General features: G+C 40.2%; 3 protein-coding genes across 3 annotated transcripts; 1 reads left to right on the forward strand and 2 right to left on the reverse strand.

Moving 5' to 3' along the window:
* Positions 1–2,079: 2,079 nt before the first annotated feature.
* On the forward strand, positions 2,080–17,490 carry LOC109995741 (myosin-1B-like). The gene is made up of 39 exons (XM_065964840.1): positions 2,080–2,283; positions 2,555–2,698; positions 3,861–4,017; positions 4,097–4,124; positions 4,203–4,311; positions 4,427–4,519; positions 4,604–4,667; positions 4,752–4,850; positions 4,947–5,050; positions 5,127–5,265; positions 5,792–5,910; positions 6,095–6,244; positions 6,341–6,511; positions 6,610–6,916; positions 7,176–7,252; positions 7,569–7,656; positions 7,746–7,863; positions 8,125–8,248; positions 8,377–8,513; positions 8,991–9,246; positions 9,327–9,569; positions 9,653–9,829; positions 10,037–10,182; positions 10,577–10,667; positions 10,768–11,157; positions 11,253–11,379; positions 11,551–11,669; positions 11,819–12,015; positions 12,183–12,366; positions 12,559–12,724; positions 12,821–12,945; positions 13,308–13,616; positions 13,777–13,980; positions 14,183–14,308; positions 14,440–14,610; positions 15,411–15,515; positions 16,113–16,208; positions 16,786–16,917; positions 17,040–17,490. The coding sequence occupies exons 1-39, from the start codon at positions 2,080–2,082 to the stop codon at positions 17,058–17,060; spliced, it is 5,817 nt and encodes a 1,938-aa protein (XP_065820912.1). The 3' UTR covers positions 17,061–17,490.
* A 116-nt stretch (positions 17,491–17,606) lies between these two features.
* LOC109995747 (myosin heavy chain, fast skeletal muscle-like) lies at positions 17,607–31,622 on the reverse strand. Its single transcript, XM_065964841.1, has 40 exons — positions 31,581–31,622; positions 31,276–31,492; positions 30,872–31,015; positions 30,581–30,737; positions 29,985–30,012; positions 29,784–29,895; positions 29,618–29,725; positions 29,415–29,478; positions 29,122–29,220; positions 28,942–29,045; positions 28,726–28,864; positions 28,464–28,582; positions 28,119–28,268; positions 27,849–28,019; positions 27,440–27,749; positions 27,201–27,292; positions 26,579–26,666; positions 25,812–25,929; positions 25,595–25,718; positions 25,352–25,488; positions 25,017–25,272; positions 24,671–24,913; positions 23,961–24,137; positions 23,698–23,843; positions 23,530–23,620; positions 23,055–23,444; positions 22,844–22,970; positions 22,386–22,504; positions 22,091–22,287; positions 21,510–21,693; positions 21,181–21,346; positions 20,976–21,100; positions 20,595–20,903; positions 20,193–20,396; positions 19,982–20,107; positions 19,732–19,902; positions 19,446–19,550; positions 19,253–19,348; positions 18,791–18,925; positions 17,607–18,310 (listed from the first exon to the last, which is right to left on the reverse strand). The coding sequence occupies exons 2-40, from the start codon at positions 31,477–31,479 to the stop codon at positions 18,287–18,289; spliced, it is 5,859 nt and encodes a 1,952-aa protein (XP_065820913.1). The 5' UTR covers positions 31,480–31,492; positions 31,581–31,622; the 3' UTR covers positions 17,607–18,286.
* A 1,034-nt stretch (positions 31,623–32,656) lies between these two features.
* On the reverse strand, positions 32,657–48,054 carry LOC109995740 (myosin-8-like). The gene is made up of 38 exons (XM_065964839.1): positions 47,820–48,054; positions 47,601–47,744; positions 47,311–47,467; positions 46,599–46,626; positions 46,381–46,495; positions 46,185–46,277; positions 45,677–45,740; positions 45,488–45,586; positions 45,246–45,349; positions 44,731–44,869; positions 44,498–44,616; positions 43,768–43,917; positions 43,518–43,688; positions 42,042–42,348; positions 41,463–41,533; positions 41,222–41,309; positions 40,466–40,583; positions 40,264–40,387; positions 39,678–39,814; positions 39,047–39,302; positions 38,572–38,814; positions 38,285–38,461; positions 38,060–38,205; positions 37,565–37,655; positions 37,084–37,473; positions 36,853–36,979; positions 36,648–36,766; positions 36,358–36,554; positions 36,091–36,274; positions 35,843–36,008; positions 35,630–35,754; positions 35,240–35,548; positions 34,960–35,163; positions 34,730–34,855; positions 34,485–34,655; positions 34,032–34,136; positions 33,850–33,945; positions 32,657–33,756 (listed from the first exon to the last, which is right to left on the reverse strand). Exons 1-38 carry the CDS (start codon positions 48,018–48,020, stop codon positions 33,619–33,621), a joined length of 5,799 nt encoding a protein of 1,932 aa, XP_065820911.1. The 5' UTR covers positions 48,021–48,054; the 3' UTR covers positions 32,657–33,618.
* Positions 48,055–55,460: the final 7,406 nt, after the last annotated feature.

Here is a 55,460-nt window from a genome sequence, read left to right on the forward strand (position 1 = left end):
TATTTTACATTACTTTATTTTACTTTAAATTACTTTATTACTAAGCCTACAATGTGTTAACTGTGAAAGAAATACTCAAATGGATTTTAAAAGCCATATTATCATATTAACGGCACCTTTTTTTTTCTTTTTATCTGTGAAAGTGAGTTTTTATTACATAATGTATTTTTTTAAGTTGATGAACTCAAGTGTACACTGTAAAATTCACTGTGTTAAATAAAAGTGCAGCAGGGAGGCAACACATAGTTATCTTGGGGTGAATCTTTTATGAAATTATTGTGGAGTTCTTATATTATTTTATGTTTTCATAGTGTTTGATAGTTTAGCACAAACACTCTGTGGATCCATTTCAACCATCTCTGTTTCAATATTTAACAGTGTGTTTTGTATCTTTCCGCTTTAAACTCAAGACATTTTGCTCTATATGTGACTCTGCTGTTCCAGTTTATTTTACTTTTTAATTATCTCCCTATTAGTGTTATTGTAATAAGCTTTGAAATACAATTATTGGATTATTGCATTGTGCTTTTCATTCATTATTATCCCATTTAAATCACTTTGACTTGTCTTGTTGATCTAAATTTGTCTCAATGACTGATAAGATATTAGCTGTGTATACGTAGTTAGTTTATCTTTTTTATGTCTGTCTGTTTGTTTTTATAGTGCATTTTTATTATTTCTACAGAAAATACTCTTTCCTGTACAAAATGTTGTATCTCTGTGTTATTCAGATGTGTCATTGTGTGTCTATATTTAGTCTGTTATTGTTTAATCCTGATAATGAGCAGGTGTGTAACTTCAACTCTTCATGTCCATGTAAAGAAAAGCGACTTCACACTGAGGACACACTCACATATAAATACACTCAGACTCTTCATATTGTTGATGACAAGGTGGGAAAAAACCTCTGCATGAGTATTTGACTCTCAAAGAATAATCCATACCTTTATTGTTCTGTTAAACTTCAGGTTAATCTTTAAACTTTTCCTGTAGGATCATTCTGCAACAGGAAGGTGAGTCTAAGCTGAGTTCTGGATTCTTTAGAAGTTGTGTAACATTTTCAGTCCTGATATCAAATCTGCCGATACAGAGATCATCTTATAATATAGAATAATATTGGGATCGAATATGTACACAAAGTGTGACCAATCTGTACCTCAGAAACAAAGCAGAGTGTTTGTGGGAGAAAACCTTTTAAACTTGTTATTGTTTGGAAAAGACACTAAAACTATTTAAAGTTTAGAGAAGGCCCATTTTATGTTTCGTATGTAATTTATGTTAAGTGGCAGATGTGAAAAAAAGCTAAAATGTATATAGATATCAATGTATTATTAATAATCTGAATTAATCCTTTTAAATTAGGGTTGAACTATAGGCTACACAATTCATGAAGACTGAATTATCTGTCGTCACCTCAGGAACAAAGCAGTGTTAGGAGAGAAAAAAAACCTAAACTTTGTTTTATTTTAGTGAAATAGTTTCAATTTAGAGTATGACCATTTGATGTTTAGTATGCAACTTTAATAACTTTACGTTAGAAAAATAACTTCTAATAACTTCTAATAAACTAACTAATAAATTTTTTATAACCTAATAAATTTCTTATTGACATGGTAACTTGGCTTTAAAAAGTCCCAACATGAAAATAATCCAAACTCACGTTACGTTAGCTTGTTCCTAAACTGCAGACATTTTTTTTAACTCAACACAACTCCATTTAAAATAATCATGTTAGGGATTTCTGCTTCACTTTATTTCCACTAAGTTCTTTCAAGAAAATTCACTTATTTCTTTGACACATTTTACTATGTTCATGAAGGTGTTTTAGTTTTAACCCCCTGATACCTGAGCAGGTATAAACAGACTGAACTTGTTGTCATAGCAACTGTTTAATCTCCCAACACCTAATAACTTCAGACTGCCGTGGTGACACTGTTCTGACAAAGGACATCAACTTAGAATGAAAATGAAAAGATCATGGTTTTGAAGCTGATCAGTTAGTATGTGATGGATGACTTAAAAAGTAATAAAATGTAAAAAATCAGCTGTTGTTTTTTTTGTGTCACTCAGGTGTGAAAGATGAGCACAGATGGAGAGATGTCCATCTTCGGCACAGCGGCTCAGTTCCTCAGGAAGTCCGAGCGTGAGCGGGTGGAGGCTCAAAGTCGCCCGTTTGACAGCAAGACGGCGTGCTTTGTCATCGACGACAAAGAGCTGTATGTGAAGGCCGAGGTCACAGAGAGAGAGGGCGGGAAAGTGACGGCTAAGACGCAGGACGACAGGGTGGGTGAAGGGTTTAACCAATCAATAACTGCTGATTGATCTGTTAATTAGACAGCGATCACTGATTGGATTTTATTCGTCTTAAATTTAACCTTCAGATTAAACAGCTTTATCATCAGTCACATTTAGTTTTACCTGAAGCAGAAAAAGCTGCCTTTATTCTCTGCAGGACTTGTGATTGTTGAGCATTATGTTTTTAAAACCTTTAGTTCTTTAACTTGCAACATCAAATATTCTTTCATTTTTATAAAACAGTGTTTTGTGTTTTCAGACTGTGACCGTCAAAGAGGATCAGGTGTTTCCCATGAATCCTCCAAAGTTTGATAAGATCGAGGACATGGTCATGATGACGCACCTTCATGAGCCCGCTGTGCTGTTTAACCTGAAGGAGAGATACGCAGCCTGGATGATATACGTATGTATTTTAAAATACAATGTCAGATATATATAATATAAATATAAATATAATGTCAGACAGAGTTTGGTTTAAGAGCGGGAAAAGATGGAAAAAACAATGAGGTGTTCTTTAGCATTTCTAATGTGAATGATTGTACATTTCACAGGAAACTTGAAAAAATATTTATTTGTTCAATCTAAGGTGTAAACGCTAGTCAGAACTCCCAAGGTCCCATATTATGCTTTTCTGGTTTTATATGCCCTTTAATGTGTTTTCCAAGTGTCCTGTGCATGTTTAGGCACATCTATGTGCAAAAATTCGAAGTCCGCAGAAACGCGGCTTCTCCTACCTCCTCCTGTTAGCTGTAGCGTTAGCCGCATGTAACGCTCGGTTCTAGCCCCCCTGGATAAAACTTTGTCAGTGCGGCGTCATTGTCAGTGTGAGATCACTGATCTAAGCCCATTGGCTCGTTGTGGTAAGCCCTGCAGCTCATGTTGAAATTTCCGAGAAGCGTGCTGAGCAACTGACCAATAACGACAAAGCGGATCGGCAGACCAATCAGAGCAGACTTGGCCCACGTGGGGTCTAACATTGTGGGCTCAACAGAGTGCAGCTGACGGACTCAGAGCGTAGAGGGAGCAAGGAGGAGCAGTACATGAAAACAGACACTTTTTTCGAATTTTAGTTATTGTGAACGTACAAAAGTAGGAACATAGATTAAATATATGAACCCCAAAAAGGGCAGAATATAACCTCTTTAAATACACCCTAGGCTAAGCCTTAATAAAGCTATTAAGAGCAACTACGCTAAAAAAAGACAAAATATTTGGCATTATTTGACATAATTTCAACCTATTAACACTAAGAGTCAATACTTAGTTAACAGTTTATGTCTGACATTATCAAAAAGATGAAACTGAACCAAAGCAATGGCACATAAAGAGCTAATAGCTAATTATTTAGCATTCTTAAACATTCTTAAATATGATACAGGTTTATAATTCTCAGAGAGTTGATTGCAGGGTACATTTTTTGGTCAATGTGGTAAGTATGATTCATCTTTTAGAAAAAAGATGTTAAGATACAGCTGTTAACGAGAATCTTTATTCAGGAACACACCAACATAAATGCTAGCTAGCTAGCTACAGTAGCGGTATCAGATATTTTCTTGTGTTCACAGACGTACTCGGGGCTCTTCTGTGTGACGGTGAATCCTTACAAACAGCTGCCAGTCTACAACCCCGAGGTGGTCCGGGCCTACAGAGGAAAGAAGAGGATGGAGGTTCCTCCTCACATCTTTGCTTTGTCTGACAACGCCTACCAGTTCATGCTAACCGGTACGTCAGCTCCCTGACTCAATGCTAACTAATGGCTTTATCACTTTTTCTCATCATGTGTCTTCTTTCATATATTTAGATCGAGAAAATCAGTCTATCCTCATCACGTGAGTTTACAGCACAGTTCACATATAACACATACAACTCAGAATTGAATAAATATAAATGTTCTTTTTATTTTTTAGCGGAGAATCTGGTGCTGGAAAGACTGTCAACACTAAGCGCGTCATTCAGTATTTTGCAACAATTGCAGTTTCTGGAGACAAGAAGAAGGAGATGAGCAGTAAAATTAAGGTGAGCTCACTTTGACGGACTGTAAATTCCTTCTATTTCATAAATGAGTTTTTCAGATTAAGAGTTTCAGAGTTGTTTATTATTACTTAAATGTACATGTTGTATGTTGGTTAAGGGGACTCTGGAGGATCAAATCATCCAGGCTAACCCTCTGCTGGAAGCTTTCGGAAATGCAAAAACAATGAGGAACGACAACTCATCTCGATTTGTGAGTCAGACGGAGGATTTTTTTTTTGATTCAACATGAATTTATTGAAGAATGACACTAAGATTTATTCAATTTTTTTAACAGGGAAAATTTATCCGAATCCACTTTGGCACGACTGGTAAACTGGCCTCTGCCGACATAGAAACATGTGAGTTTATAGACATATTCTGTATATTTATAGACAATGATAAATAATGTCTGTGAACATTAACGGGGATTTTCTTGGTTTTAGATCTGCTGGAGAAGTCGAGGGTGACGTTCCAGCTGGCGGCTGAGAGGAGTTATCACATCTTTTATCAGCTCACCTGCAACAAGAAGCCTGAACTCATCGGTAATGTGATCAATTATGTTGGAGTTATCATTTGATTATTAACCTTCTTGTTTGCCACAGACCGTCATAGAAATATATTTAATTTTATCTCCTTAGAACTGCTTCTCATCACCACAAACCCATATGACTTCACATTTATCAGTCATGGAGAAATCGCTGTGAAGAGCATCGATGATGCCGAGGAGCTGATGGCTACAGACGTGAGTTAAGACACAAAAATATCCTCTTTTTCTTTATTTCTACCTGATGTTTTTTGTTTCCCTTTTTGTGACACAGGAGGCCATCGATATTCTGGGTTTCACCAACGAAGAGAAAATCGGCATCTACAAGCTGACAGGAGCAGTGATGCATTATGGGAACATGAAGTTCAAGCAGAAGCAGCGAGAGGAGCAGGCGGAGCCCGACGGCACCGAGGGTGACGATCATCCATCAGATTGAATCAAAGGAAATAGAAATAATCAGAAAGAAATGAAAGCTCCTGTGAGGATTTATTTGATTGTTTATGAAACATACAAAAATTTTAGTGATTCTTCTCTATGACCTATGAAAGCAAAAGAGATCATCAGCATAAGATAAACCGTATCATGATGAGAGGGTGCAGCTTAGGAGAAAGGTAGGGATAGCAAACCCCAAGTTTTCAGCCAATGAAAATGCTGTGACATTATTTGGGAGGCTAACTTGCTAAAAACAGACTTGAGCGAAATTAACTTCATGCATAAATGTAATAATCTAAGTAAGAGGTACACTTATTTTCTCAAAAAGTGGAGTTGCCCACCCCCTGCTGGACAAATGAAGAAATGCAGGTGTTTTCGCCCCCTCAAACCCTGACGCTCCTTTTTCCGATAAAGAGTCTGTGGCTTAGGGTTGATTTGTTCATTATGACCAAACAAAGAAACGTTTATTATAACTTTAACATTTCATGGTTTGATTTTTATTTTCAGAGGCTGATAAAGCTGCCTACCTAATGGGTCTGAACTCTGCCGACCTGCTGAAAGGACTCTGTTACCCCCGAGTCAAAGTAGGGAACGAGTACGTCACTAAAGGACAGAATGTGCAGCAGGTAAGACTGATTATATGTTACTTAGGTGACATAGCATTTAGTGACTGGACATTCTTTTTTTTTTTTCCTGTTCGGTTGTACTTTTTCAAACTGATGCCAAAAAGACAGCCTGTCAGATTCTTCTCTACTTTGTGTTCTCCGTATAGAAATGATTAGTCATGTCTTTCTTTAACTCTGTCTGCAGGTTTATAACTCCATCGGCGCTCTTGCTAAGTCCGTCTACGAGAAGATGTTTCTGTGGATGGTCATTCGGATCAACCAGCAGCTCGACACCAAACAGTCACGACAACATTTCATCGGCGTCCTCGACATCGCAGGATTTGAAATCTTTGACGTAGGTGTCCAGAGTCTTTAGATGGTAATTCTTCGAACACACTCTATTATTAATTATGTACTTTAATAACAATTGATCTTGATTATTTGTGTTTAGTACAACAGCATGGAGCAGCTCTGCATCAACTTCACCAACGAGAAGCTGCAACAGTTTTTCAACCACCACATGTTCGTGCTGGAACAAGAAGAGTACAAGAAGGAGGGAATCGACTGGGAGTTCATTGACTTTGGGATGGACTTGGCAGCCTGCATCGAGCTCATAGAGAAGGTAGAGGTTCACCTATTGAACATTTTTTATTCAGTTCGTGTTGATTTTAGATCTTAAATGAGTGTTTATGTTGTCATTAATAAACCGTGTGTTTGTAGCCGATGGGGATCTTCTCCATCCTGGAGGAGGAGTGTATGTTTCCCAAATCTACGGACACGTCCTTTAAGAACAAACTGTACGACCAACACATGGGGAAGAACAACTGCTTCCTGAAGCCCAAAACAGTGAAAGGGAAGCCTGAGGCTCACTTCACTCTGATGCATTACGCAGGAACAGTCGACTACAACATCAGCGGCTGGCTGGAGAAGAACAAAGACCCTCTGAGCGAGTCGGTGGTTCAACTCTACCAGAAGTCCTCGGTCAAACTTCTCTCCATGCTGTACGTCAGCTTCTCCGGGTCTGAAGGTACGCTTGTCACATAAAGTCAATATTTCTATAAACTTTGACTTAATGTCATCATTTATTATAAAAAAACTTGACGTTTAATCTGCAGAAACATCAAGTCAATATCCCTCCAGGAGGTTAACAAATACAGATTTGTGTTGATGAATATTAAATAGAATCTAGAAATGCTCAGTGTTTTATACAGTTATTAACGTGTCATTAATGCAGATTGTAATTGTTATTGACCGCTGTCTCTGTGCTTAATGTGTTATTCATGCAGAAGCAGCTGCAGGAGGAGCCAAAAAAGTAGCCAAGAAGAAAGGCGCATCTTTTCAAACTGTGTCAGCGCTGTTCAGGGTACAATGCTAATTTACGCTAGCCGAAATGTTCCTGGCAACATAAAAAACATCACATTTAAATATTTACACACTAAATCTGGGTCTGATTCTTGACACATTCATCTAAATGTCATTAATTTCTTTCAGTCGACAGATCTGATTGTCTGAACATCCAAAAAAGTCAAATAAATGCTACATTTGAATCCCAGAATCTCATTAAATGGCTGAAAGAACCGATAATCTCATAACTGTCAGAAACTGAATGAAATGAAAATGAAATGAAATCTACACTAAATAAAAAAAAGAAACAAATATTCTTCATCATTTCCTTTCAGGAGAATCTTGGGAAGCTCATGACCAATCTGAGAACGACTCATCCTCACTTTGTGCGCTGCCTGATCCCGAATGAGACCAAAACACCAGGTCCTTCTAACGCCCCCCCCCCCCTCTAATCATGTTATAACACCGCAAAACAACACGTGTCAAATTAATTATTGAACCTTTCATCTTAGGTTCCATGGAGAACTTCCTGGTTATTCATCAACTTCGCTGTAACGGCGTTCTGGAGGGAATCCGGATCTGCAGGAAAGGCTTTCCCAGCAGAATCCTGTACGGGGATTTCAAACAGAGGTAGATCAAGTTGAAATAATCCTCACTGTGACGCCTCCATACTGACAGAGTTCACATTTAAATATCTAAGTGTTTGGTCTTCATATTCACAAATGTATGGAGGGCAGCCCGGGTTCCAGTCTGTCATTCCCCTCTCTCTCCTTGATTTCTGACTGTATCCACTGTCCTATCTCTAAATAAAGGAATAAAAAGCCCTAAAATAAACCTTTGTAATATTTGACAGTGTTAAGGCTGTATATACGTATAATTATCCTCCTCTAGATACAGGATCCTGAATGCCAGTGCTGTTCCTGAGGGACAGTTTATGGACAACAAAAAGGCTGCAGAGAAACTTCTGGGCTCCATCGATGTTGATCACACGCAGTACAAGTTTGGACACACAAAGGTTTGAATTATTCTTTTTTACAGACCTCTAAAAGAAGACATGTTTGAAGCTAAATGATCGGCACAGATAAATAACCTGAAGTAAAAAGATGACGGTTGAAATTATGAATATTCTTCTTGGATTTGAAGGTGTTCTTTAAAGCCGGTCTGCTCGGGGCTCTGGAGGAAATGAGAGACGAGCGCCTGGCTCAGGTCGTGACGTCGACTCAAGCTTTGTGTCGAGCCTTCCTCGTCCGGGTCGAGTTCCAGAAGATGATGGCCAGGAAGTAATAATAACTAACGCCTTAAGAGTGAAAACTACATATGGCAAAAAAAAAAGCCTGCTATATCGATGCTTGCAGCTCTGTTAGAAGTCAGCACAAAGCACCAGCATGCTAACATCAGTCTTTTGGATTTAAAACCTCACATTGAATTAAGAGTTCAATGAGCCCATGATCACAACCACCGCTCATTATGTGTTTTATCTCAAATTAAAATGTGTTTCACAAGAAAGTTACAGCATTGTCAGCAGCTCTAGCAGTAATGCTATATGAGCTAAATGCTAATTTTAGCATAACTTGCTCAATGACATTACTACAGTCTGCAGGGACCTGGGTTGGGAAGCGGAGGGTCGCCGGTTCAAGTCAAGTCTCAAGTGCCCTTGAGCTATTCACCAAATCCTGCATGTTGACGGTTTGAGATGCTCATAAGAATATAATGACAAGGCGTAGATCGAGTTGCTAATCCCACTTTCTCTCCGACAGGGAGTCGATCTACACAATCCAGTACAACTTCCGCTCCTTCATGAACGTGAAACACTGGCCCTGGATGAAGCTCTACTTTAAACTCAAACCTCTGCTGAAGAGCGCTGAAGTCGAGAAGGAAATGGTTCAAATGAAGGAAGATTTCACAAAACTCAAAGAAGACCTGAGCAAATCTGACAACAGGCGCCGAGAGCTGGAGGAGAAGATGGTCTCCATCGTACAGGAGAAGAACGACCTGCTGCTGCAGGTCCAGGCTGTAAGTCTGCTCTGTCTCTGCTCTGTTATTAAGATGAATTAACCATATATTATCTGTTTAACTCTGACTTATTCTATCAGGAGGCAGACAGCCTCCAGGACGCAGAGGAGAGGTGTGAAGGACTCATTAAGAGTAAAATCCAGCTGGAGGCCAAACTGAAGGAGGTCTCAGAGCGGCTGGAGGATGAGGAGGAGGTGAATGCCGAGCTGACGGCCAAGAAGAGGAAGCTGGAGGACGAGAGCTCCGAACTGAAGAGAGACATCGATGACTTGGAGCTCACCTTAGCCAAAGTGGAGAAGGAGAAACACGCTGTGGAAAACAAAGTAAGGGATTCGTATATGGGCAGACTCCTGATGACGTATCATCATGTTAAAGAGGATTGATGACATCATTTCTGATTGTTTAGGTGAAAAATCTGACTGAAGAACTCATGAGTCAGGATGAAAACATCAGCAAGCTGTCAAAGGAGAAGAAAGCTCTGCAGGAGGCTCATCAGCAGACGTTAGACGACCTGCAGGCCGAGGAGGACAAACTGAATGCTGTGAGCAAAGCCAGGACCAAACTGGAACAGCAGGTGGACGAGGTGAGATCGCTTCAATCCACATTATCACTGTCATTAACATCTTGTGTATATGTTTCAACTTGTTTAGAAGAAGTATTAACATATAGATATATCAACACGTTGTCAACATATGCTTTAGAGACGTTTAACATGGTGGTTTTAGACATTATATCGATGTTTATATGTTATTAGAATATGATATGTTGATGTTTAACATGGTGGTTTTAGATGGAGGCGTCTCTGGAACAAGAGAAGAAGATCCGGATGGATCTGGAGCGAGGGAAGAGGAAGCTGGAGGGAGATCTGAAACTGTCTCAGGAGTCCATCATGGATTTAGAGAACGAGAAGCAGCAGCTGGACGAGAAGATGAAGAAGTAAGTCTTTGGAGAAAAACCTGGTGCTTTGGACGGAGGTCTACATTTTTACTGTTGTGTTGTGTTGGTGGTTTCCTTGGCGATGGTCTGAAACTTAACATATTTCATGTGTATAGTATACAATTGTTGAAATCTCAGCTAAGTTACACTCTGACTCAGTAGACTAAGTAGACTCGGGGGTGTCTCAATTGGAAGGTCTCAGTCGATCCTACCTCCTGCACTTCTCTTATTGATTTGTCTTTGGGCAAGACACTGAACCTCAAAGTGTTCCCAATGGAATTAACAGCGGCATGTATGAATGGGATTAATGAATACTGAGGCACTTCTCATAGCGGCCTCTATTTTTTTTTTTACCTGTGATGGATTTAAATTCATAGGAAGTTATATTTTCCAGGAAAGACTTTGAGTTGTCTCAGCTGCAGTCGAAGGTGGAGGACGAACAATCTCTGGGTGTTCAGCTGCAGAAAAAAATCAAAGAGCTTCAGGTGAGGATTCAGACTGGTTTCATTTTGAAGTGATATAAAAAAAGAGAAATGACAAAAGACATTTTTATCATACCTTTCTGATCTTCATCTTCATCTTCAGGCTCGGATCGAGGAGCTGGAGGAGGAGATCGAGGCGGAGCGTTCGGCTCGAGCCAAAGTGGAGAAGCAGCGATGTGACCTCTCCAGAGAGCTGGAGGAGGTGAGCGAGCGTCTGGAGGAGGCGGGAGGAGCGACGGCAGCTCAGGCCGAGATGAACAAAAAGAGGGAGGCGGAGTTTTTGAAGCTGCGCAGAGACCTGGAGGAGAGTTCGCTTCAACACGAGGCCACGTCCGCCGGGCTGAGGAAGAAACACGCCGACAGCACGGCCGAGCTCGGGGAGCAGCTGGACAACATCCAGAGGGTGCGACAGAAACTTGAGAAGGAAAAGAGCGAGCTGAGGCTGGAGCTGGACGACTTGGCCAGCAACATGGAGAGCACGGCCAAGGCAAAGGTCAGCCTTTAAAATTCTGCCTGTTTTTTTTATTGTTATTATTATTTGGTCCATTTATACACTTTATGTAATACATCTTCACTTTTTAACTCAAGATCAACTTAGAGAAAATGTGCCGCTCGCTGGAGGATCAACTGAACGAGGTGAAAACTAAAGAGGACGAGCATCAGAGGCTCATCAATGATCTGTCCAGTCAGAGAGCTCGAATGCAGTCAGAAAACGGTGAGAAATATTCCATCACATCTGAGAAAATAAACCAATCACTTACGCGTGGAAGAGCGTCAGGAGAAGGAGGAAGGTTTCTTTGTTTTGCCAATTTGAGAATAAATTCAAACTTTCAGTATCTGTATAATTTCTTTTTCATTTCTGCTTTTTTCTACGTTTGTCATCCAGCTGAAATGTCTCGTCAGCTTGAAGAAAAAGAGTCTTTAATGTCACAGTTAACCAGAGGGAAACAGGCGTTCATTCAGCAGATAGAGGAGCTAAAAAGACTCCATGAGGAGGAGGGGAAGGTGAGCTCAAGTTAATTAAAGAGTCAATGTTGGAGTATTGATCGGAGAAAACTGAAGTTATACGGAACATAGAGACAATAACATTTTGAAGTTTGGTCGTACTTTTAGAGTTTTAAAGTTGAAATGTTTCTGCTGCTCTGTCCCTTCAGGCGAAGAGCGCTCTGGCTCATGCTCTGCAATCGTCTCGTCATGACTGCGAGCTGCTCAGGGAGCAGTACGAGGAGGAGCAGGAGGCCAAAGCCGAGCTTCATCGCTGCCTGTCCAAGGCCAACAGCGACGTGTCTCAGTGGAGAAACAAATATGAGACGGATGCTATCCAACGCACCGAGGAGCTCGAGGAGGCCAAGTGAGAGAAACAAACTCGTCACCCTTTAAACAGGATGATTATTTAATGGTTTTATTTAATGCAGGTTAACAGGATGTGATCTGGTCTCATGATGTGTGTGTGTGTGTGTGTGTGTGTGTGTGTGTGTGTGTGTGTGTGTGTGTGTGTGTGTGTGTGTCCACCTGCAGGAAGAAGCTGGCGCTGCGTCTGCAGGAAGCAGAGGAAGCGGTGGAGGCGGTGAACTCCAAATGTTCATCTCTGGAGAAGACGAAGCAGCGTCTGCAGGGGGAGGTGGACGATTTAATGATGGACGTGGAGAGATCGAATGCTGCTGCAGCTGCTCTGGACAAGAAGCAGAGAAACTTTGACAAGGTTTGACATTTACACCATGTTTATGACAGAATTCATCAAGTGTTGTTTAAAATGCACGCTGAGGATTTGTTTCCACCTAGTTTAAAATGCCAGAAAAGTTCTAGAAAAGCGTCATTACTTTTGTCCACATTATGTCCAGATGTTCTCCTCACCTGGTTAAATAAATACTGAGCTGCAGTGTCCTTCCTGCAGGTTCTGTCTGAGTGGAAGCAGAAGTACGAGGAGGGTCAAGCGGAGCTGGAGTCGGCCGTCAAAGAAGCTCGAGGTTTGGGAACGGAGATCTTTAAGATGAAGAATGCCTTCGAGGAATGTCTGGAACAACTGGAGACGCTCAAGCGAGAAAATAAAAACTTGCAGCGTACGTCGGCACCCTCCTCTTCCTCTCATCCTGAAAACAGAAAATGTTTTTTTTAAAAGGTGGAGAAAGTAAAAACTTTTCACTCTCTGTTTCCAGAGGAAATTATGGATCTGACAGAGCAGCTGGGAGAAACGGGGAAAACCATCCACGAGCTGGAGAAGTCGAAGAAACAAGCCGAGCAGGAGAAACTGGAGGCTCAGACGTCTCTGGAGGAGGCTGAGGTGATGGAAAAGAAAAAGAAGAAAAACAGATTAAATTTAGCATAATTTATTTAACATGACTAAACACTGTCCAAAACCATAATGACTATTTAATTGCGGTTTGAAGCAGTTCATAACATTCATCAATAATGAAATGAACAGCTTCAGTGCTGTGTGGCCGCTTGACTTTCAATAAACCTTAATCAACCAGGATGATCTTCATAAACGCAAAAATTGACTAGACAAATGACTGGAATAACAGTTAACCTCAGGTTTTATGATTGAAACGTAGCAATCATCAGAGGTCAATTCTGACTTATTTTGCACATGCTCATAATCCTAATTTTAACATCTCAAGAGATTCACTTATCGTCTTCTCCCAGGCCTCCCTGGAGCACGAAGAGTCCAAGATCCTGCGAGTCCAGCTGGAGCTGAACCAGGTGAAATCGGAGGTTGACAAAAAGGTCTCAGAGAAAGACGAAGAGATCGAGCAGCTCAAGAGAAACAGTCAGAGGATCGTCGACACCATGCAGACGAACCTGGACGCCGAGGTCCGCAGCAGGAACGACGCTCTGAGACTGAAGAAGAAGATGGAGGGCGACCTGAACGAGATGGAGATCCAGCTGAGCCACGCCAACAGGCAGGCTGCCGAGTCCCAGAAACAGCTGAGGAACCTACAGGGACAACTCAAAGTAAACACAGAAACATTAATAATGAGTGTAACATCCAGGGACAGCTCAATGAGACAGATAATACATATGTTTTAACATTTGTTAATTCATCAAGGAGAAACATTTAAGAGGAACAAGACAGTCTGAGAACACAGAGCTGTTATTACTTCTATCCAAACAGGAAGTACAGATTCACCTGGACGACGCTCTGAGGAGCAGCGAGGACATGAAGGAGCAGGTGGCGCTGTCGGAGAGAAGGAGTAACCTCCTGCAGGCGGAGATGGAGGAGCTCCGAGGAGCTCTGGAGCAAACGGAGAGGAGCCGCAAGCTGGCAGAGCAGGAGCTGCTGGACGCCAGCGAGAGGCTGCAGCTGCTGCACTCACAGGTATAAAATATATGTCGAAATATAATCAACCTTCACCAAATTGGACTTGTTTGCTTTTGTAGTTCATAAAGATGAATCTGTATCAATTTCAGCCTGTTTCATAAAGAGTTAAAAACTTCTCTCATGAGCCTTAAAGTCTTATTTTATGTATGATTATCTTCCTTTACATTTCATGTCCAATGACGTTACATCTGTCCAACAGAACACCAGTCTGCTGAACAGTCGGAAGAAGCTGGAGGCTGATCTGTCGAATATTCAGGCTGAGATGGACGACAGCGTCCAGACAGCGAGGAACGCTGAGGAGAAAGCTAAAAAGGCCGTCACTGATGTAAAGAGGATTAAAGATTTATCCTTAATGTTAAAACAAATATGATACATTTTCTATTTGCTATTTAAAGATCATATTCTCTGCTGCACAAACACAAATCTAGTTATTAGTTATTGTACTTCTCATTGCAGGCGGCCATGATGGCTGAGGAGCTGAAGAAGGAGCAGGACACGTGTGCGCACCTGGAGAGGATGAAAAAGAACCTGGAGGTGACGGTGAAGGACCTGCAGCAGCGACTGGACGAGGCCGAAAACATCGCCATGAAGGGCGGGAAGAAGCAGCTGCAGAAGCTGGAAGCTCGGGTGACGAGTCGTTGTTTTAACTCAGTTATCAAAACTTTTCTCTGCTTCTGTTGGAATCCTTTTTTTACTATTTCTTTATATCATAGTGGTTAGCGATGTTGCCTCACCGCTAGAAGGTTCCTGGTTCAAACCCCAGTCTGACAGGAGCTTCTCTGTGGGGAGTTTGTATGTTCTCCCTGTTCATTCCTGGGTTCCTCCTACAGTCCAAATTTTGATTTAACCTTTATTTAACCAGGTTGGTCCCACTGAGATTAAAAACCTCTTTTTCAAGGGAGACCTGGTCAAGACAGGCAGCAGCAAAAACACAAAGTTACAGACGGAAATACAAAGAGAGACAAAGTACAATTTACAAAGCACTAAATTTTGGATTAAAATGGAACCATCTATGAGTCATATCTGGGAATCAGTTGTTCAAACAGCCGAGCTGAAACATCGACATCCTATAGAATCTGCTTCCATGTCGTTCATTTTAGATTTTAAAACATTTACGGACAACATGTAAGTCATTATGCAACAGATTCTAGGCTGAGGGTGCAACAGAACCCAAAAGCCCTTTTCACAATTTCTGTCCTAGCGTTTGGGACAGAGAGCATAAAGACGTCCTGAGAACACAAAGAATACTGTCTGGTTCTTCTCTGCGTGATAAAAACACATAGATGAGAGATGCTCGTTAGGTTAATGAGTGACTCTAGATTCCCCGTAGGTGTGAATGTGAGTGTGACTGGCTGTCTGTCTCTAGATCTTAATGTCATGTATTAAGTTAACTAACTGTCTTTAAATGTCAAACTTTTTGTCTGCAGGTTCGCGAACTGGAGAACGAGGTGGAAGCTGAACAGAGACACGGATCAGACGCTGTGAAAGGAGTGCGTAAACTGGAGCGCAGGATTAAAGAGCTCACCTATCAGGTAAACTGTCAACATACCTGCTGCAATTTTTCATCTGAAAGTTATAAAATTAAGAGTCTCAATTGTCAGTCAGAAGTGAAAAAGTCTTCAGGTCATTTAGTCATGTATAGGTAGAAACACATTCTGAAAATACTTGAACTGTAGTGAGATAAAAAAGTGATCAATCGTCTGACTGTGACATGTTCATGTTCCTCGACTCATGAGTTCAACTTTCATTTGTGACCTCGTCTATTAGCAGGATTTCTATCCAAGATGTTTCTGATCAACAATGCTATACTATAACAAACTCCCATGAGTCCTCACTAATTCATGACATCATCCAGTTTACTCTTCAGTCGTTGTTTGTTATTTTGTGTTAACACAAATGTCGTGTCGGATCTGAACTTTTTCTGTATTAGAGTCAGATCTAAATAAGACAAACAAGCTGACAGATGGCGGCAGAGAGCTGCCTTTAGATTTGAAGGGAGTGCTGTGTCAGCTGTTACTGGAGCTTCCTCCTTTCCAAAAAGGTCTGTCTCTGTAGATATCTGTTTGACAATGTTGTCAGTGCATGAGATATCACAATCTGGATAAGTTTATTTGATTTTTCCTGTTCAGTCTGATGAAGATAAGAAGAACATGATGAGGCTGCAGGAGCTGGTGGACAAACTGCAGCTGAAGGTCAAAGTGTACAAGAGACAAGCTGAGGAGGCTGTGAGTCCCTTTATACCCATCACTGTCTGAATTTATTATTATTATTCATTTATTTATTTAATTATTTCGCAGTCAAAATCCAGGTCTGACTCATTACTTTTAAAATGATAAGTATTAATCCTATTATTATTGTGTTTTTATATTTATTATAATTGTATTATCTGTATCAGTTTCTGATTGTATTTTTATTATGAATTACTTGTATTATTGTTATAATTGTAATAAAAGTAGAAGAAGTAGAAGAAGTAGTAGCAGTTGTAGAATTTAATTATCAATTTTATCAGTCGTGTCGATTAAAATGTGTTTTAATCATTGCTTGGCCCTCGTTGTGTTGTATTCATGGGGCCACACAAGGGCGCTAGTGTGCATCTCAGTGCTGATTTACTCACAGGGCCTTCTCACCACTCCTCCAAAACCACTCCTTACCCACTTTCAGTTTGCATATTTTGGGTAGGATGTAAAATCCAAATTGCCCTTTAAGATCAGCAGAATTTACATCTGAATTTTTTATCAACCGCTTTTTACATATTATTAGCTTTTTTGTTATTGCTTTTTAATTCTTAATTATTGGTTACAGGAGGAGCAGGCCAACACTCACCTGTCAAAGCTGAGGAAGGTGCAGCACGAGTTGGAGGAGGCCGAGGAGCGAGCCGACATCGCAGAGTCTCAGGTCAACAAGATGAAGGTGAAGAGTCGAGACCTGAACAAGGTGAGTCAGTCTACCTGTGGTCATCTTTGACTTCTGAAACACTCATTCTTGTGATGATTTGAGTCATATTCATCCTCATGAACAAACATCATGTCCTTTCCCTCTCATTTTCTTACTTTCAGAACAAAGACAGCGGAGAGTAGTCTCTGGTCGCCATGGTGACGATCAAGTCTGCTGTGTGTGTAAGATAGTCTGCAACATACTCTTAACATGTATTTATCTATTTTGCTTTTAAAGTCTTCATGTGCTTGTGTCATCCTTCAGATTATTCTATTTCCAGGATGTTCTGAAGTGCGACCAGCAGATTAAAAACAGAAATACGTTCATACAAATGAAGAGCTGGAAAGTGGATCCAGACTCTCAGACAGGCTAAAGCTAGGCCTGCTGTGATCTGCTATCTTACTTTTCACACACACAACATGTGAATGGAATTGTATGTTTGAATAAGAAACCAACACTAGAGGGCGCCAAACAGACTTTTAATCCCTACATTGTGGCTTTAAAAAAAGATAGTTAATAATGATGATGGTGTTGTTGTGTAGCTGATGTATGTTGCCTTCATTATAATAAATATGTGTTAAAAAATACTGTCTGTGGTTTCATTGATTTATACGTTGTATACTGTATATGAAGGATTATTTTGTACCGGTTTAATTAGATGTGATCAAAGACAGTCACAACAGTTTATTTTTAATATGATATTTATTTGTTTTCTCAGATTGAAGACAAGAAAAGAGAAAGAGCAGCTAAGGAGACGTTAAAATGTGGTTTGAGAAATGAGGGGAAACTACAGTTTTTAGAGCTTTTAGAGTGTTAGTGGAATTCTTATCGTTGGCTTTATCATTTTAATTTAAACACATTTCAAAGGATCAGGTTTCCATACACAGTGAGAGTCAGTGATGCTGAAGCCTCGGTGGCTGTTTCTTTGTTTTTGAATCATTATGGATGAATGAATTAATGAATGGATTAACTGAGGATAAATAAAAGGACTTGACATAACAGCTAGAAGAGACAATAATTCAGATAAAGGGCCATTAAACTACAACGTATTTTTAGTTTTTATTATTTAAATCTCATTAGTATTGTCACAGTTGTTTGTACTTGTATTTGTTGTTGTTTTTCTAATAGAGATATTTTTGTGTTTATATTTAGGTCACTGTTAGAATGGGATTGCATGTCATGATTCAATATGTCACTTCATCTATATTTGTGTTCGGGGTTAGGGTCAATCAAAACCTTTTCTAATTTGATTCACCGATATTACAGTTCAAAATGTTAAACTTTGTTAAAACTATAAACTACGGTTTTGTTATTTGTTTTCAAACACACGTTTCATCATGCACATCTTTAAGTCCTGTCCGACTCTCAGCTACTCTCCCGGTCCTTCCTGAGCCTGTAAAACACAAATATTGATAAAGAAACATTCATGTAGAATTTGATATGAAAATGTATCTCCAATAGTCAAAGCAGCCAAAATCTGTCTGATTTAAAATACAATAAAAACAGTTTGTTTACAAATAGTTTAAAAAAAATTAACATTTATCGGACAATTCCAACATGTATTTTTATATTTTCTTGTTAGACTTTATATTATTGTAAGAAATGTGAAGAACACTATACTGAAGTGTCTTTAGCCTGCATTCTCTCTAATGTCCAGCAGGGGGCAACTCAGGAGAGAAGTCTGGTTGAATAGAAGTCTATGACAAAATGAGCTGCGTTCAAACTTATTTCTCAACAGCTAAGGTTTGGGTTAGGAGTAATTACTGTGCATGTAGAATAAGAAGAGAACATAGTGCTTAAATAATAATGATGAGAAGAAGTAAAAGAAGAAGATGATGAAGAGGAGGAAGAAGAAAAAAACCCCACATGGTACCTTTGCGCCTATTTCTCTGCTCTTGACTCTCATCTTGTTGGCCAGAGACTCGGCAACATCGGCTCTCTCTTCAGCCTCCTCCAGCTCGTGCTGAGCCTTCCTGAACCTCGCCATGTGCACGTTACACTGCTCCTCCTTTAAATAAACAGAATGACATCTACATTATATATAAACGTTATATACTTAAACATGCACATATAGTGCTGCACACTCAGCGTCCTCAGCCTCTATATGTTATACGTATAGATGTATTGACACTTGTTTACAGATCAACAACGTGGGATCTCACAGCCACCTTGGTGTTTATATATTATACTAAAACATATAGAAACATTTCACTCATAACCAGAGACTCACAGCATCCTCGCTGTGCACCGTATACATTTACACATGTACAGTCACATTAACTCTCAGCCTCCTTGGTGTGTGTGACATATTCAAACCCCTCAGTGACAAACTCACAGCCTCCTCAGCGTTCCGTTTGTACGCCTTCATCTTGATCTGCAGTTTGTCTACCAAGTCCTGCAGTCTGATGTTGTTTTTTTTGTCTTCATCAGTCTAAATGACAAAAAAAACACCTTTATTAGTGTTTTCATTGTTACACTTTCAACAAGGCATAGATGTACGATCAATAACAGAATCAGAGAGCGTGTACCTGGTAGGAGAGCTCTTTGATTTTCCTCTCATACTTTCGGACTCCTTTGATGGCGTCCGAGGAGCGTTTCTGTTCGGCCTCCAGCTCCGTCTCCAGCTCACGGACCTGCGGACAGAAACACATTAGATTACACTCTATATCATACAGAGAGTTTCTATTTTAAGAAACTTGACAACATTATAGACTCAAGGTGAAATAAGTCGTACCTCTCCTCCAGTTTATTTCTCTGTATGTTCTCTTATTTACAGTGAGTTTATGGAAAATGAAATGGATTTAATTTTCGTACCCGAGCTTCCAGCTTCTGCAGCTGCTTCTTCCCGCCCTTCATGGCGAGGTTTTCGGCCTCGTCCAGTCGGTGCTGCAGGTCCTTCACCGTCACCTCCAGGTTCTTTTTCATCCTCTCCAGGTGAGCACACGTGTCCTGCTCCTTCTTCATCTCCTCCGCCATCATGGCCGCCTGCAGAGAGGAGGATCGGTTTAAACATTTCACTGCGTGTCTTTGTTAATAAATAATAGTGCATGCTGTGGTTTCTTACGTCAGTGATGGCCTTTTTAGCTTTCTCCTCTGCGTTTCTCGCCTCCTGAACGGCTTCTTCGATCTCAGAGTGAAACTGAGTCACGTCGGCCTCCAGCTTCTTCTTGGTGTTTAGGAGACTTGTGTTCTGGTAAAGAAGGTCAAACATTTGAACTTCTAAACCAAAAGTTCAGCGACTCCCATCACAAAATTCAAAACCCGCAAAACCCTACCTGAGAGTGCAGAAGCCCCGCCCTCTCGCTGGTGTCGACCAGCTCCTGTTCGGCTAGTTTGCGGCTACGCTCGCTCTGCTCGACGACGGCTCGCAGCTCCTCGATCTCCGCCTGCATCAGGGTGGTTCTTCGCTCCATCATGCCGACCTGCTCCTTCATGTCGTCGTGTCCTCGCAGAGAGTCGTCCAGGTGGATCTGAGCGTCCTGAAGGGAATCACAAGATCATCACAGCCAATAAGATGTGAATCTCAGAGCTGCTCGACTCCAACAGTCAGAATCAACAATATCTGTCCTCCTCATTTCAATGTCATTATATGCTGTACTTTTACCAGTAAATAGACACATGGCTGGATATGAGTTTTTACACACTTCCTATATATCTTTATATATTCATGTGTTTACTTTGAGTTGTCCCTGTAGGTTCCTCAGCTGTTTCTGGGACTCGGCAGCCTGCCTGTTGGCGTGGCTCAGCTGGATCTCCATCTCGTTCAGGTCTCCGTCCATCTTCTTCTTCAGTCTCAGAGCGTCGTTCCTGCTGCGGACCTCGGCGTCCAGCGTGTTCTGCATGGACTCCATCACTCTCTGCTGGTTCCTCTTCATCTGCTCGATCTCCTCGTCCTTCTCCGCCAACTTCCTGTCCACCTCCGCCTTCACCTGGTTCAGCTCCATCTGAGCTCGGAGGATCTTGGACTCCTCCTGCTCCAGAGTGGCCTTTAAAAACACAATGATGTAATTAACTACAGTTTGTTTTGGTTTTATGACGATATGTGAGTTGATATCTACCTCAGCTTCCTCCAGAGAGGTCTGCATGTCATATTTCTCCGTCTCCACCGTCTTCTTGAATTTCTCAAGTTCATGGACTGTCTTCCCGGTCTCCCCGAGTTGTTCAGTCAGGTCCGCGATCTCCTCTGTTTGAAAACAGAGAGGCTTTTAAAGTAATTTCTTTTTTTTTTTCAAACTGTCTCTTAAGAAGCAGTATTTGACTCACGCTGCAGGTTTTTGTTCTCCCTCTTCATGGTCTCCAGATGATCGAGAGCTTCTTCGTACGAGTTCTTCAGTTTGAACAGCTCCGTGCTCAGAGAGCGAGACTCTTTCTGAGAACTCTCCAGCTCGGCCTGAGACTCCTCAAACTTTTGCTTCCACTCAGCCAGAATCTAATTCAGGAGACGTCAGAGAGATATTTGATCGTAAATCACAAAGAAAATCAAACGTCAGAGAGATAGTTGACTGTAAAACACAGATGAATCAGAAGTCAGAGAGTTACTTATATATGAAATGAAGAGAAAATGAACGTGTTTTAATAGTCACAGAACAGACCTTATCAAAGTTCCTCTGCTTCTTATCGAGCGTAGCGGCTAAGCTGTTGGATCTCTCCACGTCCACCATCAGATCCTCCATCTCATTCTGCAGACGCTGCTTGGTTTTCTCCAGAGACGCACATTTAGAGTTGATCGCCTCAATCTGCTCCTCGGCCTCCTGCAGACGCTGAGCCAGCTTCTTTCTGACAAACACCACATGCATATATTCTTTTGTAAATGACTGAAAATGTAAACAATGTTGGGAATCTGTTTTTTCTTTAACATGGAAATGCAGCAGAGTGAGTTTCCCGACGTCCTCTCTTGAATAATCTTATAATAATAAGAGCTGTTAACCTGTTAAACGCTTAGTTTGACACCTGAACCCTCAGCAACATGATAGGATCTCAGGTCCACACATGCATTGATCTAAATGGTAGAAATCGGTTGTGTTTATCTTATATTTGAGTTTAATGGATGATGTGTTGATCAGATGAATTTTTATATTGATTCTTTGACCTCCTTAAGCTCCTCTGTGTGAAATGAATGATGCATCGATCTGATCTTTGAGTGTTATAAATGATGTGTTGACATTTTGATTACTTGGCCTCCTCCAGCTCCTCCGTCCTCTGGATGGCGTCGGTCTCGTACTTGTTCCTCCACATAGCCACCTCCGTGTTGGCTTTGGATAAAGTCCTCTGCAGCTCCGCCTTCGCCTCCTGCTCCTCCTCGTACTGCTCCCGCAGGAGGTCGCAGTCATGACGGGCAGACTGCACACTGTGAGCCAGAGCGTTCTTGGCCTGACAGAGAGGAAGAGAGGGCGGGGCGCTTCATGAAGAATTTAACAGCAAACAAAAAACATTTGGGTGTTTTTTTTTTTTGTTAAACCTTTGATTACCTTCGTCTCCTCCTCGATCAGACGCTTTAACTCGTCAATCTGAGTGGTGAATCCTTGTTTCCCTCTCGTCAGCTGAGATATCAGACTCTCTCTCTCCTCCATCTGCCGGGAAAACTCCGCTACCACCGAACAGGGAAGTTAAACATGTACACATTTATAAATATCTGTTTTAACAAAAAAAATGTATCCCTTTATGTTCATCTAACATCACTTTCTCCATTGTAAAATGCCAGACTCATACAAACTCTATGGATCACCTTTGTATCAAATTAAACATTATAAGACAAAGTGCTAGAATAGTAAAATAAATTGGAATCAAAAATGTTTGCTTGTTGTTCAGATGTTTTTTTCTGATATATTTAAAACTACAGAGCACAAAAGGTTCATGTTTTTTAAATGACTGTATCTGTTCCTTTTTAAGAAGAGAAGTTTTATTGACTCAGCATAAAAACACTTACCGTTCTCAGTCTGGAATCGAGCCCTCTGGTTGGACAGATCGTTGATTTGTCGCATGCATTCATCATTTTTGGTCTTCAGCTCTATAAGCTGATCTTCAAAGGAGCGGCACGTTTTCTCCAAGTTCACCTTGAAAGTGTTTCAACACATTCATACAGTAAACATTCCATAACCTCGTGTATTCTCAATATAAAAAAAACAACAAAAAAACACCTTCGTTTTAGCCACAGTCTCCATGTTGACGGCAAGGTCGTCGACCTCCATCTTCAGCTCGCTCTTCTCCTTCTCCAGTTTCTGTTTGATTCTCTGCAGGTTGTCGATCTGCTCGCCAAGCTCGGCCATGCTGTCCGCCTGCTTCTTCCTCAGCGCTGCGTTGGTGGCCTCGTGGTGCAGCGTCGACTCCTCCAGGTCTCGTCTAAGCTTCAGAAACTCCGCCTCCCTCTTTTTGTTCATCTCGATCTGAGCGGCGGTCGCTCCTCCTGCCTCCTCCAGACGCTCGCTGATCTCCTCGATCTCCCGTGAGAGGTCGGAGCGCTGCTTCTCGATCTTCGCCCGCATAGCTCGTTCAGCCTCCACTTCCTCTTCTAGCTCTTCAATACGAGCCTGAAAATGCAAATAAACAATATAAACCGTCTACTGATTGTAAACATATCATTGATCATCTTGAATCACACAGCTGTGTAGTTACATGCAGCTCCTTCATCTTCTTCTGCAGCTGGTTATTGATCGCCTGCTCGTCGGATATTTTACTGAGCAGCTCATTGTTCTCAAACTCTTTTCTGAAAAACAAGAAGAAACACTACGTCAGATTTATTTTCCCCTCATGCACATTAAACATGATCAGGTCTGAGATTACTTCTTAATCTTCTCCTCAGATTGCTGTTTGTCATTCTCCAGATCCATGATGGACTCCTGAGACAGTTTCAGATCTCCCTCCAGCTTCCTCTTCGCTCGCTCCAGATCCATCCGGATCTTCTTCTCTTGTTCCAGAGACGCCTCCAGCTTCAATGCAAAGCACACATGTCAAGTTAAACTGCTGTTGAAATACACAAATGTGTCGAAAACTATAAAGCAGCATCAACATTTAAGATTTTGAACTGTTTTTTTCTGCTCCCTCACGTCGTCAACTTGTTGCTCGAGCTTGGTCTTGGCTTTGCTCAGAGAGTTCACTTTGTCTTCTTCAGCCTGAAGATCATCCAGCACCTGCTGATGAGCCTCCTGCAGCGCTCGCTTCTCCTTGGTCAGTTTGCCCAAGTTTTCATCCTGACCGGCCAGCTCCTCCATCAGGTTTTTAACCTGCAGAAGAAGAATGAAAACAACTCAGTGTGAGAGAAACAGAAAAAAACAACTACAACTGAATAGTAAAACATGTCATGTTGTTTTTTTTGGAGGTCATCAAACCTTAATTAAAAAGAGTTACGTGTTAAAAAACCATTTAAAGCCTTTAAAAATAGTTATGTTGTTGTAGCGCTGCTTGCAGGAGCCATGAAAACAGATGTGTTCAAAGAATTCCAGCTGTTTTTCATCTCAGTTTATGCATGTGTACAGACACTGTTTATATACTACAGTGTTTCTCAATATTGCTCAAAGATGTTGAACAGTACTTAGAATAGATATTTGATGAAAAGTTTTAAGGCGAGAAGAAATCACTCTAAATTGAAAAAAAAAAAAACATGGACCAGAAAGGAGAAGATTTGAGCAAATATGAAATCATATTAAAGTGACATTCAAACATGTTTTTGAGGCGTTCTCCTCACAAACTAACAAGTTGAATCTGGAACAAATCAGTCAAGAGAAACGAACCTAAAAGTTGAGATGAAATCGCAAACCTTGTTTTCTGTGGCGTGCTTCTCCTTCTCCACTTTAGCAAGCGTCATCTCCAGATCGTCGATGTCTTTCTTCAGCTCCGAACACTCGTCCTCCAGCTTCCTCTTCTTGGCCGTCAGCTCAGCCGTCATCTCCTCCTCGTCCTCCAACCGTTCGGTCACCTCTTTGAGTTTGGCCTCCAGCTGGATCTTACTCTTTATGAGTCCTTCACACCTCTCCTCGGCATCGCACAGATTCTCTGAGTCCTGAGCAAAACAAAAAAAAACAGGAAGTTCTCATTGTTAGGACGATGACATTAAACTAAACGTTTGACTGAGATTTATAAATATATAAATAATGTGTAAATACTGATTGAACTTGGAGCAGGAGATTATTTTTCTCCTGCAGCAGAGAAACCATCTTCTCTTCGAGCTCCTTCCTCTTGGACTCTAACTTTGACAGATCATCTTTACATTTGACAAAGTCTTCCTTCATGGTCGCCATCTCCTTCTCAGTCTCAGCGCTCTTCAGAAGTGGTTTTATTTTGAAAAACAGCTTCATCCACGGCCAGTGTTTCACATTCATGAAGGAGCGCAGATTATACTGCAGAATCCAGACGCAATCTCTACCAGGAAAAAAAAACATAGCTGTCAGCAAAAGTGTTTAATTGTATAGAGTCAGTCATTTTAGAGCAATATTCTTACTTTTGTACGATTAAGTTGTTGTATTCTTTCCTCATGACGTAACCACGACACAGCGCCTGAGTCTGAGTCACCAGAGACACCAGTTTTTCATCTCGCAGCTCTTCAAGAGTGCCAAGGAGACCGGCTTTAAAGAACACCTGTGGTATTCATATTTATAGAGAAATAGAATGTATTATGTATAGAAAAATATGTCAATTCTAAGACCCAAAATAGTTTAACCCTGTGAGATATTTGTCCTCTGACCTTTGTTGACCCAAATCTGTACTGAGTGTGATCCAGATCGATCGATCCAAGAAGCTTCTCAGAAGCTTTCTTTCCATCGATGAACTGGCCCTCAGGGATCGCACTGGCGTTCAGGATTCTGTATCTGCACGGATTAAGTGAACATATATCGTTATCATCTATTAAGATTAAAGGACAGGTATTAGTTAACTCTATGTTTCAGGGAAGAATCAGTGACCTCTGCTTGAAGTCAGCATATAGGATCCTGCTGGGAAATCCTTTCCTACAGATCCTGATCCCCTCCAGAACGCCGTTACAACGCAGCTGATGGATCACCAGGTGATTATCCATGATACCTACAAGAAGTTCACAAAATGCCTTCAGGAAGTACACATGATACCTACAGCAAGTACACATCCTGATACCTACAGCAAGTACACATCCTCATACCTACAGCAAGTACACATCCTGATACCTACAGCAAGTACACATCCTCATACCTACAGCAAGTACACATTATGATACCTACAGCAAGTACACATGATACCTACAGCAAGTACACATCCTGATACCTACAGCAAGTACACATCCTGATACCTACAGCAAGTACACATTATGATACCTACAGCAAGTACACATCCTGATACTTACAGTAAGTACACATCCTCATACCTACAGCAAGTACACATCCTCATACCTACAGCAAGTACACATCCTGATACCTACAGCAAGTACACATTATGATACCTACAGCAAGTACACATTATGATACCTACAGAAAGTACACAACATGATACCTACAAGGGGTACACATCAAAATGCTATCATGATACCTTAAAAAAGTAGAATAGAGAACTACTGCAAGTACACAAGATAGTTTTTATAAATTACACATCATGGTACCTAAAAGAAGAGCACATCATGGTACAGGAAGTACTCCACACACATGAATAACACTCTGACATTTGTGTTTTTATATTCAGAGATTTTCCGGTAAATTCTTACCTGGAGTTTTGATCTCATTGGGAATCAGGCAGCGCACAAAGTGAGGGTGTGTGCTTCTCAAGTTTGTCATTAGTTTTCCAAGATTTTCCTGCAGCAGAATAATTGTAATACATTATTCAAAGAATTTTAAACAATGAATAAAAATGTTTCTTCTTCATTGATGTATCTGTAAAGTTCTAACCTAGGTCCTGTTACTCTTTGATTATCTCACACTTAATTAATCTGAATTTGAATCAAGTAAAAAACTAAATTAGCAGGATACCGTGTTGTGTACGTTTGATTGTTTATTTCCTTTTTAAAATAACTGCCCTGCTGATTGGTTAAACCTCTGACATACAAACTGTTTCGACGGCTGAAAACATGACATTCAATTTGGATATTCAATCTAAAATGAGGCTTACGGTTTCTCAGATTTAATCTTTTTACTGGTTTCTGGCTTAGAAGTTTTCACCAATCACATATGAGATGCTTTAGTTTTATGAAGGAGGATAAGAAAAAAGAAGACATGGACTTAAATCTGATCCTGGGTCGTAACTACTAAGATAGTAATTATGTGGAGGCAGCATAGAGATCATTTCAGCGCAGTGAAGTCATAAATAAATAGATGATATCACTTCTGTACCCTGAAAACAGCCGACACCGTCTGAAAGGAGCCGCCCTTCTTCTTCGCTCCTTTCTTTCCACCTTTCCCTCCTGCACCGTCTCCGCCAGAGTCTACCAAACACACACACAAGTTTGTTTGAAAATACTTTTTTCACCATTTGCACTTGCTGACATCTGTATATCAAAGCTAACCTTTACTTGCTGTCTTGACATTGATTACTAAAACTAACTTCTATGTTGATAACTAAATTGTTGTACCTGCGTCACCTCCTGAAAATGAAGCATACAGGTAGGCAAGGAGCTTCATGGGAGACTTCTGGTACAGTTGAACCACTGACTCGTTCAAAGGGTCTTTGTTCTTCTCCAGCCAGCCGCTGATGTTGTAGTCCACATTGCCGGCATAATGGAGCAATGAGAAGTGAGCCTCAGGTTTCCCTTTGACCACCTTCGGTTTCTGGAAAGCCATGTTCTTCCCCATGTGTTGGTCGTACAGTTTGTTCTTAAAGGACGTGTCCGAGGCTTTGGGGAACATGCACTCCTCCTCCAGGATGGAGAAGATCCCCATCGGCTGGAAGAGTCACAAACCCAAATTCAAACGTGTTACATGAGGTGTAATGAGGTCAAACGAGGTTAAATGTAAACTGTATGTTCAGTAGGTGAACCTCACCTTCTCTATGAGCTCAATGCAGGCTGCCAAGTCCATCCCAAAGTCAATGAACTCCCAGTCGATTCCCTCCTTCTTGTACTCTTCTTGTTCCAGCACGAACATGTGGTGGTTGAAAAACTGTTGCAGCTTCTCGTTGGTGAAGTTGATGCAGAGCTGCTCCATGCTGTTAAACTGTCACAAAAGTTTAATTGATTAAACATCTGAATATTAATGAGAAAAGTTACAGATCAACAGGACGAATAACTAGACTTCAATACTCTCACCACTCACATCAAATATTTCAAACCCTGCGATGTCCAACACGCCGATGAAGAACTGCCTCGGCTGCTTCGTGTCAAGCATCTCATTGATCCTGATCACCATCCACAGAAACATCTTCTCGTACACTGACTTAGCCAGTGCTCCGACCGCATTGGTGACCTGATCAATTCAAAGACGCATAGTAATGATTGTTAATGCAAAACAGATGATTACAGAAGCCTTGTGTGATTTGTTCATGTTTCCTGCAGGCTGCTCTTCTTCGCTTTATCTTTTAGTTATTGTGTTATATGATCACAACTTATTGAGCATCTTCACCTGTTATATTGAACAGATAAATAACAGGTGTGACATTACCTGTGGGACTGTCTGGCCTTTGGTCACATATTCATTCCCCACTTTGACTCGAGGGTAACAGAGACCCTTCAACAAGTCAGCAGAGTTCAGCCCCATGAGGAAAGCCACTTTGTCTGCCACTGAAGGAAGAACATCAAATTTAGTTCATGATATGATTACACTAATACAAACATGAATACATTACATATGCATGATGTATTCCAGTTCTTCATATGGGAAATTGATATGGGATTTCCAGCGTTTTTAAAAATGGAGGTCTCACCCTCGGTGCCGTCGGGCTCTGCTTGCTCCTCTCGCTGCTTCTGTTTGAACTTCATGTTCCCATAATGCAACACTGCTCCTGTGAGCTTGTAGATGCCGACTTTCTCCTCGTTGGTGAAGCCCAGGATATCAGTGGCAGTCTGTGACATTAAAGTCAGATTAAGTTGAAGACAATAAAAATGAAAATGAAGTCATAAAACATAAACAGATTTCTCACATCAGTAGCCAGCAGCTCTTCTCTGTCGTCGATGCTGGCCACAGCGATCTGACCCTGACTGATCAACGGGAAGTCATACGGGTTCGTTGTTATCAGAAGCATTTCTGATGAGGGAGGAAAGAAAGATTTTAATTTTCTGAATGTTTTCATGGAAACCTGCAGGATGAAAAAAAGTCTTACCGATGAGCTCCGGTTTGTGTCCTGTCATAATCTGATAGAAGATGTGATAGCTCCTCTCTTCAGTCAGCTGGAACGTCACTCTCGACTTCTCCAGCAAATCTGCAGAAAATATTCATCAAATGAGATTGTTTTAGATAACTGATTGAACATCTGCAGCCCTGTTGTTGTTTTTTGCTCCCTCTAAACTTGTTTTTTCTGTGTGACCTCTTCGTGAGGAGACATTTTTGGGATAGTAGGTTTTTGTCAAGTGAACATGAAAACTGTTAAAAAAGAAATAAACAACACAAACTTACAGGTTTCAATATCAGCGGAAGCCAGTTTTCCTGTGGTTCCAAAGTGAATTCTGATGAATTTACCCTGTTAACATAAAATCCTCTGTGACACCAGGCAGATCACACAACAGATTCAAAGTTCTGAGTAAGGTTTTATGAATATTAAGAAAAGAAGATCATGCTACAGTTTGTTTAAAAGGTTACATTTGAGAGCTCAAACTTACAAATCGTGAGGAGTTGTCGTTCCTCACGGTTTTGGCGTTCCCAAAAGCTTCAAGCAGAGGATTTGCTGAAATGATTTGATCTTCCAGCGTCCCCTGTGAAGACATCAGCTGCGTTAGAATCACACAGTACAGTTTGTGTGTATTTTAAATTAAAGATTAAGATTACCTGTATTTTGCCAGACGAGTGCTCTTTCTTGTCTCCTCCAGCCACTGCGATTGTCGCAAAGTACTGGATGACACGTTTGGTGTTGACGGTCTTTCCCGCACCAGATTCTCCACTTTGGAAAGGAACAAAACAAATTCAATTGATACTCTGATTAAATTATTTACAAAAAGAAACCTTTTATTTAAATGTAGAATGACCTACGTGATCAGGACAGACTGGTTCTCACGATCTGTTGAGCACAATAACAAAAACCAAAGTCAGTCTGAATGAAGTTATTTTAGTTTGTTTTTTAGATAGAATTATCAGATTATTACATTTTCTGTTTGATTCAAGAGACAAAAACTCAACAGGATCCGACACATGAAGAAACTTTCTACATAAAATGTTTTTCAACTTTCTGTTGAAGTGGACGGCTTAGTCAGACAGTGATGTCACCACTTCTGTGTACCATTGAGGATTTGTAAGATCACACAAGGAGCGCCGCTTGTGGTTAGTGCACGCGCCCCATGTACAGAGGCTATATTTCCTCCAAGCGTGGGGCCCAGGTCCAAATCCGACCTTTGGCTACTTTCCTACATGTCATTCCCGACTCGCTTTCTCCCAGATTTCTGACTCCTTCAAATGTCCTATCTCAAAATAAAGGCAAAAAAAAGCCCAAAAATAAACCTTTAAAAAATGTTTCTCTGAGGTAATGAGTGGCAGGAAAGTGGATTAACATTCAGTTCATCTTTGCTACTGAAATAATCAGAGAGGTTCAGACCAAAACAGATCATTTGATCACCTCTGCTGTGTCTCACCTGTGAGCATATTCTGATATGCGTTATCAGAGACGGAGAAAATATGGGGGGGCGCCTCCATCCTCTTCTTCCCTCTGTAGGCTGCCACCACCTGTGGGTCGTAAACTGGCAGCCACTTGTAGGGATTTACGGTGGCACAGAAGAGCCCTGAGTAGGTCTGTAGATGTGAATTAGCATGTATAAATATAAATATATATTTGTATACAGTACATGAGTAAATGTATATATTTATATTTTCATATGAGAGAGTAAGAATCTCTAATAATAGAAAGAAAAAGTCTGATCACTCACATAAATCATCCAGGCTGCGTAACGCTCTTTGAGGTTAAACAGCACGGACGGCTCGTTCAGGTGCGTCATCATCGCCATGTCCTCGATCTTATCGTACTTCGGAGGATTCATTGGGTGAACGTCTTCCTCTTTGACTGTTACAATCTGAAAATGTAAGTTTAGAAAGAAGATAAACGATATTAATATCAGAAAATAGACTTTTATTCTGCATAACAAACAGGATTCAGAAAGAAGAAATGAAACCCTCTGTTTTACTTGTATGATAACAGTTTTAAAATATTCAAGAGTATTTATGACATTCTGCATTTTCAAACAACATGAACCAGCATCACATGAAGATAAAGAGTCTGTTGGATTATGTAATGTGCTTTTGCTGATTCTGGTTCTGTATGAAACATATGAACCTCATCAGCTGCTGTCTTCACGGTGACTTGTTCTCCGTCCCTCTTCTGGATCACTCCTTTGATGTACAGCTCCTTGGCATCGGGCACAAAGCAGGCGGTCCGAGCATCGAAAGGCCGGTTCTGAGCCTCTACTCGCTCCTTCTCAGGTTTACGGAGAAAGATGGACGCCGGCCCATACTGGGCCATCTCGGCATCGCTGCTCATGCCGAAAGCTCAGCTTTAAAAAAATAAAAAATAAAATCAGGAAATTTGGTCTTTTATCATTTATAAAGTTTTCTTAAACCAATGACTTCTGTCTTACTTACCGAGTTCACACACTGTTGGGTTATAAATCAGAGATTTGGTGCTGCATGTCAAACACAAAAAATAAGACAGTAGTCAGAAAGTGAAATAAAATAAAACAAGCTCATCAATGTAATGTGTGAAATATTTAAATGATGTATCTTACCGACAGTCAGTAAATGCCTCTTCTCTGAATGAGCACCAGCAGGAGTTCAGGATCCTTTTATAAAGATGAGGGAGCTGCTGAAAAAACAAAAAAAACAAGACGCTCCAAACATGGAAAAGTGACTTAAATGTCAATCAAGCAGCATTGTTGATCACTTAAATATAACAGAGGATGTTCAGGTGCTAATATGAGCCTGTCAGCAGCAGCAGGTGTTAATCCTCAGGATCTATTTTTAAATGCTTCAGGACTGTCAGAGCTGTCATTAAAACTGCTTAATGTTGGTTTGTTGTTTAGCAGGACTTCATGTTTAATGATTAAAGAATCAGAATGCATCTCATCATCTTTAATAATGTAATGTGTTTAAAGTGATCATGTCTGTTTATTGTCATTATGGGTATAAAACATACATAAGTGTCTCCTGGACGCCTCATGACCTTCATGTCTTCTGGACTCGACCACCAGCTGCTTGTTCGAGGCTCCTTGTTGGGATTAAATGGATCAAACTCCACATGGATGTCAAAAACAAGGTCAACACTTACATTTGGAAACGTGTCATGAGGATGCCTAATGTTTTTCACGTTTCAGCCAATGCAAAATGATTGCTTTTTTTGGATCTTTTGTTTATCTGCAAAGTATTTGAAATGTGCCAAACCTGTTCAAAATCAATGAGATAACTACTGTCTCTGAGTCATTAATGGTTTTAATTTGAGATTTAGGCAGCTGAAGAATTTCAGTACGTTTTGGGGTATTTGAGTTGAGCTTTTATCATACATTGTGTTTTAAAATAAAACCCTTAATCAACTGTTATTGAAAAGTATCATCCAATTATCTGTAATGTACCACTACAAAAAACAAATATCATGATAAAGAACAGCTTCTATATGAAATGTATATATTTTTTTAATATAATTTTTTAAAATCAAAACCACAAAAGTACCAAATATAAAAGACAAGAATGCTATTTAACGGTTTGAAACAGTTTCATTTATTCCATTTTTCAAACTCTTGTAAAACCTCTGAAAACTGTTTTCATAATCAAACAATGACACATTTTAACCTTAAAAGGTAGCTAATAAGAGCTCTCATCTGTGATAGTCAACTAAATTTAAATAAGTCTATATTGTCCGAATACAGCCAGATTGTTTAAGCACTTCTATATGATGCATCTTTTGCACTTACAATACATTTTGATATTCATAGAGTTGAAGAAATATTGGTACATCATCAGAATAGAAAAGAGAAATGGACCAAGAATGGAGCCCTGTGGTACACCCAAAAAAAAAAAGACAACTTGTATTGAACTCAATAGGTGGTAGAGAAAGTAATTTATTTTGGAAACATACTAAATATTGGTAGCATAAATATACAACAAATACATGCATGTTATTATACTGTGCAAAGGGTGTTGTTATTCAAGCTATAATCTATTTGTGTTGTATCTCATGTCTGTTTTTTTCTCAAAGTGCCTCCTGCCAAGGTGAGTGTGACCTGGACACCTTGAGGGAAGTTTTCTGGTTTGTCTGCTTTGTTATCGAGTTAGCACAAGACGGTGTCTGTGATTAAAACTGTGTGAACATCATGAGCGGGGAGTGACACATGACAACCGCATTTAGAAAAAGCATGGCAGCGTTAGTAATTTGAGCTGTCATCTAAGAAGAGGCGGTGTGAACGGCAGCTCGTCAGAGTTAAAACACATCACATCATCATCATTTCAATCAGCACTTAACAGCAATCATCACGTTTAACAATCAGTAATCAGAGCTTGCTCAGAAGTAAAATCCAAGCTTTAAATCCAGTTTATGAATAAATCTTGTCAAACTTTTTAAGGATCAATGTCCTGTGATTATAAGAACTGACATTTTAAAGATGAGATCACGTCACATAGATGATTTTCATTATTCTTTACCATAATCTCGGCTTTTTGCTCGCAGTTTGTTGAGCTGTGACTCGGCAGTATCGGCTCGTTCTTCTGCTTCCTCCAGCTCGTGTTGAATTTTCCGGAACTTTAGCAGATTCACGCTGGTTTGTTCCTCCTGAGCCATCAGACAATTTTTTTTAAATAACTTTTTTAAACAAGATCTTCAGAGTTTGAATGTTATACTCAGTATTCATGTTTTTTTACTCACCGCCTCCTCACACTGACGTTTGTACGCTTTCACCTTCAGCTGCAGTTTGTCGACTAAATCCTGAAGTCTCACCGAGCTCTTCTTCTCCTCTTCTGCCTGAAACATATGGGGACTCGTTTGTTTTTTTGCACTTATCAATCAAATCTGATCCACTGAAAACATTTAACAGGACGTTTTAATACCTGATAGGTGAGCTCTTTAATTTTCCTCTCATATTTCCGCAGACCTTTAACGGCCTCCCCTCCTCGTTTCTGCTCCGCCTCTAACTCGTTCTCCACCTCACGGACCTAAAAACATAATCAATCACTTTCTTTCAGAATCTAAAATAAAACTTTCCAGGGGGGGAGCTGTTACAGTCCCTCCTTTATACAATATACAGTAGCAGCAAGAAATATAGAAACAGAAATATGGAATAACAATAAGAAATAGAAACAAAGAAATTAGAAAAAAACTGCAGAGTATTTGAAGAATAAGTTCAGAAAGCAGAGGGAATTGGAGATACTTTCAAATATAAACAGAAATATATAGTGTTGAAAAGTGGAGTTATTGTACATTAGGCTCAACAATTCTGGGTTTCTTTCCGCAGAGAAGTGTTTTTTTCCATCTCTCTCTCTCTCTCTCTCTCTCTTTCTTACCCGAGCTTCCAGCTTCTGCAGCTCTTTTTTCCCGCCCTTTAAGGCGAGCTGCTCGGCCTCGTCCAGTCGCTGCTGCAGGTCCTTCACGGTCACCTCCAGGTTTTTCTTCATCCTCTCCAGGTGAGCGCAGGTGTCCTGCTCCTTCTTCAGCTCCTCAGCCATCATGGCCGCCTGCGTGTAAACTCAGAGTGAGACTTATAGCTCACTAGTTTTGTTACTGCAGTGAATAAAGGAGAGAGACTCACGTCCATGACGGCTTTTTTAGCTTTCTCGTCTGCGTTTTTGGCCTCCTGGATGGTTTCCTCCACCTCTGACTGCAGCTGATTTAAATCTGACTCTGTCTTCTTTTTGGAGTTCAGCAGGCTGCCGTTCTGATAAAAACATCACATTAAAGAAAACACATGAATCACAATGTGTGTGGTTTGAGCGACAGCAATACATGTAACACACCCTGTTCTGTAAATCGTCTCCTCACCTGAGCGTGCAGCAGCTGAACTCGTTCGCTGACTTCCATCACTTCCTGTTCGGCCATCTTGCGACTCCTCTCGGATTGTTCGAGTGCTGCCGTCATCTCTTCGATCTCGGCCGTCACCAGAGCGTTTCGGCGCTCTGCGATGGCGAGCTGCTCCTTCAAGTCGTCCTGACAGTGGAGCACTTCGTCCAGGTGGACCTGTGTGTCCTGGGACAAAAAGATTGGGTGTTAAAACATGAAAATATTTTTGATTAATCTGGATGTTTTAATGGATTCATCAAACCTTCAGCTGAGTTTGGACGTTCCTCAACTGTTTGGTCGACTCGGCCGCCTGTCTGTTAGCGTGTCCCAGCTGCACCTCCATCTCGTTCAGGTCGCCCTCCAGCTTCTTCTTCATCCGCATAGCGTCGTTTCTGCTGCGAGTCTCGGCATCCAGCGTGTTTTGAAGCGTGTCCACAGTTCTCTGATGGTTCCTCTTGAGCTGCTCGATCTCCTCGTCTTTCTCTGCCACTTTTCGGTCGACCTCAGACTTTATCTGGTTCAGCTCCAGCTGGAGGTGCAGCAGTTTGGCTTCCTCGTGCTCGAGCGACGACTACAAAGACAGACATGAAAGGCTTCAGGTTATTTTGAAGTCAAAAGGAAGACATCTTTAATTCAAAGTCAAAACATGAACCTCGACTTCCTCCAGTGCGGCCTGTGTGTCTCTCTTCTCCTGCTCGGACTGTTTCGCAGATTTCTCCAGCTCATGGACGTTTTTTGTAGATTGGGCGACCTGGTCAGTGACGTCTGAAATCTCCTCTGAGAATATTAAAGAAAACAAATAACTATCTCAAAAAAGAAACAGAAACACATTATTGTTTTGTTTTGTTTTGTTCAGAACTCTTACGCTGTAGGTTTTTATTCTCTCTCTTCATGCTCTCCAGATGATCAAGAGCTTCTTCATATGAATTCTTCAGCTTGAAGAGTTCTGTACTCAGCCCCCTTGACTCTCTCTGAGAAACCTCCAGATCTGATTGAGTCTCCTCGTATTTCTGCTTCCATTCAGCCAGAACCTTAAGAACAAGAAACATGTGATCAACCCTGCCTTGATAAGAAATCAACACAAAGAGAGAACAGTCAATAATAAAGATGTACTTTGTCAAAGTTCCTCTGCTTCTTGTCCAGTGAGGCGTTGGCAGCATTCGACCTCTCCAGCTCCACCATGAGGTCCTCCACCTCTGCCTGCAGACGCTGCTTGGTTTTCTCCAGAGACGCACATTTGACATTTGCCACCTCAGTCATCTCCTCAGAGTCCTGCAGCCTCTGAGCCAGCTTCTTCCTGAAGAAACAAAGATAAAAATGTAAAATATGAACACAGCATATTATCAGCACCGCTTTAAAAGACATGCAGTCAGTTCTCACTTGGCCTCCTCGAGCTCCTCAGTGCGTTGGATAGCATCCGTCTCATATTTGTTTCTCCACTGAGACACGTCGCTGTTGGCCTTGGACAGGCAGCGATGAAGCTCGGCTTTGGCCTCCTGCTCCTCCTCGTACTGCTCCCTGAGCAGCTCGCAGTCATGACGAGACGATTGCAGAGCATGAGCCAGAGCACTCTTAGTCTGACACGAGAGCAGACATGATTAAGGTTTTTAAAATTCATTGCTGCAGTTTGAAATCACTACTGTGTGCGGGGATGAATTGTGTCTTTAAACCTTCATTTCTTCATCTAGAAGTCTCTTCAGCTCATCGATTTGGTGACTGCAGACAGATTTGACTCTATTCAGCTGGGACAGAGTGATCTCTTTCTCTTCCAGCAGATGAGTGAGCTCAGCTGTTCAGGATAAAGACGACAGGAGTAAATCAAAAGCTCATTTTCATCAGTGTTTTCATCACTTTACATGAACTACAGTAATGTACCACTTTCAGTCTGAAGACGAGCAGAGAGAGTCGTAGAATCACTCAGAGACCTCTGAGCTTCTTCTGCTTTGGTTTTATATTCAGAGATTTGGTCCTCGAGGGTCCTGCATGTCTTCTCCAGATGAGCCTGAACAATTCATCACAAGTCAAATACAATTCTAAAATTATGAATAAATGGACAAATGGATGTATAAATAGTTAAATAAATATATAAAAAAAAGATTCTGTTACCTTGCTCTTCAGTACACTTTCCATGTTGCTCACCAAGTCGTCGATCTCCAACTTCAGCTCACATTTTTCTTTCTCCAGCTTCTGCTTCACCCTCTGGATGTTGTCGATCTGCTCGCTGAGCTCGGCGACGCTGTCTGCCTGTTTTCTGCGTAGAGTTGCAGCGATGGACTCATGCTGCAGCGTGGATTCTTCTAGGTCTTGTCGCACTCTCAGAAACTCCGCCTCCCTTTTCTTGTTGAGCTCGGCCTGAGCGGCGGTCGCTCCTCCCGCCTCCTCCAGACGCTCGCTGATCTCGTCCAGCTCTCTGGAGAGGTCACATCGCTGCTTCTCCGCTTTAGCTCGAGTCGAACGCTCAGACTCAATTTCCTCCTCCAGCTCCTCCCCACGAGCCTTCAGGGAAAGTAATTATCTTTTAAAATGTTTGTTTTTAGAATATAAGACTTAATACATTAAAACATGTCTTCTTTTGTTTTAATCATACCTGGAGTTCTTTAATCTTCTTCTGCAGCTGGGTGCTGAGACTTTGTTCGTCTTCGATCCTGCTCTGCAGGTCGCTGATTTCAAAGTCTTTTCTGAAAGGAAAGTAAATGATCTAAGCTTATCGATGCTTAAGTGATGGCGCTGGTATATGTAGAGTCCTTGACACATTATCTGCATGTTTGAATCCTAACCTCGGCCCTTTAATGCATGTCTACCCCACTCTCTCCTCCCAACATTTACTCTCTCTCTTTAGCTGCCAATCAAAAAAAGGCACGAGGAACTCTATTCACATTCTACACTCATCCCAAATTAATAAAGGAAAAAATGACATGATGATTAGTGATTAATCAAAAAAAAATATTGTCCAATAAATTTGTTTTCAGTTTTGCGTTTTTAGTTCTGATCATTTTTCTTACATTCTTAAATCTTAAGTAATAGTAGACGTTATGACTTTGTGTTTAACTGAATGACAATGATAGTAAGATGAAAAACGTACTTTTTCAGTCTGTCGTCCGCCTGCTGTCGGTCGTTCTCCAGGTCCACGATGGTTTCCTGGCTCAGCTTCAGATCTCCCTCCAGTTTTCTTCTGCATCTTTCTGAGTCTGCGTGAAGCTTCTTCTCGTGTTCCAGCGAGTTCTCGAGCTAAAAAAAAAGACGCTCATGTCAACTATAACCTAAAAAAAATGACCTGAAGGATTCCATGAAAAGAACAAAGACTCACATCATCGACCTGCTGCTCCAGCTTCATTTTCATCTTGATCAGACCGTTGACTTTGTCCTCCTCGGCCTGCAGGTCGTCTAACGTCTGCTGATGAACCTCCTGCAGAGCTTTCATCTCTTTGGAATACTTCATCAGGTTTTCTTCCAGAGACGTCAGCTCCTCCACCAGATTCTTCACCTTCACAGAGAAACATTTTCAAGTTACTAAGACTTCATTAAGCATTATTAAAAGATAAATAAATCAAGATAAAACAAATTAGAACATGTGATGAGAGTAATCAGAGGAACCTTGTTTTCTGTGGCGTGTTTTTCTTTCTCTACTTTGGTGATCGTCAGTTCCAGGTCGTCGATGTCTCGTTTCAGCTCCGAGCACTCGTCTTCCAGCTTCCTCTTCTTGGCCGTGATCTCGGCGTTGATCTCCTCCTCCTCCTCGACTCGCTCGGAGAGCTCTTTAAGTTTGGCCTCCAGGTGGATTTTACTCTTTATGAGACCTTCACACCTCTCCTCTGCATCACACAGGTTCTCTCTCTCCTGAGAGCAGAGGCACAAATAGTGAAGGGTTAGAGATAATGAAGATCTTTTTCTGTCTCTTACAGCACTATGAAACACTGTTTTGGTTGTTTTATATCTTAAGATTCTTACAGTTATTTTAATAAAAGTCAGCTTATTTGAACTTATTGTGTTTGTCCTAATAGGAACATATTTTTTGGTATATTTTTACTCATACAGATAATCTTAATTCTCCTCTTCAGCGTTTACATACTGCCTGGATTTGAAGGTAGAGGTCATTCTTCTCCTGGATGAGGACGACCGTTTTCTCCTCCAGCTCCTTCCTCCGAGCCTCCGACTTGGCAAACTCCTCTTTGAGTCGAGCTAACTCCTCCTTTATGCTCTGCATCTCCTTCTCTGCCTCTGCACAGCGTAACAGAGGTTTTATTTTGAAGAAGAGTCTCATCCAGGGCCAGTTCTTCACGTTCATGAAGGAGCGGATGTTGTACTGGATGATGAAGATGGACTCTCTGCGAAAGAGTAAAAGAGATACAAAAAGATAAAGTAAGTCCAATGAAGTATTGCCCACTAACCGATTGATTTTCACAACTTAACCACTCATTTAAACTTAATTAAAGTTAAATAGTTGTCATTGTTTTAATGAGCCATCCAAGGGCCACAAGGTGCTTTACCTTTTCGGTTGACATTGAATTAAGTTGAATTTATTTATCTGTAATATACTACAGAATAAAAAAATGTAAGACATCTGAATGTAATCATAAAATGACCTCACTCTATCATCAGACATTAAGGAAACATGCTGTGTTCTGTCACGGCAACGCAGCAGCCAGTACAAATGGGAATCGATATTGCAGCAATCTGATGCTTGACAACATGTCGGAGACCTTTTTTTAGTCATCTCCTTCATCCTCTGTCTGGTGACGCAACCTCTTGAAACAGCCTGGATACGGGTCATCAACACGGCCAGACGCTCGTCCCTCATCTCCTCCAAGAGACCCAGCAGGCCCGCTTTGAAAAACACCTACAAGGTTTAAAGGTCAGATCGGATGAGAGAATAAATGTTATTATTATATAAAGATAAGAAACACTTAAGATACGATAAGAAGGGGAGAGATTATATCAAAAGGAGAAACCTAAGATAAGGGAAGAAAAGATAAGATACTCTGGATATTATTAACGTTATTGATCGGCACTTGTGGAAATTCACTTTTCGCTTTTTGATGACGAGCTACAAACAGACGAGCAGGGATATCAAGATGATTTTATTTGTTATTTTATGTTAGACAGAACGTTGTTTCTTTGATATCTGAACTGTTTTCTGGTTTAAAATCTGTTCTTCAGCCTTAAGCAAAAACTGACACAAGGATTTAATTGTTTTACAGTTTTAACAGATTAAACGTATAATCTAATTATCGCTGTCTTATTTACTTTAGTCCTGACAATAAAACAAAAACAAACGTTGTGAAACACCTTTGTGTATCCGAATCTGTACTGAGAGTGATCAACGTCGATGGAGGACAGAAGCTTCTCCGACGCCTTCTTACTGTCGATGAACTGACCCTCCGGGATGGCAGAGGCGTTCAGGATCCTGTACCTGCTCAGAGAGGTCAAAGGTCAAGGTGTGGTAAAGGTCCTATAACAATGTGTGTGTGGGTGTGTGTGTGTGTGTGACCTCTGTCTGAAGTCTCCATAAAGGATCCTGCTGGGGAATCCTTTCCTGCAGATCCTGATTCCTTCTAAAACTCCGTTACAGCGAAGCTGATGGAGGACGAGGTGATGATCCATGGAGCCTGTAGGAGGGAGAGGTTTGGTTTAAAGGAATAGTTCAACATTTAATACTATTGATACTGATATCGTCACCGTTATCATTTCTGTATGTATGAAAGTGAAGCCAGCAGCATGTTAGCCTAGCTTAGCAAGAAAACAGGAAACAGATGTAAACAGCTAACCTGGCTCTGTTCAAATGTACTTGAAAACTAACTTTTTATAACGTTTCTTTGATGTAAAGACAAACACATGCTAATGCAGAATCACTTTTGCCGCCATAAAAACTCTGATGTTGTCTGTGGTGCCACCTGTGGTGATGAGCAGTAATTACAGGTGAGTATCTGCTTCCTCTTTTGGTTTGACTGTTTGAGTTGTATTTTAAAACTGAATGTGTTTCTGTTTTCTTTTCTTCATCTGTTCGGCTTAATTTTTTAAGAAAACAAAAACTGTTCCTTCTGTGTCTTTGGGATAAAACAAACACTACTGTGAAACAGAGCATGCTGTGAATTGAATGGAAAAGTCTACCTCACACAAAGTTTGTTACGCTAAAGAAAACCCCCCATGATAAAACTCATGTGTTCCCTTACTCACTCACTCCTGACATATATTTATTTACCTGAAAACCTTAAAGATAATGACTAACATTTATTGTTTTTCTCACCTGGAGTTTTGGTCTCGTTGGGGATGATGCACCTGACAAAGTGAGGATGAGTGGACCTGAGGTTAGCCATCAGTTTGTTCAGGTTCTCCTGCAGAACAAACCCAGATTATTAAAAACAGGAATACTGAGAAACTCAGACCACCATTAGAAAAACCAACTAAACTAAACAGATTAAACCAAAATACATCTTAATGACTAAATCCCTGAATAAACAAGTATAAATATTTTTACTCATTATTACCCTGAAGAGCGCAGAAACCGTCTGGAAAGAAGAGCCTTTCTTCTTGAAACTTTTCTTACTTCCATCAGCAGCTGTAGAGATAAACAACAAACATCATTAACTACATTATAATAATACAGTTATTATCTATATACAGTTATCAAACAGTTATTAAGCAGTTGTTAAAAATTAATGATAAACTTGTGAAGCAGTTGAAACATGTAAATTGAAACGGAAGGACCGTGATCTAAAAACGCTTGTGCGAGTTTCAAATAAACAGTGAGTATTTTATTCTTCTTTTCTCTATTCTTGACTAAAACAGCATTTATATGGAAGAGGAGGAGCCAGCTGTCTATGTTAACACGGCTCTGACAACAATACAGCCAGCAGGACTCCGTGTTTATCACTCACAGTCATGAACAGTCATTTAACAGTTATAAAACCATTGTTAATAAGTGGTAATACAGTGATCGAACGGTAACAGTTAAGTTATTAAACAATTATTAAACCATTGTTAAACAGTGAAAATGTCATTTTTAAACAGCCATGCAAAGTATTATACAGTTTACATTCATCTAACAGAGATTTTTATGAACCGACCATCAGCCGTGGAGTACGATGCAAACAGCTGAGCGAGCAGCTTCAGAGAAGCTTTCTGGTAGAGTTGGACCACCGTGTCATTCAGAGGGTCTTTGTTCTTCTCCAGCCAGCCGCTGAGGTTGTAGTCAACGGTTCCTGCGTAATGCATCAGAGAGAAATGAGCTTCGGCCTTTCCTTTGGAAGGTTTGGGCTTCTGAAAGATGCTGTTTTTCCCCAGGTGTTGGTCATAAAGTTTGTTCTTGAAGGAGCCGTCTGTCGCCTTCGGAAACATGCACTCCTCCTCCAGAATAGAGAAAATCCCCATCGGCTGCAGGAGAGAAAAAGATGATCATGTGTTGAAATGTATGGAAGCCCAGACTGGACATAATAATAATAATAATAATAACTTTATTTATATAGCACCTTTTAAAAACACAGGTTTACAAAGTGCTTTGACAAACAGCAAGAACAAAGCAAACTAAACCAAACACAGAAACACATTAACAACAGTAAGAATATAACAAATGCAAAATACCAAAAATAATTAAATACAATTCAACAGAAAAGAACCCAAAGTGCACGATACACAACCAGACATATATAACCCGACCATCATAAGAACCATCATAAGAACCCAGGAACACAAGAACCCAACAACACGAGCTGAGACCAAGAGGACCAAAGATTTAAAAAGATGTAAGAAACTAAGAGATAAAAGCAAATAAAAAGCAATGAGAAGGTAAGCGCAGTAAAAGAAATAAAAACAAGTGGTTAAAGGATCAAAAAACCCAAAACTATAATATTAATAAAAATAAAAATTAACTATAAATACGAAACATAAATACACAAAGTAAGTAAGATAAGAAATTACCAAATTAAAACACAAGAGGAGATTAAGATATGAGCATAAATACGAGATAAGAGCATAAATAAAAGGACAGTAAGAAGTAGAAGAAGATAAAAATAGTAAAACCAGTAAGAGAAGACATTAAGAAGACGACATCACATAAAAGCAAGTCTGTAAAAGTATGTTTTAAGAAGGGATTTAAAAGAATTGAGGGAATCTGCAAGTCTTATCTCCTCAGGGAGACATGCATCCATACATTTAAATTACTCCATTGTTTCCATGATAATGAGTTCATTGCAGTTGTGTTCTTGTACTCGGCTTATTTTCCTCATTATCTTGGCATAACAAAGCTGGATTTCTCATGATAAAGAGATCATTTTCAATCGATCGGGACAATAAAAAACTATTGTCTGTTGACTGTGACAGAACAGTCCACAACATGCTTGTTTCTTTGTTTTTTTATTTTTTGTGCAACTGTGGGGAAACAAGAGACATATGTGGACAGCAATACAAATGAGCATGAATGAGGTTACTCATGAAAGAAAATGGGAGTAAATAAAATGTTTGGATGCATATCAGTTTTATGCCTCTGTAGAATTGAATGAATCTTGTTTTGTTGATGAAAGTTTTTTGAGTTTAGAGAAACTCACCTTCTCAATGAGCTCGATGCAGGCTGCTAAATCCATCCCAAAGTCAATGAACTCCCAGTCGATTCCCTCCTTCTTGTACTCTTCTTGTTCCAGCACGAACATGTGGTGGTTGAAAAACTGTTGCAGCTTCTCGTTGGTGAAGTTGATGCAGAGCTGCTCCAGGCTGTTCATCTGAAAACATAAACAGAAAAGCATTCATTAAACACTTAGTTTGAAAGATTTAGTTTGATTTTCCCTTAATCCTGTTTACCTCAAAGATCTCGAACCCTGCGATGTCGAGGACGCCAATGAAGTGCTGTCGGGGAAGTTTGGTGTCCAGCTGCTGGTTGATCCTTGTGACCATCCAGAGAAACAACTTCTCATAAACGGCTTTGGACAGAGCGCCCATCGCATTGTTCACCTGTGATCGCACACACATGGACACACGCAAAAAAAATATAAAATAGGGCGACAACTGTCTGTGAGGCGTTCCAGTCTGGATGCTTTTATAAGGAAACAGTCATTTTAAAACCCTGATCAGATTACGTGATGTAAACCAGACTCAAAGTATAACGACAAAGCTTATGTGAGGAACATTTGTTTTTGTGTTGATTCTGGCGCCCCCTGTGGACAAAGTGATACCTTTTATTTCTTTGCTGATCTTGTTCTGCACATGTGAAAGTTTTGTTTTGTGATGAAAAAACTCATCCTCAGTCAAACATATCACTCATTGTGAATCTCTGTTATGGAAAACAACAAAGACTGTATCTGCAGATTGCTGTAACACCGACCCAGGTGCAGTTTTTAAGGTAAAATTACCGTAAAGAAACAAATCATCTTCTCCCTTTTGTTTCTTTTTGGGCCCTGCTACACACAGGGCCATCTTAAAGGCACGTTTAAACTTGTAAAATCACCATGGTTACCCTAGTAATGGAACACAAACTTTTATTCTGAGTCATCGTGGTTCAAACAGTTTAAGAGTACAAACATGAGGACTGAACCTGCTGTGGAGTTTGTCCTTTGGTGACGTACTCGTTCCCGACCTTCACCCGGGGGTAACACAGCGCTTTCAGCAGGTCGGCGGAGTTCAGGCCCATCAGATACGCCACTTTGTCGGCCACTAAAGGATGTTCATCACAGATTTTTATTTAAAAAAAAAGAACAAATTGTTGTTAACATGTTTATAATACAGAGAGTGAAGCTTTAAACGTGAGCATCGTTTCATTCGTCTCACCCTCGGTGCCGTCGGGCTCGGCCTGCTCCTCTCGCTGCTTCTGTTTGAACTTCATGTTCCCATAATGCATCACTGCTCCCGTCAGCTTGTAGATGCCGACCTTTTCCTCCGAGTTAAACCCCAGGATGTCGATGGCACTCTGACAAACACACAAAGATGTCAAGGAGTATTTGAGTTGGTTTAGCTATGACAGGTTATTCTGGTTTGATTTTTACAAACGACCTTTTGTTAATCACTTTTCAGCTCTTGAGTAAAACCCTCTAGCTGCAATGGAATTTGTCTGAAAGGTGCTATTTAAATAAAGTTCGACTGAATGATTGATTAGTGACCTTTATGCACGTTATGATTATAATATGGTACCACTTAACAAAAGCTTTCTGTTTTCATTTATTATACAAACAAGCTGGAAAAAAGATCAGTTTTAAAGAGTTTAAAAACTTTATTTTTATGCATGTAAGAAAAGCTCACATGTTCAGTGTCATGAAATATATCTGCGTCAGAAAAAGTGCACTCACATCCGTGGCCATTAGCTCTTCGCTGTCGTTGATGCTCAGCACGGTGAGTTCTCCCTGACTGATGAAGGGGTAGTCGTATGGATTGGTGGTTATCAGCATCATCTCTGAAAAAGAAACACAGAAAGTGTTGATCTGGAACATTTGATTACTTTATACGAGCATTGGTATATCTACCTGTAAGACATTTATGAAAATAGATGTAGTTAAAGTTAAATAACTTCATAAAGTAACATTTTATTCACCAATCAGATCAGGTTTCTTGTTGGACAGGATCTGATAGAAGATGTGGTAGCTCCTCTCTGCGAGCAGCTGAAAGGTAACTCTGGATTTTTCCAACAGGTCTAAAAATCAAAATGAACATAAACAAAGAAATGATAAACACTTCAACACTTTGAGTATATCGTCAGGTATACTGTTATAAGAAAACTCACACGTTTCAATATCTGCTGATGCCAACTTCCCCTTTGTTCCAAAGTGGATACGGATGAATTTTCCCTGGGAAAAAAAAAGGTGGAAAACTATAACTGAGATTTCGTATTTGAGATGCAACCTTGTATTGTTTCATTTCCTATTGCCAAATCAATTTGTATAGTATTGTATTATCTTGACATACATCCATGTATAACATATTGCGTCATATAATTTTCTTTCGAATTGTTTCTACATTTTTTGGAAACTGGGAATTTCCTTTTTTAAATGTTGTCATAAAATGTCAAAATAAAATCAGCAATCCAAGCTGTTTTTTTTTTTAGATTGTGTATGTCTTTATTTCAGAGGACAGCTGATACAGTAGTGAAAATTGGAAATAGGGTATAACATGCAGGAAATGATCCCTAGGCCACATTTGAACCTGTTTGAATGAGTGTTACAAAGTTGTCTTGTGATAACAGAGTAATGACGTCTCCCCTCAGCCCGCGTACAGATCAGATCTCAACTCACAAATCGAGAGGAGTTGTCGTTCCTCACAGTCTTAGCGTTTCCAAAAGCCTCCAGTAGAGGGTTCGCCTGAATGATTTGATCCTCCAGGTTCCCCTGTAACTCACATCCATAGTAAACATTTAACAAGTCTGTCTTTTTTTTTAAAGCCGCTGCCAACACACCTGGTCTCATGTCTTTTTAAACACAAGGGTTGAACCTGCATCTTGCCGGCAGACTGCTCCTTCTTGATCGAGTCTCCAAATGATGCGATCGTTGCAAAGTACTGGATAACTCTCTTTGTGTTGACCGTCTTCCCAGCACCAGATTCTCCGCTGGCAGAAGATACACAGCAAGAATGATGTTTGGGAAATTAATGCTTTTAAAATCTTTTGCAAATGTAAAAAAAAAAAAAAAAAAAAAAAAGGTGGCACTTACGTGATCAGGATCGACTGGTTCTCTCGATCTGTTAAAGAAAAGATGTCACATGAGCTAAGGCCTTTAGGTTTGTATCCTTAAGTAACTTAATTTAGTAAATACAGTTTCATAAAGAAAACTGGCAAAAAAAAAGGCAATCAGTCATTACATAATTAACAACAATTCCCAAACTACTGTTTTTAATTCAAACTTGAGTATTTTCATTTTGTGCCCACATTAAGAGTATTTTAACTTTTGGTAGCTTTAGTAAATCATCATCATCACGCTTTGTATTTTTGTAATATAATATTTCTCCATTGTTCCATTTCTACTTTCACTTAAAGCTCCTGTGAAGAACTTTCAGTTGTGTGAATGTCGGCGCCCCCTGTTGACAACATTACATCTTTATTTCCCTGCTGATCAAGCTGGTCTCAAACAGTGTAAGTAGTGATGTCTGAATCCTGCCGTCTTTCAACAGCCTTCATTGAGAATGTTTCACAGTGAAAGTATGGAAAATAAAGTTTTTTTCCTCGTGCTCTAAATCGTCTCATCTGAATTGATTTACTTAAAACTCCTCACAGGGGCTTTAAGTTAAGGATCTTTCACCTCAGTATTGTGTAAAACAGAAGTATTTTGTACTTTAAAAGATAACAGTATGATGTATAATGACAGTATTGTGTAATTTTACAGCATAAGTACATATGAAGTATTAAGTATAATGATGTGTCTGGACCTGTGAGCATGAACTGGTAGGCGTTGTCAGAGATGGAGAAGATGTGTGGGGGGGCTTCCTGTCGCTTCTTCCCTCGGTACCCAGCAACGACCTCGGGGTTGTAGACCGGCAGCCATTTATACGGATTCATGGTGACGCAGAAGAGTCCAGAATACGTCTGAATACAAGGGTGGGGGGGGGGGGGGGACATGAAGTCTTGTTTCTACAGGTCCAGGGTGCTCTTTTTCCTTTAAGACATCTCAACAAAAGCTTAAAGCAGATTTGTTTTTTTTTCTATGATTTATAGTTACATAGATCATCCAGGCAGCGTAGCGCTCTTTGAGGTTAAAGAGCACAGCCGGTTCATGGAGGTGAGTCAGCAGAGCCATGTCCTCAATCTTGTCAAACTTCGGAGGATTCATGGGGCGCACGTCGTCCAGGTGCACCGTGACGACCTGAAGGATGAATTCAAAAGGCCGATTAGTAAATAATAAATTAATGCAAATGAAGTACGTCACAAAACCTGTCACCTTTCTGTCCTCCATCTCCACAGTGACATTGGAGCCGTCTTGGCTTTTGATTTTCCCCTTCACATACTCCTGCTTCGGGTCTGGCACAAACACGGCCGATTTGGCGTCAAACGGCATGTTTTGAGCTGCGATCCTCTCCCTCTCCGATTTTCGAAGGTATGGGGCAGCCACCCCAAATATTTCCATCTCAGCGTCGCTCATTTTTTTGTCTAGCAGCAGATAAGATAATCAGTTAACAAGTCGTTAAAAAAACTGAACAGATTTTGGGAAGGGTTGAGTGAATTGATAAGAATGGTACTCACCAGAGAGCTGCAGACAGGAAGAGAACAAACAAAAATCACAAAAGCTTCCAGAGGATTTGAACAAGATTCTTGTTTCAGAAGGATGACACAGATGTCAGCCGCAGTAACGAGACTCTGACCACTTTTATAAGCGATGGTTTGGCCTGTTTCATGGCGCCTTCATCTGCTATATTTGGAGATCGGGCTCCAACACCATAATTGAAAAGTCACATATGTCACTTTTGTACTCAGTCTATGTATAGATGTATTGTGTCACTTTTTTTTTACATGGTTTGAATTGCAATCCTTTAGACTATCCATTAAAAAGCAATGATTGTTAAAGACGTTAGCTTAGGAGGCTTACGGCCCCGACATGGCGAGCCTCATTTTCTGGGATCAGAGAAGATTAGGTCTGTTAGAGTGTCGCTTGAATTGTCTGTCTGCTAAACTGATCACACACGACTGTTTGTCTTCATGTCGGGGGATCGAGGAGACATTTAACACATTCCAGACGGGAGAAGGCTCCAATGAAACCAATGTGTTTTATGTGTTCTGTATTATTTATATATACAGTATGTGTGCGTGTGTGTGTGTGTGTTCTGAAGCAATAAAGCAAATATGTATTCTACACGTTCAACAAAATCTCATTTAAATCTGAGACTTGTGAGCTGTCTTTTTTTTTTTCTCTTTTCACTTTATGTTGATGTGAGTTTATATTTGGTTTTATCTCTAATGTGTTTGTGTTTTCTGTCGGAGTTTGATGATTCTATCATGAACATGAACAAGATTATGATTATAAATTGATTATTATTATTATTTAACACATTATTATTATTATTAACAGATTATTATTCTTTTTTTATCCTATAAGAGCTTTTAAGTTATTTTTATTTTCAGTTATTTTTTTATTATATTATTATTTGGCTTGTGATATAAATGTGTTCAATTGGCTAAATCTGTCCCTTTTACATCATATTAAATCATCTGAATATACAGACACCTCCTTAAAATTCACAAACATAATTAATGTTTTAAACACTCAAAAAACTGTTTTGCTTCCACTTAGATTCAGTCTAATCATGCCTTACTGTGCTGTGATAGGCTAAATTACACATCACTGTCTTATTTCATGTTTCTCTAAAGTTTCACCTCCCCTCTTCATTCTATAAAAATCTGTACTCACAGAGCTCTTGTCCCCCCTCCCCCATAAAAAGAAAAACCCCAGTTGCCTTTCTAAACTGAGAATTCCTCCAAACTAACGAGGTTAAAAATAATCCACCGTAACTCCACAGATCCATGCAGAATCCTCTGACTGACTTTCTATTACCGTGACTCATCCACCAAAGTCAATAAAGCAGAAGAATGTTCACTGCGTGCCACAAAGTTTACTCTCATTGTTGAGTTTTATCTTCAGTCTCATCTGAACAAGTGAGCAGTGTTTAATTTTACGATTCTTTTCTCTCTGCTTTTTTTTCATCATAACTCGCACTTTGGATTTAAGCTTGAAATATAAGATCAAATCGATTCAGTCAAATTATAAATTACCGTAAACTAAAGTCACAAGAATCAAATACTGAAATATTTATATGTATATATTAAAAACTTCACACTAAGGGTAGCACATACAGGGCTGAACCTGAAAGTATTTAAGTTGTTGATACAAAAACAAAAAGAGGATGTGAGATGGATGTCACCCATAGACTAAACATTAATGAAAGAAGCCTGAGTGACATCACCAATCTCACACCAACTTTTAGTCAAGCTAACGACAGGCTAAGAGCTGGAGGGGGTTGTAAGCCTTTTGATAATGTTGTTAATAACTTCTAACTCCTTCATGTAATCAAAACGGATGAGTAATGATGAGATGTAAACATGTTAGTTGTTGGTGTATAAACTTGCTTTTTTTTTAAAGGGGTGTGTCTTTGACTTCCGTTGCTTCAGCAGCCAGCCTCAAGTGTACACTCGACAAACTGCAGGACTTTGCACTTCCTCATCGGCCTTCATTTTTCAACACCGGAGGTTGCAGCTTGATGTTACCTGTAGCAACAGAGGAGCTGTTCACATCCCTCAAACTGATTTTAAGCCATGGCCGTACAACCAGACATTTGAGTTGGCTGAGCTGGGGAAAAAAATAAATGTCTAAAGTCTTTACAGTGAAGTGGAAATCTCCAGGTGAAAGAGCTGAATGGAACAGGCATTTTACCTTGCAGTGTTTCACAGACGCTCTAATTGGTGCTCATTTAATCGCCCTCTTAATGGCACTTGAAGGTCAGGCAACAGCTGTGATTATAAATGGCTCGTGGTCGAGCAGCACTCGCAGCACCCTCAACATCATGTCTGGACACTGCAGCAGATATGTGTGACCGCAAACAGGCTGTGAATGAAGGGTCACAGGAAGAGACAGGGAAGAAGCAAGGAGAAAATCCCCAGCAGCTGGTTTTGGTGCCTCACCCTTGGGGGAAAATAGATCTGACGACGGGGGGAGTCTGAACGGGATTAGGGGGTCAGTGGAAGAGACAAGGACCCGGCCAGACAGTAGAGCTACTGCAAACCACACACAGGACAAATATCTCAACCTACAAATGAGACAGAAAACAAGATTGTTGATTATTCCAGGTTTTATTCATTCTTGGTGTTTTACACATTAAATCCGGTACTACAGACAGACACAGCTTCAGTGCAATTTCATCCAAACTGTAACAACCAGGACTAAACTTTAATATTGAAGATGAACAGATCTGATATTTAGCAGGTCAATTGTGTGAAGTGCCAGGAGCCTAAAGGTTGTCCATTATTCTGTGCTGTCTTTAACTCTGTCCTGCTTTTTAATCTTTTAACAACATTTTCAATATGAATATATTTTAGTAAACAATTCAATATAAATATATCAATAAGCATTACAATTTGTGCTCGGCCGAATTAACAACTTCATGTGCTTAACCGCCCAGGTTACACACATGACAAATGTGACCCCTTCTGGCAAACAGAGGTGACACACACACATACAACATATCACACACAGAGACAAGTCATATCAACAACAACTACAACTGTAGCTCAAACTTATTATGGATCACAATACCAAGTAAAACATTTCCTCCAGTTAATAACAGTCCGAGCAACACTTAGTGAATCTGAAATATAAGAATTAATTCAACAACTGTTGAATTGTAAACTGAAAGGCTAGTGGATTTTAAAAAGTCTAAAAAGGGACATTGAGCTACTTTAACTCGTTGGCTGCTGTTTGAACATGCCTAACATACTCATTCAATCAATCTCCTGGTGTTTATAAAAGCTACATAGATGCCTTATCTCTAATATAAAACTATGAGGTTGTCTAAAGGTAACATTTGCTGTGCTAGCTCTGATGAAAATGGCTACACATGAGTTTTTATTTTACCATGAGAGAATTGTTTTCCATTACAGGGATAACCCTTTTAAAGTATTAAGTCTTAGAAATTGATGTTATGGCAGTCGAGGGATTTTCAGTTTTTTTTTTATTTCACAAAATCCTCTATTTTGTCAATTAGTAGTTTTCAGTCCCTTGTCTGGAGAGCAAGCAAAAAACCTTAGGAAAATGGCGGCTAGCATTGGACAGTGTTGAACTGCAGCACAGGCTTTTTCATTTTTCTCTTTGTCTCGACACATATTTACATCACCCAACAACATCTAAAGAAAAAAACAACATCATCAACACAAACTGCAAGTTTTGGGCACTCGAAACTCTCTTGCAGCACCTGCAATGCTATTTCAATCACCAGAGTCCCCGCCAGAACAGAGTGAGAAGTAAACCGTTCACATGCAGATGCCATTCTCTGAGCTCTGCAGGCAACTTTGAACAAACTGAATGGCACAGCATGCACTGATGAGGCCTTTGTCTTGAACGAGCACAGAGTGGCTGCCATAAGAAAAGTAGAGTAGGCAGAAGGGAGCCAGCTAGCTCTCAAGAAGGCTCAGAGAAAAAGATGCAGATGGGTGTGGTGACACCCCCCTCCCCCGTCGAGATTCCACCTCAAACCCGAATGAATGCACAGTATGTGCATATAATACAAAATGCTACATTTTTAAAAAGACACTGAAAAGGAAAACATCAAAAGCGCCATTCTGTCTGTTTTATCCAGAAATACAAAAAGGTCCATACATAGGGAAGTGCAACTGAACATTCTTGAATACAATACCAAGATGTGTGTCTATCTATTGTTGAGTTTTATGTATTTTAAAGGCCCATCTAGGGACAGACATTGGAGATCAGCTTAGGCTATAAATGCTGTAGTAGTGTGTGGCAACAGTTCACCTGCTCTACACTTTTCCCTTTACAGTTAAACATGAAATGCATAAATGAGCCCACAGAACGGGTCCCATGAGGAACTACATGCAAAGAGTGAGGTCGTCACAAGGTTGAGATTATCAGAAGAACAGGTACATTTTGTATACATCAGCTAGTAAATGTGCTTGAAGGCATGCATGTTAAGAATGTCCCAGGCCCTTCAACCCGACAGAGTGAAACTCAAAACCTGTTGCTCTGCGAGTAAGGTGCGTTTACAACATGTTTCCTATTTGAAGATCAAGCACTGAACAGGAGGAACAGGTAGTTAAGGAGTACATCAAGGTGATGGAGAGCCACCACACCAACCTCACCAACAGGAAGGGAGGGCTTGTCATCAACCCTCAACCCTGACTTTTTTTTAAAATAATTTGTGAAATAGTTCACACATTTGTCCAGAAATGTGTTATTCACCAGCTAGCAGCAATTTGAATGCTTTAATATCTCAATTAAAGACAGAAAACAGGATGTTAAGTATCCTGCGTCTGAAGAATAAATCCTGCAGAATTAAATTATAATGAAACATTGATCTGTTGTAAAAACAATTGGACAGCTTAATCGCATTATTGACCCGCTAATAAATGGCTTTTTGGCATGCACACTGCAAATATAGCGTTTATCATTTCAGAACAGATTGTTGGCATTAGCTGTATCCAGAGTGACTTGAATGAGTTGATAGTTAATTAAACTCCCCCAAAATTAGTTCAGCACAAATGACAGACAGCACAACATGGACAGTGTAAAGGTCAGAGCTAAGCTGCTACAACAAAATGACTAACACACAATGTGCAATCATCAGAGATGAAAAAATATGTGTTTACATCTCTCTTTCTCTCTGCTGCTTCTACTTATATGAACTGTAAATGATTGAGTTTTTTTCTGACATCTTGGGGATGAAGATCGGATCTCCTTTGTGTCCGCTCAAACAAAAACACTTTGTCAGTTCTGTTTAAAAAGCAAATAATCTCTCTGCAACCGGTTTTCTGCATTTCCAGTGTCTTTGAGCACAAATGTCCATGCCTCCCTGCTCAGGATAGGATAGGATGAATACTGTATTAGCTACTTTTATCCAGCAGAGGGCGCTGCAGCTCTGAGAACAACCTCGAGGACTGAGCAGGTGTTACTATATGTGATAAAGTGACAAGAGTTTCTCAAAAAGAAAAACATTTGTTATTGCAAGTTCTGCTAATGTAGGCTACAACTGTAGCAAATAAGTAGCAAGTAACATTTTTTGTTTTGTCAGGTTTTCTTCTGGTATCACACAGCATTTTTTTTTTTTTTTAAATGCTGAAAAACTTGCAATTTAAAACTTTTAATTTCTAATGCCTTCTTGAATAACAAAAAGCTCACTAATTGACTAGGCCTTGAATCTACACTTATTATAAAGATTGCATCACCCATGTATTTACAAAATAGCGTAGGTAACAGCACACCCACACCTTGATATTCATGTACTCATTTGCACATGAATGTTATCGATATTTGCATGTTAATTTCCCTACAACAATTCACTTTAACATACCTCGTAGGCTGCTTATTGTTTGAGAGGGGCTAGTACTTGGCAGCAGTCTCTTGTCTTTGTCTTCTTCCTTGTTTCTTTACCTTATTTATTTACATCATTTGTTGGCGCTCTGCCTCAGGTGTGTTGGTTAATGGTGGTGACGTGCGCAACACTTGATTGACAGCCATTAGTTCCGGGTATGAAAACGGGTACAGTGTATGGGTAGGCACCAAAAACAAAAAGGTGGATAACTTTATAAAAAGAATTGACAGTGAATTGCAAATACACATGACCTTTCAACATCAAGGGGAAAATATAGGCTCAATAAACTTTCAGGACCATAAAAAATGGCTAGCCAGGAATGGTAATAATTCAGAACAATAACATGTTCTATCCTTTGTTGGCATCGTTAACTGTTTTGTACTCAAACTGTATTCATCTCTGGCTATAAAAGAGTTCTGGTGAAGCTGCCTCCTCCCCTTCTTTTGTGTGTGGGGGGGATTATATGCTTGGACCTATGAAATTTCTATTTGTGTTTGTGTGTGTGTGTGCAGGCAGGCTTGCATTAGTGTGTAAGATTGGAATTGTGCCTGTGTGTGTGTGTGTGTGTGTGTGTGTGTGTGTGTGTGTGTGTGTGTGTGTGTATGTGTGCTAATTTTGGATATTGCTGCAGGGAAAATAAGTCTCAGGCGTGTGACAGAACAACTGATTATTAGTCATTCTGCTCCACATACTGCAGAGAGGAAGAGAAGAGAAAGAGGAGGGAGATGGGGGAGATAGAGGAAGGGTATTAAATGTTTGAATGCAAAAAGGCCATTTATTGATGTGGAAGAACTAACTGGTACATATCATTAAATACGGTTCCTCTTCTTTACTGTCTCTGTGGTGTGAATCAAACCCTTTTAAAGGAGGAAGTAGAATCGAGAAGATGCAGTTAAAAGTACATACATTTGTTGTAGCATCTGTTTTGTTCATCTTTAGCCCTTTATAATATGCTGCCACGATCATTTATCAAGACACATATCATCATATAATTGCAACTGTTGCTCACTGGTAGAGTCGGTCGTCTCTCACCTGAAAGGTTGGTGGTGTAATGGGATGACTAAATTCTGATGGGCATACGCAGCATCCTCTTCCATCAGTGTATCATTATTTGTGTGAACTGTGAACTGGAACAAAGAGTACACAGTCAATCTCCCATCTCTCATCCCCTAAACAGCTGATTGCTTAAACAAGTAGGTCAGTGACCTTTTCTCCTTTTTAAGTTGCTGCCATTTTGGCCAAAATCATTTGTTTGTTTTTCTTGTGTTTTATCATTTGTGTGTTTGGGCATTTGCCTTTATTTAGATAGGACAGGATCAAGTAGTAAAACTGAAGAGAGGGTGGGAATGACATGCGGGGAATGAGCCACAGGTCTTAACCCCGGCTGCCCTCTTGGTGGACAACAGCTTCTGTACATAGGGCACGACCTTACCGCTAGGCCCTCAGCACCCCAAATAACCAATTTATTTAGGATTGTAAAGCTGAATGTAATG

The sequence above is a fragment of the Labrus bergylta genome, chromosome 16, assembly GCF_963930695.1.
Source record: "Labrus bergylta chromosome 16, fLabBer1.1, whole genome shotgun sequence".
In the NCBI taxonomy this organism is placed as follows: Eukaryota; Metazoa; Chordata; class Actinopteri; order Labriformes; family Labridae; genus Labrus; species Labrus bergylta.

Coding starts and splice junctions, on each gene's coding strand:
- LOC109995740 (XM_065964839.1), bottom strand. CDS start 48,020: ATGAGCGACGCTGAGATGGAAATATTTGGGGTGGCTGCCCCATACCTT. Junction 46,278..46,380: donor AGTCTGCCGGCAAGATGCAG/GTTCAACCCTTG, acceptor TGTGAGTTACAG/GGGAACCTGGAGGATCAAAT. Junction 40,388..40,465: donor TATGGAGACTTCAGACAGAG/GTCACACACACA, acceptor CTCTCTGAGCAG/GTACAGGATCCTGAACGCCT.
- LOC109995747 (XM_065964841.1), bottom strand. CDS start 31,479: ATGAGCAGCGATGCCGAGATGGCCCAGTATGGGCCGGCGTCCATCTTT. Junction 22,971..23,054: donor AGACTGTGGCTAAAACGAAG/GTGTTTTTTTGT, acceptor AACACTTTCAAG/GTGAACTTGGAGAAAACGTG. Junction 20,397..20,594: donor ACCTACAGGGACAACTCAAA/GTAAACACATGA, acceptor GATTCCCTTCAG/GACGCTCAGATCCACCTGGA.
- LOC109995741 (XM_065964840.1), top strand. CDS start 2,080: ATGAGCACAGATGGAGAGATGTCCATCTTCGGCACAGCGGCTCAGTTC. Junction 6,512..6,609: donor GCATCGAGCTCATAGAGAAG/GTAGAGGTTCAC, acceptor GTGTGTTTGTAG/CCGATGGGGATCTTCTCCAT. Junction 9,830..10,036: donor TGGAACAGCAGGTGGACGAG/GTGAGATCGCTT, acceptor TGGTGGTTTTAG/ATGGAGGCGTCTCTGGAACA.